Raw genomic sequence first — 71,125 nt, forward strand, 5'->3', positions numbered from 1 at the left:
CGCGCCCTCGCGCTCCGCGGCTCGCCGCTCGCCGCCACGGGAGGGTCGCGGAACACGCGGTGCTGCGTGAACGCGGGAGCGGGAGCGGCAGCGGGAGCGGGACACACTCACCTGTGCCGTGTGCTGCTCTTGACTTGCGCAGGAACTCTCCGCGGTGCTGGAAGCGGCTCCTCCCTCGGCTCTTCTCCTCGAGTTGCAGTTATTACTATTTTTGCTCTAATTAATATATATATACTAGTTGTTCTAATAGTTCTGCGCTCGGGTTTATCCCTGGCTGGTGGATGACAGACAGAGCCCGTCCGCTGCGATCACTTTCACTGCGGACTCACTCAGCAGCCCGGTTCTCCTCGGTCCGGGCCGCGGTCGCTCCCTTTTATACCTGGGAAGCCTGGTCGCCTCCGCGCGAGGCGGCGGGATTCGGTGGTCGCGATGACGTCACAGCGGTCCCACCGGGAGGACTTGCCTTCGTCACGAGCCTGTTGGCGCGCGGCTTCTGGCCAGTCGAGGCAGAATTGAGTTCTGGTCCTGAGGAATGGGACGTTTTATGTCACGCATGATGCTGATTCATCCCACGGCAGCAGCCGCTGCCCCGAACAGGCCGAAGAAACTTCAAAAGGAAACTTTCGACAGCAACATCTGCGGAAAGGCGGAGCGAGTTGCGCACACAATTCTTTCCCCCGGAAAGAACGCGGTCCGGATGAGTCAGCGCGCGTGGACGCTCCTCGCCGTGGTGCTTTTCGAGATATTTACATAGGTGCTCAAGTGCACACGTACTGGAAAGCAGAGGTCGGGCCAGTACATGTTCTTGAGAACAGGCCAGAACTGTCACCATGGACAACGCATAGCAAAAATAACAATAAAAACGGTTAACGTTTCCTCCAGCTACGTTAAATTGGAGGTCACCCTATAGGAGGATCTCTGGGACGCCACTCTGATTCCGCCGCTGCCACCTGCATGCCAACACCGGGCCTCCACCCGTTCCATCGGGCACCACGACCATTCCGTCCGTCGTGATGGATGCAAGGAGAACCTGGAAAGATGCTGAGATGAAAGATTTACCTTTGCTCTCACGTTCAGTTGCAAAAGGAAGACGAGAGATGCGTAGATTTGTAGAAAGATCGGGAAAGTGTCTTTTCCAAGTACGGATAGTGGCTACGGAGTCCCCCCCCCATCGCTGACAGAGCTGGACATGACCTGCCTCCAAATGAATGCGACATTTGCACTACATACCCTACCAGAGTGTGACACGGTGATGGACTGGCGGGTTCCGGAAACTTCTGAAATATCCCATTGAAAAACCTCTAATGGAAGGTGCACGGGTGGCTTTTGTATCTCACGAGGGGATCATATGAGAATACTCCCAAAACGCAACTCTTTCCTTAGGCCACGACTTTTGAAAACCTTTACGGCAAAGTCCTAATTAAATGACATGTAACAGATCTAAACCGATGCCGGTCGACTCTCGTCATTTCCACACCTTTCCTTTTGACGTCTGCATGCATTTGTGCGCAGATGGACGTATGCAAAGCCAGCGCAAGAAAAACTTCCCGCATCATGCGTGGAACAATTTCGACTCTGGCCCGACGTCTCTCGGAGCTCCATCACAACGCTAATGCAATCGGGCCAAAAATTAAATGGATTACGCGCAAACCGCTGGGAAACATGCTTGTTTAATTGACAGCGATGATTTAAAACAGAGTCTGGCGAGGGACCCACGTGCAGGAAATGTTTGCGTTGTTTTGACAGGACGGGGGATTTTGTGTCCCCGTGGAGGGCCGCACCTTTGACCCAACTGCTGGCTTTCCAGAGATTGGTGCGAGCTCCACTCTAACAGCCAGGACCTGGGGTCATGGTGCCCTGGCTCGGCAGCGGCTCCTCAGTCAGCTCATCTCGCCTTCCTTTGGATTCCCCGCGTCGCTTCGCATCAAAACGACGGTTTGAATCCCTTGGCCGACATCGCTGGCAACCTCACGCTCTTTGCCACCGACTCTGAACCTTCTTGACACATGGTGGCTACAAGTGCGAGGAGAAGGGGGAAGGCACTGCCTGCTCTTCCGCTCCAGTTTGTCAACCTCAGAGTCCTCCGCCGATGAAACGCTGACGTGGTGTAATGTGGTCTGCTGAAGAGAAGAACGTCACAAGATCCAGTACTTGCTGAACTTATAAATAAAGGCCAGCGAGACCCCCGGCGTGCACTTTCATTGCCTCCTCCGCTGTGAGTCACACTCAGTCCCTGCCTTGACACCTTGCTATTAACAGGCTGACCTTAGCAACACCTCTTAGTGCTCTGATTAATGCGTTCTCATTAAAGGAGGGCATTTCTAATTAACGAAGGAAGGAGATCTGCGCTTAATAAATCAAAATGTATTCTTGAAACTGCGAGTGAAACCGAACCTCTGACTGATAAGAAGAGGGAATTTAACGCAGTAGGAGGAGGTTTGGTCTTCGGTCATTTAGTCTTACCATTACGGTGATGTTCACTTTGGTGTATATACGGGTGATGCTGCTGTCTCACAGTGCCTGGGTGGTGTGAGAGGACATGGGTTTGACCCCTACTTGGTCTGTGTAGCGTTCGCATGTTCTCCTCATGTCTGCATGGGTTTCCTCTGAGTGCTCTGGTTTCCTCTCACAGTACAAAGACATGCTGTTCAGATTCCCCATAGTGTGTGAGTGAGTGACAGAGAGAGAGAGAGAGTGTGTGTGTTTCACTGATGAATGGATGCGTGACCCAATGTAAGTAGTGTATCTAGCAGTGTAAGTCACCTTGGTGAATAAGGTGTGTGGGCTGGTAACACTACATAGAGTTCATTGGAAGTCGCTTTGGAAAAAAGCGTCTGCTAAATGAAAATATTTCTGCAGCACTAACTCATGTACTCAAGACAGTGAATTATGATTGACCGTGACTGCAAGATAAAAATATTTCACAGAATTAAATTTAATAGACAACTTTTAAACTGAAATGTACACTTCTTTGTGTCTTTAGTTTACGGCAAAGGTAAGACATCACACTGTGCATAAGATCCACTGAAATTTTTTTTAAAGAAACCCCATCCTGCCTTGCTTATGTATTCAAAAAAATATGTTCCTCACTGATGCATTTCTTCTTCCCTAAGGATTATTTGTGTTCTCACTGAACCAAATACTATATTTCATTAATAATCCAGCATCTTTTGGTATGATGAGTGCATTCCTGTGCATGAAAATTGTGTCCTGTCATGACACTGTCATCACTGACGTCCGCTGCAGATGTTACTCAGCTAAGTTCCGTGCTCGCCATCATCATCACCACCACCACCATCATCATCAACATTACCATCATCATCATCATCATCATCACTGATGCGACACGCTGCAGTGTATCTCTCCAGGGAGCACCCATCATGAGGACCAATCAGATTATGGCATTTTTTCTTTCTCCCTGGACTACTAATAAAATTTTACTTTGCGTTTCCTTCAATCCTAACAAGATAGCTTGTGCATTTAAGTCATATTATTTCTCCCCCAAAGGATCTGGTGATTTTCCAGGGCACTAGTTACATCTGCTCAAACATGTTAATATAAAAAACTGACTGGAAGGAGTGGAGTTCCGTTCTGGTAGAGGTCAAATTCCCTTATACTTTCCCCGTGATAAAACATTTACAGACATTTCCAAATTCACATTCTATTAATAAACCATACTGCGATATACAGGATATTAATTCACAGAAGTTTTGTTACGGTGTTTGCTTGGTATTATCAAACCAAGGTATGGTATGAACTTAAAATTCTGAAATAAGGCATTTAAAATGAAGGCAGTCATGAACTGGGAGACTTTTAACTTTATTCTGTGTGATATAATGTATTATGGACTCTACATTCCAAAAGGGTACACCCGGTTTTTGAAATACTATATATACACACACACACACACACACACACACACACACACACACACACAAATATTTATATAGCCTTTCTATATATATATACGTATAGCGTTTATACATACATAATGTGTATATGAATGCTATACATATATAAAAAAAAAATTAAATTATTTGCTCATAAAAACACATATAATTAGATATTAAAATGAGCTTTTTTAGAAGTAGTGAATTGGAATTTGTTGCTTTTGCTTGGTCTTGCAGCCTGTTAGTATTAAAGTGTTTCCTGAATACACAGAATATAGTGAAGATTGAGATGATTACATTTCTTCAGCACAAGAGACATATTGGACCTGCTTCAGTGTAGTGCTGACACACAAAAGCAATATTAGAAAGTACCTGAGAATACAGGAAAATCAGGAACACGGTCACGTATGTGCGAGCGGAGATTGCAGTTGGGAACCTTGATCAAATCAAGTGACAGCTGAAGATGAACAACTGCTTTGTCACAACTTTATTTACCGTCCACGTTGCTGGCGGATTGTCCTTTTCTCAGTGTCAATTTGATTCATGCTGATTTCACCCATCCATCCATTCTACAGTTTCTGGGAAAGGCCTACAGCCTCGCGGTGCTTCCTTTGCTCAAAATCCATATTCGCATGGAAAGGCGATGCATTCTGTTGCGGTTCTCTGAGCTAAATCCTGCATCTTAGATTTCTGCAGGTCGTACGAGGTCAGGTTTTAATCAGCTTTGATTGAAAAACATGTCGAACATGAGCAAAGAAATGTAGTCCAGGTCTTCTCACACCCACTGTTGAGGAATCCAAGGAATGGAAGAAAATGAGTTCATTAAAGCTCTTCCAGAAAACACGTAGAGCTGACGAATCACATGATCTGATTCCTCTTCTTCCGGACTCTTCATTTATAAGCAGCTGAAAAAGTGCTTGACATTCTCAGAGGATGGCAATTAACACGGTGAACGTTTCAGATAAGAATTTTTCTACCGTGAAATCGCGAATCTCAAATATTTCAACTTATTGTTTCCAAGGGCGTCACAGCACTCATCTCACCGGTCATTCTGGCCTTTGCTTCTCCAGCCTGTGAATTATCTCTGTGAATAAAGCACAAAAGAGCTTGTTGAGCTTTTGGTAAAGGGGTGTGGTGGCACAGTGGCACAGTGGTGCAGTGGGTTGGAACCCGCTCCTGCTTTTCAGTGGGTCTGGGGTTCAAGTCCTGCTTGGGGTGCCTTGCAACAGACTGGTGTCTTGTCCTGGGTGTGTCCCCTCCCCATCCAGTCTTATGTCCTATGTTGCTGGGTTAGGCTCTGGCTCCCTGTGACCCTGAACAGGACAAGTGGTTCAGAAAGTGTGTGTGTGTTTGTGGATCTGACCCTGGGAAAAAAAACACAAAGAATTCCTTACGGCTACAATAATTCAACATTGCAAAGTGCAAGACTCACGTTCATTTAATTCAAAACGCAATCAAAGACCATGCTCTATGCAAACAGGGACTGTGCCCTTTTCAAGATTTGCAGGCTATGAAAATAAAAAAAAAAAAAAAAATTGCATTTGCTTTTTTCTGTAAAATTATAGAATTTCAAATGTTAATTGGTAGCATTCATAATCCTGTTTGGGTTCCAAAGGAATGAAGGACCTTAGTTAACCGCATTGTAGAAGGTTACGGCTGAACTGGCGAATGTATAACAAACATCGTTTAGACGGTCGTATGGCTGGAATTAAGATCTCCCACCCTGTGTGATTCACGGGTCAGTGGGACCCAACGCTGAAGCTTGCAACTATATCCGAGTTACATTTCTATGGCATCTATGACTAAATGAAAAAAACAAAAGAAAATCTTTAGCTTTCAAAGTCTAATTTTTATTTCTATGGGTATCCTGTAACTTTTTAAACTCGGCTACTTCTGCACTTTGCCGCACGTCGGTCCGCTGTGAAGAGGAACACCGCGCACCTGAATGCCACCCTATTTGCCCTAATGAGGCAGCCGTGTCGGTGCGGGAAAATGTGCAGCGGCGCTGCGTAACCCGTCTCTCTCGACTTCCTCAGAAACTGGAACGCAGGCAAATGTCAAGGAGGGACAAATCAGCCTGTGATTCAATTACCGTCATCCTCTAAATGGATGGAGCGCAGGTCTGAAAGAGACTGTGGCTGGACTCAACATCAGCGAAAGGCCCCGGTAACAGAGCGACAACCTTTAAAGAGGAGCCCCTGAAGTCAGGAGCCTTTTGGGTGGGATGTATTCAATAGCTAAACAATGGCCACTTCATTACCGCACATGGAAGAGAGCTCTAAATACATAAAATCCCTCTCCAGCAAAGTGTTGTTCTCCTTTTAACGTGTTTATATAACATCTCTAGGCGAAATGTTCTCCACTTTATTGTTTGCAGTTTTTCACGTACTTGGCTCCTTGTTGGAGACCGTGTCTCAACACAAAACGCTTCATGACCGCAGATACGTCAGACCTGCAGAGAAATGCATCCACGGGAAAAACTGAAGTTACTAAAAGCAAAAAAGATTAAGAAAAAAATTATCGTGCTTTACGAATATATAGGGTGCTTTTCAAGAAAAAATGAGCGGATGTGATTCCCACCAGCAGAGGGGAATGGTTTGAGTCCTGCCTATCAGATAGATGTTACCAGATGTACTGTATATATGGGACAGCTCAGAGTATAGGGGTAGAGCTACTGTGTTTGGATCCAAAATTTGCAGGTTCAATCCCCACCTCTGGATGTAGTACCCTTGAGTGAGGTACTTCTCCTGAAATTGCTCTAGTAAAAATTACCCTGCTCTATAAATGAGTAATTGTAAGCTTGTAATAACTGTAACCTACACACACACTGTCTGAAACCACTTATCCCAAGTGGGGCTGTGGCAATCCAGAGCCTAACCTGGCAAGGCTGGAGGGGGAGGGGACACACCCAGGATGGGATGCCAGTCCATCACAAGGCACCCCAAGCAGGACTTGAACCCCAAACTGACTGGAGAGCAGGACCAGGTCAAACCTGCTGCACCACTGTGCCCCCATATAACTGTAACCTTAACACTGTAAATTGCTTTGGGGAAAAGTGTCAGCTAAATGAATAAATGTTAATGAAGAGCATCAGTCAAAAGTTTGAGCACACCCGGGCAATACTTAAATGGCATCAGCCAGACAGAAGATTGAACTCACAGGTTCCCCACAACTCCACAAAGAGCTGGGGGGACAAGTTGGATGGACACCCTGGATGGGAGGCCAGTCCATCGCAAACTGTGAGTCTCCCTTCTAATTAAATAACTGCACTACCCCAAGTGTACCTGTTTAACATAATGAAATAAGAGTAAAATTATAAGGACAGGGAGGGAAGTGTTAAACACACGAATGGTTACCAAAACATAATCTAAGATATCCGAGGAAGAAGAAGGTCTGAAAAGCTTTTCAGTTGTTTAATTATGAGACCACGGATTAGCGACGTTTTCTATATATTTATTCCGGGCAAAATTACCCGCTGTGTGCGTCGTTTCATTACACGTTATTTGTGTATTATAGACAGAGGAGATCTCTCCAATAAAACTCCCATGAATCATGTTTAAATTTCCAATCCTGGACGGCAGCAAAAAAGGGAGAATTTCACGAGAAATAAAAACTCTTTTACGATGATCGGAGGTTTCTCGCTTAATTCAAAAATTTTTTGAAAAATCCTCTTCAGTTCTGTTAAATACTTGAATCAGCAGCTTAAACTAGTCGAGACAGTAGTATATACTGGTCCATTAATTTTCGTGAATATATGCAAACCACGCTTGTAAAGGTGGCAATTCATAGTTGATTTTTACAAGTTAAGTCACTTTAAGCGCTAAAGCTGCGGAAATACAGACGCGAGACGAGCCTCGTCTCGGAGGCCACCGATTGGCTACCAGAATACCAAAGATATCGCTGATTGGCTCTCTAAGCCACGAAGAGGCTCACGGGATAGCAAGATGGCCGCGTCCGTTTGAAAAAGTGTATGCGCGTATTTTGGTTTCCAGTCCCTTTTCTTGCGTTTTTTTGTAATTAGCGTTAGGTTTAGGTCTTTTAAGCGTGCAACAACAAAAAGCAGCGAAATTTAAAGAAGATTAAAAATAACAGACAAGGACTCCCAGAGCCAGCCACTGACATTCATGAACAGGTAGGGTCTCTCTAGTCTCTCTCTCTGTCAGTGACAGTCAGCTCACTGAATTATGTGAATAATTCAGTCAGAAAAAAAACGAGTCTCTCAACTTAAGCTTTAAACAATTAAGCTTTATATCTGCACAGTGTTGTTCTAAAGGCCGGACCAGAACTAGTTTTTAGTTTCGGGTTACAAATTGATTCTCCTCCTGTTCTCTGCTGCTCGTCATCCTCATGTCAGCACGTCAGGTCAGGGTTCCTCCTCTGCGCCCTTCTCTTAGCTTTTATTCCAAATTCATTAGTCTTTAAACTTTTGTTGACATTTAGGGCATTCTGCGGTGGGTGAAAAATAGAATGTAGGAATGATGACTTTTATGTGAGTTTGTTTTGAATGCTGTGTGGTCTCGGACTAGTTTGGGGTCATGATGATGATGATGATGATGATGATAATATTAATGAATAATTATATAATGAATCACTCACTTTTGTTTGTAAAATCAACAGCTTTCTAAGGTTCAGAGACTGTTTCAGTGCTCCTGTGTGTGTCTGAGTGTCAGACGGTAAGGATATTACGGGTCTGTCACAGTTCCGATATCCCCAGAGATGGCATGAACTGAGTCTCCTGTTCTTCTTTTCTTCTCCTTCCTTCACAGAAATAATGCTGATATCTGAAACCCATGTCGAACGTCTATGAAGAGAGAGCCACAATGATAGCCGCAGGGGAATTGCAGTGGTTTGTTCCGTTTGGCCGTGAGCACTGCAAAAGCCACCCGAGCGCCGTGAACCTGCAGCTGCGGCAGCTACAACCCGCCTCGGAGCTGTGGTCTTCGGATGGGGCAGCCGGTCTTGTCGGCTCCCTCCAAGAGGTCACCTTGCAGGAGAGGGACAAGGTGCTCTTTTTTTCCCCCTGTGGGCCTTTTTCGGGTCCTTATATTGTCACGGTCAAAAAGGGCGATTCAGATGACTCACCCTCACTTACCAGGCCTCAATGGTTCTTTGGAATCATCTCATTAGATGGGAAACTGTTACATGGGGATCAAACTGTACAGGGTGGCACATAAAGTCACTGAAGTGTCAAAATAAAAACCTTGCAGAAAATTAAGTGATCACACAAGCTCATTTTATAAGCGTTGTAACAGTTTGACAAGCTTTTTGGGAGACCAAAAATATATCAGTACAGAGAACATAAGTTTTTGTGTTAGTGAAGAGAGAGGCAAAGCAGACCATGTGGGGTGTGTTTACAGGGGGGCATTCTGCAGTCTTCTTAAACACATACAGTTTATGTTATGGAGGGGGGGGTCCATGATGGTATGAACAGATCCTGTTTAGCTAAAAGAAAGATGTTTTTCTTACATTTGACTGTAAACATGTAAGATAGGAACATCTATTTATAACTAATGAAGTTTTCTATAAAATCCATTAAATGGAGACTTTTAGATTGAAAGCACTGGACGATTCACAGTGTGACAATTCACACTGTGAATTTGACTCTGGAGAATAGTGGTAAAATGGTCTCTGTAATGGCTTATACTGCTGTATAGAATTCTTGCACTGACATGTTTTGCAATGATGAATGTTGTTTATTAGATCAGGGTTTGAATGGATCACAATTGATTATTCATGGAGTGTTGATCCATGGACTCCTTGGGATTCTATGCTTGGGTTTTAGAGGGTTTTTGAAGTGCAGCCTTGGTTTGACAATAAATCTAACAAAAATAGTAATTTTTTTTACTTTTGACATTCATTTAGTGGCTAATCAAGTTTCTGTGTGGTACACTGAGTGCAGTTTTTTTCTCAATTTATTTATAAGCATTTTTTCTGGAGGGGTGCTCAGGTTTCACAAGAATCTTAAACACACATGTGGCCTAGAAAGAGTTCTTACCTCTGCTTAGACCAGCAGAGTCCTTTAAAATGCATATTATGAAAAATAGTATTTCTAACGCAAGGGGGTGCGGTGGCGCAGTGGGTTGGACCGCAGTCCTACTCTCCGGTGGGTCTGGGGTTCGAGTCCCGCTTGGGGTGCCTTGCGATGGATTGGCGTCCCGTCCTGGGTGTGTCCCCTCCCCCTCCAGCCTTGCGCCCTGTGTTGCCGGGTTAGGCTCCGGTTCCCCGTGACCCCGTATGGGACAAGCGGTTCTGAAAATGTGTGTGTGTGTGTATTTCTAACGCAACTCTTTCAGATCTTTATTGGAGATTAGTGTTTCTTCAGTTCCGTTTACAGGTGGTCCCTGATTTCCGATGGTTTGACTTCCAATTTTTTTCGACTTTACAATGGCGAGCTGGCAATAGACATTCAGTAGAAACTGTAGTTTAAATTTTGTATTGTAGATTTTTTTTTTTCCTGGGCAAACGATACGCAGAGCTATACTCTCTCACGATGCTGGGCAGCAGCAGCGATCCGCATCTCCCAGTCTGTCGCGCAGAGGTGTGTATTAAATGCATTTTTGACTTACGATATTTTCGACTTATGATGGGTTTTGAGGAACATAACCTCATCGTAAATTGGGGACCGCCTGTATATCACTTCCTCTGTCACGCTGCTGTTCAATTGCTTTGTTCCTGAACGCAATTAAAACCGCTCACTAGTGTTCTGCGATTATATATCGCATCAGTTTTTTTTTTTTTTATTATTATTTCCGGGTTACACCCAGTAGCTGTCAGAAGTGTAGTTGCTGTCTGTGTCCTTGATTGGTAGATAGGATGGTATTTTGGCAGTGGTGAAGCTGCAGTGTATCAGTTCGATTTTGTTGTGTCTCGTACAGGAATGCTGGCAGCTGAGGAAGGGGGTTGGTCCCGCCGATAATGAGGTGGAGTTTGAGGAGGAGCTCTACGCAGCGGGGAACATGGTGATCTGGAGCCGAGGAAGCAAGAATCAGGCCTCCTATGTCTACAAGGCCTTTACCGTGGATAGCCCAGTTCAGCAGGTACCAGGAGGCTGAAAATGCAGAAGCTTTCCTGTTAAACACTGTTGATTTACTATTGAAATTTATGAATTTAAATAGAACATCCATATCAGATGGGTTATGCTCATTCTTTCACTGCTGATGTAATTTGTGGCTCATCTTTTTTTCTAGGCTTTGTGGTGTAACTTCACTGTACCCCAGAACAAAAAGGATGGTGAGTGCAGGCTCAAATGGGATGACTATGAGTGACTCCCTCTATCCCTGAGAGCTGCTGAATATTGTCAAACATTCAAGAAAGGTCTCAAAATGCATCTCATTCTTACCTGCCTCTCTCCTGCTCTCCTCATAGCTACATAAATTTGCATCACATCACCTGTCACCACTCTCTTTGTATTTCCTGTAACTCTTAATTCTATATGCATATACTTAGAATTTGCACTACCAAAACGGTGGTATCAGACAAACTGCACTTCAGTAATCATGTCCATCTGAATCATTTCATCTGTTGAGAAATGCACTTTTGTTTATTCTGAGCTTTTCATTGCGTTGGCTCCTGCAAATGAGTGCATTCAGAATGTAAATGGTATGAATAAGATTTTTTGAATGCTGATATCTGAGCTGCTCACAGCTGTCAGTCTTCTGAAATTATACTCACAATGGTACTTTTTCTCCTCTGCAGGCACAGAGGTTGTGGAGCAGACTGTGTGTATTGTCCAGAACACCTGTGTCAATGTTCACAGTGTCAGTGGGAAAGACTTCATCTCCCCGCTGCCTTTTCAAGTCAGTATCACATCCCTTTGTTCCTCATTCTGGCTGCATCTGTGTTGAGCTGATCTTTAATTTTTAAATTAGTATCTCTCTATTAATGCTGTAATTTCTCTTTACCCGCTTCATGCGTCGAAGTGGAGGAATGCTTTCGATTTTAAATTATTTAAATTGAAATTAATATTGGAGAGAGTTTCCATTAGATGGATGTATTCTCCTGTGACCCTGCATGCATGATGTGATACAGGGCGTCCAATGTTGATTTAGTCATTCTGTTTTTTGTCCATATTTATATATAGTGAATTGTCCCTGTGTGTTTTTATTTCATGTTTGGGTCATTCTTCTGCACTTGCTTTGGTTTTATTTTATTTTGAAAGATGTTCTTTCAGGCATTTTTGGTTGCAGGTACTTAAGCGTGAAAAGGCTAGCGGTAAGTATGAAGGGGACGTATTGTTGAACGTACAAGGAAACGAGGGAGCGGCAGACCCATGGCGTCTGTTTGGCTCAATTACTGATCCTTTTTCCAAACCACATTCATTTCACTTCTGACTTGTAGTAATGGCAGATTTGGCTGGCAGTCAATGGGCAGGGGAGGGCTGCAGTATCAAACACAACAGTCACTGTGTTGTAATTAACTTGCTGGCAGAGTTGTGTCCTTTTTTTCCTCTGCTGCAAAGTGCAGCATACATGGATTGTTTAATATAACATATAGCATCCATCATCAATATCCACTTGTCCAGTGCAGGGTTGCAATGGTCTGGAAGCTACCCTGCAAGCATAAGGTGTAAGGCAGGGTACACCCTGGACAGGATGCCACTCTACCACAAGGCTATCATTCACACACCCACACACTATAAGTCAATCTGCAATATGAACATGGGGAGGATATAAACTCCACACATACTATTCTAGATTTGAATCCATATCTACACCCTCTGACCAGGAGCTTTGAGGCTTTGGTGCCACCCCCTGCACCACTGTGCAATCTTTCCGTTTAATATATTTTGTGGGGAAGAACTAAGCAGGTGCGTCTGTATGAATGTTTCGGTATGATCACTCATGCAGTGTTATGACTCTTACTGTGGTTATACAGCATGCAAAATTAAGTTGCACACTTAACCACAATGAAAAAAATATATTTTTTTTCCCCTTTCTCACTGTTTGACAATCACAATAAAGAAATAAATATGGAGATTTTGTCAATGTGGAAATATTTTATAGCTAATTCCAAGAAGTCATATGATAGGACACAAATGCACTGTAACCAAATCCTACACAATTTAATGTGGTATTTATAGCCTCATGCAAAAGGGCACGTCAGAATAATTTGATATAATTTTTGTGATGTCAAAAACTGGTGCTTTCAGTACTGTCGTATCTGGAATCTATCCCAGTAATTCTGGGCGGAAGCGAGGAGTTTAAATGTCCCTTGTCACCTGAAGGAAAGCTCTGTTTAACACTCCGTGTTGGGTGGGTAGGGCAGCGGGAGATGTTACACAAATGTCTGTAAAATGCTCTGGGTTTGCCACTCCATTTGGTTAAGGAGAGCAACTGATGTGGAATCAGTGCCTGTGTTGTTTGCCCCCGGGGGGGTATTCACTGGGGTTTTCCAGTGGAATGTCTCTGCTGTGACTTTTTGTTGGGTCGCAGTGACACAGCGTAGACGGAAAGAGTACTGGAAGCTGCTGAATGTATGGGCTGCCCACTAATTTCTGCCATCAGAAAGAAGCTGCATCGTTCATTGATAAAGTGGAATGTGATGAAGGATGTTCTGGTGACATTGATGAAACTTTTTTGGTGGTTTTATTGGATGTAACGTTTGTCCATTTCATGACCCATCGACTGTTTGTCCAGTTCAGGGTCGTGGTGTTCCACAGCTTTGCCTGGACGCTTGCAGTGCAGTGCTGGCTAGACCCTGGATGGGATGTCAGTCCATTAGAAGGCAAACACACACTCACACGCTAAGGGCAATTTAGAGTGCCTGATTTCACCTGACTGTAGGAGGAAACCCAACTGAACATATTGAGAACATCCAATCTCTATGCAGAGTGAGCTGGGTTGAAACCACTGTGCAATCCCACAGCTTAGGAGCTGTGAAACATCAGCTGCTACTTCATGCAGCGCTGTGCCACCCCTTATGCCGTTTGTGTTATGGATTATGCCGCCTGAAAGTCATGCTATGGCTTTTTTCCTTTTTCCAGGTTTCTACTCTTTGGCCCACCAAGTTTGGCCTCCTGTTTGAACGCAAGAACGTTGCGTCCGAAGATCCCGTGAGTCCTCCGAGGTATGGGTTCCAGCTGAATTGATTCAATTCCGCTGGATTTGCAACACCGACAATCACGTGAATTACGTCTGTGATAATACTCACTATACGAGTAGTTCGTGAATATGAAGGTGAACGCTATTCTAAGCACCTGAGCACAGTGTGAAGACCTGTGAATCTTCTAGCAACATTTACCCTCTCCCATGTGATAAACGGAACAGCAGTGCTCAGGTGTTTTCCCTAAACTGTACTGGACGACATGTGTCCCTTGTGTTCCCAGGGAGCCCCTGCCCACTGTCTTCAGCATGCTGCACCCTCTGGATGAGATCGCCCCTGTGGTCTGCAGGTCTGCAGGTGAGGAACAAAATCTTGCAGTGATGATGGATGGCCTACTCTGCTGTACGCCTGATGCCTGCTCTGTATAATGGCCTCCTCTTTGCCATTACTCTTCCCTCTCTCTGGCATTTTGCTTTTCATTGTGCTCCGCCCCTTGCCTACGCTACCTCTGCTCACATCACATTCCCCTGCCAGCTTTAACTCCTCTCTCCCTCGGCAGGTCCATTCGAAGCTTCCCGGGTGCACTATGTCTCCGACAGCACTCTCAGGATTGTGTTCAGCAGCTGCCAGCCCTCTGTCATCATGACGTATGACACAGTGCAGTGCACGCACACTGTCTGGGCCTTGCGCAAGGTCACTGCTGAGGTGTGTCCAGGGAGCGGGGAGGTCAGGAGGAGCTTGTTGATGTGGAGTTTTTTTCTTGAGGGCTGACCCCCCTCTTGGTTTCGTTGCAAGAGTTGGATTATCTTCAAGGTTTTTGTGTTTTAGAGGTTAATGAAGGTACTGTTTTCAAAATGACAAACTGCTACAGATATGGGACAGATTTTTACTCTTCTCCACGATGGCTGGTTTTTCAAGACTTGGTCTGTCTCAAGTTAAATGACTGGATGGACAAATGTGTCATCGTAGTGTTTTCAGTATAGAATGAAGTTTGTGTTTCATGCATTTCCTTCCACCGATCCCATCCCAATAGGAGCAGTCCATGGTGCTGAAATATGCACACCAGGTGACCACACCGCAGAACCTGATGGTGCCTGGGATCTTGAGCTTGCATCTGCGCGGCATATCCAAGATGGACTCGCCGGCCTCACCCTTCCACGGTTACTCCCTTCAAGGCCAGAGCCGCATGACCTCGTCTCCAGGACTGCACTCACGCACCCACTCCCCAAGCATCTCCAACATGGCGGTCCTAAGGTTTGTGGTGACGCTAACTAGCTGGCTAGAGCTCAAGGTTTCTACTTCTCAGTACAACTTTCAGTGGCTACCAGTATCGCAGGATTAAAAACCCGTTCCTAGTCATGTGTACTTTACGTATTTATGGATTACTGTATATTATGCAATATCTGCCAGAGAGCCATTCATTTTTATGTTCACTGTAGAGGACATGTTTTTGTCTCCCAAACAGTAAATGCTCCAATTTTGAGTCCTAATACATCTTACATAGGCCAGTCTATGCTTTCAAAGATGCCACAAATTTTGGGGAGAGGCTTGGAAATCTCTCTAAAAATGTCCAAAAAGCTTTTTTGCTCCATCTTAGGAGGAAATTCACTGGCTGACATCCCCAAACTTGATTTCCCTCGTTTTTATACAGTCCTCACACAGACCCAGCCTGAATAATTCAGTGTTTATGGTTTTACATCGGTGTTGTTTCTTTTAATATTTACATAGCTGATATTTTACAGGTGTTAATTAGGTTGTGTCTTACTCAGGGGTTATACAGAACTTCTCAAACCTGCAATCCTGAAGTCTCTCTGACCAGTGGAGAACAAACTGATAAAACACACCTGAAACTTCCAGCTGTTATTGAGCTAATTGAATTGCTGGTGCAGTGCACCACACACCCAAACACTTGGATCCCACCTTTTGGTCTTTTCTCCTGCGTTTGGTTCTGCAGTCGGGCCCACTCCCCCGGTATGGCAACACCCTACTTCTCCGGCTCTCAACGCTTCAATGCCACGTGCCACTCGCTGTTGGGACGGGCACAGAGCCTGCTGGCATCACCCAACAGTTCCTTCAGTGACTCAACCGCAGCCCCGGAGGCGGAGCCTATAGTCCCGGAACTCTGCATCGAGCAGCTGTGGACAGAGGCCTTGCCGAGCTACAGGCCTGACGTGTCTCCCAGGTGTGTATGAAGCCTCCCCTCATCACATATGGTATCAAAGCTTTGACCAAAGTGTGTCTGCGTGGAAGTGTGTCACGTTCCCAGTCTGCCCTCCAGGGAGAAGAGCTGCCAGGCTTCCAAGGTGTTCATCACAACTGACCTGTGCGAGAACAAGTTCCTGTGCTTCCTTGTAGAGTCGCACCAGCAGCTGCGGTGAGCAGAGGGAATGTGGGTTTCCTTCTTCCCTCCTGCTTTGTAATCCTTCCTCCTTGTGCTTCCCTGCTTCCTCCTTGTCTCTTGTCTTTCGGCTCTTCCCATCTTTTTCAGCTGCTTTTTGGTTCCTTCCAGCACAACACATGTTGTCATGGACACTGTCAGAAATACGGGCGCTCCAGTGATGCTTCACAACACACACCTTGTTAATTTTATTCTTATTTTTCCTTTCTCTGGTGCAAGGTGTGTGAAATTCTTTGAAAGCAACGACCCCTCTCAGCTAATATTTGTCGCTGCCACCACCCTCCCTGCCAAAGATGCTGCCCCTTTGGAGGTATGGGTACAGTATTGTTTCCAGTGCCGTTATAAAAATGTTGTGAAGGTGGTCTCTCTGAAACCTTTCTTTCCCTGCTACAGAACAATGATGCCATGCTGGTTTTGGAGGCCAATGGAAGCCTGGTGTTATACACTGGAGTATCTAGGGTATGGAGTCCAGATTGAACGCATTGCAGCATTTTGTTCCATCAGTTGCACATGTTGAGTTTTTTAATTTCCTAGTATCCAAACAAATCAGACCCTCACTGGAGGTACTAATACCTCTCCGATCGCCTGGTGTAGGTAAGCAAGGTGTTTGTGTCGGGCCTGTTGGCCCCTTCCCTGGGTCTGTCCTCCACCACGTCTCAGCCCTGCACCCCTGTGGAGACCATCAGCACCCCAGCCAAGGCTGTGGGGAGACACCTTAGCTGCTTGGAGGAGGTGAATATGCCCGGATCTGCTGTAACAATACAAACACGCAACCTGCCTGTCATCCACCATTGTAAATGGAGATGTCATTAGTGTGGCCATTTCTCAGGAGGTGATAAACTCTGTCCTCACCCCAGGTGGTGATGCCCTCTCCTGTATCAGAACTGAAGGGCTCCACAAAACACCATGAGTCCTCTTGGTCATGGCCAGAGGATTGTACCTTCCAGCAGGGGGCTCCACATGTGCTCGCACTCCGGGATCCAGTGCACAACAGGGTCACCTTGGTGAGTTGTTTGTTACTGGACCTTCCAACCCTTCCACAAGCAAACCTATCAGTTGTGTTGGTGCAGTCTGTGTACAGTTTCTTTCTGGGGTTAATAAAGTTTTCATTCAGTCATCCATTGTCAGTTTTTCGACCTCTGCGGAGTGCTCTGCAAAGGCATCTTGTATGTCTTGTCACATGTTAAATGCTCTTAAAATACTTGAGTGGTGCAGAGATTTTCAGCCATGAGATTTACCAGTGTGGAATTTTGTATTTTACGCATTCATTTATAGAGCTATGTTTATTATTCATGAGTAACAGCGAGTGAAACTAAACCTTGATTTGTTTCTCTTTTACGCACTTGTACTTTGTTCTGTCCAGGAGCTGAGTAACGGCGCTATGTTGAGGATCACCGTTCCTGGGATTGCCACGTCAGAGCTGGGTAAGTTTAGTGGACTCATGGTGATAGTCTGTGTTAATGCAAGTTGTTGTCATATTGTTAAGCACTTTTATTCACTAATAACTGAGCAGATACAGCAATTCCTGTTCCCAGCAGGCTCTCTGTTGGCCCCTTCGTCTGGGCATGGGAGACTTTGTGAGCTGGGTTGAGGGGCTTAAGGAGACTAGCAGCCAGCTCCCCCCCACCGTACCCAGTCGTTCCCTTCAGTAGCTCATTATCCCAGCTGTACCTGGGGGCTTGGACCTGGCCCACCTAGACTGGCGGTGAGAGAAGTCGTGCAGGACCATTTAATGGCAGTGCAGCCAGCTGTTCCTCTGCTCTCTACGGGATCGATAATGATAAAAGCTGCAGTCGCTGCCGGCCATGGTGTAATGGCTCTGCGGTGTGCTCCCTTAGCAGCGGCTCGCTGGCATTTGTTTAGGGTCTCCAGGGGACTGGTGCGAATCATGAGATCCCCGCTTTCAGACATTGTGTGGTTAAATAGATTATACCCAGCTCTGATTTTCTGACCGGACCACTACATCATTAGACGGATAATGGCTACATTTCTGTAATCTGCTTAATCTGCTCCTGTGAACAAAATACCATGATGTATTATTAGTTTGTGAGTCTTTAAATGCTCACCCGTTCCATTTTTTTTAATCAAAGGTAAACATTTACATTTAGCTGACTGTAAGTCGCTCTGGAGAAAACAATGTTAAGCTACTTAAAATTGTTTACCCATTTATACAGCTGGGTAATTTTCCTGGAGTAATTTTACGTAAGTACCTTGCTCAAGGGTAGTACAGACAGAGGTAGGATTCAAGCCTACAAACATGCAAGTATTTCTACCTAGTTATATTTGTCCTAAATTCATGCACTTGTGGGCAAAACAGTGTGCTGGATTAACAAAGTGAATAAACGTAATAAAACTACAGGGTAGAAAGTGTCTGTTTTGAACGTTTGTGTTTTATATACAGATTAACGTATAGAGGGGATTAAGCAAACCATTACACATCTTGATGAAGGAGCACTGATCCACCTGTATTAATATTAATTTATGAATGTATTTGGACAGACACTTTAGAGAGACTGAGATGCAGAAAATTTATAGAAATAAATGTGAATTATATGCTGTGTTAACATATAAATGTATGTAATTTTATAAAGGTAAATATTTTAGAATAAATAATAGGATTTATCAGTTGTTTCCTGATCAGCATTGATGCACCACAATGCATTCCACAGTTACAGTTTATCAGTGTAGTCGTCTGATTCCAACAGGAAATGTTTTCCGCTTCTCTGGCCCTCTCTCCAACAATCGGGGGTCTCGTCGTTTCCTGTCACCGGTGGCATTTGGGCAGCAGTGAAATTGGTGGGGCCGGAACAGTCAACCAGGGCGCAGAGGGTTTTCACTTTCTCTGCATGGTTGGTGTTTTTGGTAAAACTCTCCCAAGTTCTGCGACTCGGACCCTTTGCGGTGGGATAAATGAGACTACAGGGCTCCGCAGAACTTGGCGTGAGTGGGTGGGGATTCAGCTTATGATCTCCTTGAATGGGCAGTCTTGCAGCTCGACTCACACACGTAGGTACATACATATGTAGGGCTCATCTGTAAAGCTGCTCAAGCTGATGCATCTGATCCTCATGTTTGTGATAGATGGAGGACCATTTTACTGTGCTACTAGCATCTTGGTGTGCAGTAAGCTCTTCTTACGTGAGTCCTGGCCTCATGTAGTCAGAGATGTGCGCTTCTCTCTTATTACAGGTGAGGACAATACAGAGTCCCCACATATTAGCCTGTAATTGATATTGACTGCGGGAATTGCCTGTTTAATGAAATGGCATTTCTCAGACCCCAAGCTGACCTTTTGTAGTCGCTTCGCTCGTTGGTGTTCCGCCCACAGGTTCATGTGTCGACCGTCGGCACAAGAACGCTCCTGCCCACCGGTAATTGTCTGCATTGCTAATACCCATTTTCATCCCTGCTCCCCACCCCCGATGCAGTGAAGAAGTGCTTGCAGGCCATCAAGTTCATCCTGCCCAAGGAGACAGCGGTGAAGGTGCTGATCAAATGGTACAACATCTACAATGCGCCAGGAGGGCCCAGTTCCCACCTGGAGTGGAACCTATTCCTCACCTGCTTTATGACACTCATGGGCTACAACACGGACCGGCTGTCCTGGACACGCAACGTTAGTGACTCTCTAAAACCTCTAAACTGATGGAAAGCAACATCATTGCTTAGACACATGCCATGTAGTCTTGAGCACATTATTATGATTAATTATCTAATACTTTTCTCCCCCCTTAGCGTTAGGTTTGTGCACTAAGCGGCTTACAATGAATTTCCTTTTATAGAGCAGAGTAATTTCTATTGTATTAGCTGGGGATTAGTACTTTTCAAGGGCACTATACTAGGAGTAGGGATTTGAAGGAGGAAAAACTACTAGGAAAGTGTTTAGGAATCGGTGGTAATCTAGTAAATTTTATGCAACTGCTTGTGTGATGAACGTCGGTGCATGTGGTGAAGGAAACTATCTGTACTTAAGAGTATGTCTTTTTCTTCTAATGTAATGCACAAGTTGTATTTTCTATGAGACATATGTCACTTTGGAGAAAGTCATCTGCTAAATGACTAAATGTAAGTATAAATTGGCTCTTTTGATCGTTTCTCCTGGCCTCTCGTCTCCACAGCTTGACTTTGAAGTTCCCCTCTCACCCGTGATCGCACCCAAGAAGGCCAGACCCTCAGAGATGGGGTCAGATGATGTAAGAATCTCCGTCATTGGTATTTCTCCACCTTCTCTTTGCCTTATCATTCTTAAGTGGTGAATCTTGACCTGCATTGCACAGACGCCCTAGGAGTTTGTGGATGTGCTTCGGGGGGGGTCTGTGAACTGCTGACTTGCTTTTCACCTAAATAAAATTTGAAATAACATTGTGCTATTACTACGGATGACATATTTCTTTCTGTTTGTTATTGTGTTTCAGTGTAGTAACTTGTCATATTTTCTCTGAATTTATTTGTGGGCATTTTTATTAGGGGTCCTTGGCTTTTTTTTTTTTTTTTTAATTCTTAGTGATCCACAGCCTGGAAACAGTTAAGAACCTCTTAAGTAAAGTATAACACGACGCAGGGACTCTCCATCGCAGCAAGTGTGAAGGGCACAGTTGCTGTTTCAGTGCTGCTTCTGTGTAATTATTTTAAATGAGCACACCGTTTATGATTTCATTACCAAATGTAAGACTGAGTCATCTATGGCTCTATTGTTGGGGAAATTACCATTGTTGAAAGGCCTTTTGACTTGTTTGTTCTGTTTTTTTTTTTTTTTTTTTCTTTCCCCTTTCTTTCTTTAATAGCTCTAATTGTTTCTGGCATTATCTTTTCCTCTTAATCCTTGTTTTTCAACCTTCTGTCTGAATGAGTTCAGTCACATCTCGTGCATCATTGTTAGATGAACTTTATCCATGTTGGATGGGCTCAAACCAGGTGAACTGTTGTTGCTCCTGCTCTGCAGGACTGGGACTACCAGCTGGGCTCCGACTATCACAACCAGGTGGAGTCGCGGCGGCTGGCGAGCTCGCTCCATCTTGAGCCGCTGGCGGCGACGCCATGCATGGATGACCTCTCTGCCCCGCCGCAGCTGGACCCCTCGGCCCCGTTGTTCCCTCACCTGCCTGCTGTCTTCTTCGTGCTCCACCTGGTCTACGAGGAACTCAAGCTGGACGACCTGATGAGGAAGGGTGCACGCTCACTTGTCGTTATGCTGCAGCAGCTCGCCAGGTACGTGAGATGCGGGTAGGGGGTCGATTTCAGTCTAGTGTTGCGTGCTGGGAAATGTAGTTGGCAGCTATGTGGCGTGAAGTTAGGTTTAACGTGTGTTCCAGCCTTTGGTAAAACTCTACTTTTATGCCAGTTGTGCCAGATAAGTTTAAAAGTTGACAAGCAGCTCTTTCCAAAAGGAGCTGCTGTGACGGGGACGCTATAGGGAGTGTTGGGCAGTTAAATTCACGTGTGTGTTTTAGTAACCGATTGGTTTCAGTTGTAGACCCACGACTGCGGTTGCTGGGTGCCTCTAGTCATAGCGATAATGCAGAACATATTTGTGTTTCACGTCACAGACGACAGTTCTTTGTCACCAGTGGGCGCAGCACTCTCTCTCTTGTGAATGAGCATCAAGCAAAGCCTCTCTTTTTCTGGCTAACGGGTGACCTCTGACCCCGGCCCCCGCACGGGAAAGTGAAACCGGCCGAGGTGTGGAGCAAGAGGGTGCCTGAGATCCATTTGGGGAAGTGTCAGTTGCCAAACGTTAGCTGTTCAACAGGCACAACCGTTACAGCGGCATCTGTGTGCACGTTGCTGAAGGAAGGACAAGTAGCAGCCTCTGAGAGCCAGTGCTTTCTTAGAGAGGTCTGGTCTGTTCAGGGGATTAGCCTCACTCTTCTGAATGGTGCCTGAAAGTGGCAATTGAATCAGTGCCCCACTGCAAATAGTCAAAGACCACGATGAGTTTAAATGGTTAAATTGCTTCTACTTCACAGCTTTTAATTGCTGAGCCCAAGAGGGTACAAAGCCAAGCGGCATTTTATTAAAGCTGTAATTTTCACATTGGTCTGCCTGCACTGCTCTCACTTGCTCCCACTCAACGGTTATTAACCATGTTTTTGTAAATATGTGCATGAATAGCACCTGGTGATCTTGTTTTTTTCTTTTTTTCCCTCCAACCTGGGTGGGTTGCAGTAGGCAGAGCTCAAACAGGGGTATTAAAAAGTATTGACTTGACAATGTCGATGCGTGTTGCGTCACCCCAGCTTCCTCATTTCCGGGCTGCTAATTGTTTCTTCTTTTTTTTTTTTTTTTTAAAGGGATCTACAGCTAAAGGAATACATCGATATGTACTGGCGAGATTATCCCTCGTTCATCAAAGCGTTCAAGGAGTGCTGTGTGATCGATGCTGGTAAGTGCTTTGTCAATAGCGGGAGCTTCAGCGGGCTTCCCTAATAACATCATCGGGACTTCTGGACTTCGATCTCTGCCATTTACTGTTGTCACTCTCAGCTCCTGATAGAAGGGACATGGTGATCTGCTCAGGTTCCACAGGGCTGTGGGTCAGACTTTACATTGTTTTAATGATCCCGGTTTATGTTAGTCCAAAGTGTGTAAAATATAGCAGAAACTCGATAAAAATTCATCCCCCTATAAAAATGGCTGGCTGACTTATGAGGCTTTTGTTCAAGGTAACTTTCAGTCTCAGGTAGGTACATTTATTTATGTAGCCAGTGCTTTTGTCAAAGCAACTGGCAACATGAAACTGCTTACAATGATTGGCCCACTTATGCAGCAAGGTCATTTTTACTGGAGCAGTTTGTTGTAAGCTCTGTTCTCAATGGTGCAACTACGGTACCTTAAGTGCAACACCAAGAACCGGCAGATTGCAAAGTGGTGTCCTAATCATTGTGCCGTAGTGGTTAGAACTGTGAACTCCGAGGTCACAAGTCTGGAATTCCTGTGGTATCCTTGGTCAAGGTACTTACTCTGAATTGATACAGTAAAAATGACCTAGCTGTATAAATACCTATATCGTTGCAAGTAGCTTAACAGCTAAATCGATAAATAAAATGCAAATACTTGTCATTGTGTGCGTCCCTCCCCCTCACCCCCTGCAGCTCATACGGAGCAGATGATCCGGCCCTCCTTCTTCCAGACGGAGCCGCCCTGTGTCTTCAGGTGGCTCAGCAGCTGTCTTAGGGGTAATGCGGTGACGCCCTTTCCATACCTGCCGGGAATCTGTGAAAGGACTAAACTACTGGTGCTGGTGAGGGCCAGAAAAGTTTCTGTTCCTAGTGTCAGCTTCTTTCTAAGTCTGTGTTCTCCTGGCTTTGTCATCTCAGTGCAGTTCATGTACACGTCCCATTTGCCTCTAGCATTGGTTAATTGTAATTAAGTAATTTAACTGATGCTTTTCTCAATTCGGGGCAAGTACCTTGCTCAAGGGCACGACGGGAGGAGGTGGGCTTCGATTCAGCAGCTATAACCACCATGACACCTGCAATTTTAATTAATTCTGCTCGCTGGATTTTTAAAGAATCGGTTCTTATCTTATGCAGTCTTCACTTTGCTGGCATGGTTATTTATTTTTTTTAACATTTTAAAATTTAAATTGAGACCAAACCTCCTGTTTTAAACAGTTTAATACTCCAAGTAGTTTTGAAATATTGTGTCAAATTAGTCAAGTTTAAGAAGAGCCCTATTAAAGTGACCTGCGGAGGATGTCTTTGTCGTGCTGATGTTTGCTTGTGGCTCCCGACCGCGGCCGTGCCAGATTCCGTCGGGCTGTCAGGCTGGTGGATGCTGCGTTACAGATTGCCGTCTCGGCCAGAGGCTGAGTGCAGTAAGAGAAAGAGATGTTTTTGTGGCCTGCTGAGGTTCTCTAATTAAGTGGCGGGAAATGCCAGCAGTGAATGGGGATCCCAGCCTGTGACAGCACTCCACTACATCTCTTCCAATCAGACAAAAGAAGGTGATGTCTGCATACTCACCAACAGCCCAGCTCAGAATTACAGGCTGCAGGGCTGTACCCACAAGGCCCAGGTCTGATGGGCACCCCTGTAGCAGCCTGCTTTAATTCTTATACAAACTCAGTTTTTCTTTGCATGTTTGAATCTTCGTTATTTACTTTGCTGACACTTTTGTCCAAGGTTGCTTAAAATGTAAGATTTCTGGGGGGGTTTGAACCCAGGTTCTTTGAGCAGAAGGCAACAACTGTAGCCGTTACGTCACATGCTGCCCCTGCCACTGAGACGAAGCAGCTGGGTCCTACTGCCTGCGATGAGGATTCTGCAGTGGATGTGTTAGCTTTGAACCAGGCACACGTATATAAGAAGTGTCTGTATTTGTGTGTCATGACTTTTCTCTCCTTGACCACAGAGTTTCGCCCTGTACGTCATCGGTGACCACAGCGCCGTGACCAGCGACATGTCCAAGTACCTGGCGAAGGTCTCTGCAGGTATGAGGGGAGCTGTTACCATGGAGGTCTGTGGTGCCCATCACGGCAGGGTCCGCTCACATCGTGAGCAGCTGTGGCAACTTTAAATTAATTTTCTGTCACAGTGGCCACTAGGGGGCCTAAGCACATAGGAGGTGGTCGGCAGATGTCTCGTCCCCAACGTCTGGCGGAAGTGCAGTTGTCAAACAGCTGCTGTTTAATTGTTTGTACATATTTGAGAAGATGCTATTATTATGTCTTGGGGTGATGGGGAAAATAGGGATTGAACACACATTTTGTTCTGTTGCTCTTTGTTTTGTTTGCCATTCAATTATTTAGCTTTATTTTTGCACCACAGGGCAGAAGAAACACGCAGATGACCAGCTTCTGAGAAGGTAAGGTTGACAGAAGAACAACCTTGAAAGTTTATTGGTACGCAATGCCTTTTGAACATTTAAACAGCTAACTTATGTAAATTACGTCACTGTTTCCATTTCTGTGTTGAATTCAAAAGGTGTCCCCCATTATTTCTACATCACATTTTTGGTTGCTTCTGTAGCTTTGATGCTTTGATGGAATGTTCTCTATGAGATTAAGTTAACGTAACCTTCCTGCTAACTTCCCTTCCAGACAAAGTAGCATAAAACCCAATGTTCCGTGCTGCAGCCTGGCTGAGAAGCTTGTCACCTGGTTAACATCATCAGGTAAAACTCTGGTAAACCTAGTTGAGTTGAGTGTTGACATGGTGGCCCACATTACTCCCCACAAGCCAGGTAAGTCAACGGTCTCCGCAGTCCTCTGCCGTAAATCACTCCCTAATTAAAAGGCGGCTGTAGCGCTGTGAGGCCTGGACTTTCCAATCCCTGTATTCACATTCCCACTAAATCCTACTTGCTTCTACGGAAAACAACAGTGTGCTTCGTAACACAATGCAGCCCTTGTGTTCCGGCTCTTTAAACACGGCTGCTCGGCCTAAATAGCTCCCAAATTACTGTGTACCATGTAGCACTGTGTGTTTGTGATGATGTACTGTCTTGCCAATGGGCTGAAGTCAAGTTTAAGAGCATTCCTAGAGTAAATTTAGAACTTGGACATTTCGCTCAGTTCGGCGCTTCAACAAGATGTTATGGTATGTTATCATAATTCATTCATTCATTCGTTCTTTGATCTGACACTTTTTTCTCCAGAGCAACTTACAATGTGAGATTTGTATAAGCTATTGACAATGATATTTCCGCTTAGAGGAGCTTGGGAATTTTTACTGTGTCAGTTCAGACTAAGTGCCTTGATCAAGGGGAACAGGGTTTCAAAGCTGGTCCCTGGGTTGTAAGGTGACTGCTCTCGCTACTGTGCCACCTGCTGTTAATAAACATATACTTTACATGATGATGGTTACACAGTGAAAGGGAGCTCTGATTACGGTGTTCCTGTGCTCCATGTGTATTCAGGGTTCACGCTTAAAGACCTAGAATCCGTCCCTTTCGGCGTGGCTCTGCCGATACGTGACGCCATCTACCAGTGCCGCGAGCAGCCGTGCTCCGATTGGCCAGAGGATGTTTGCCTGCTGATTGGACGACAGGACCTCACCAAGCAAGCGCACAAAGCGACACTGTTGGCCCGAAACAAATCCGTGAGTCAGAGCAGGAAGTGCTTGCTCCATATTCTTTATTTATCAAACAGCTTCATTCAAAGCATCTTGCAGGGTGAATATGATGCAAAAAGTGCTTACAGGGGCGAGGGTGGGAGTCGGGATGGAGACATGTTCAGGCTGCATTTTATGGTACATCACACAGCTCAGCACAAGTCCTACATCACCGGGAAATAAACAGGGGTAGAATGACCTTTTGGCCATCAGTACTTCATGCTCCTGACATCAAGCAGACCATTGTGTAGGTTCTAAACATGTCACGAGACATCCTTCGACCCAAAATCTCAATCGCCCATAAACTGCAGTTGTGCACTCCTAGCATCAGACTGTAAGGGCAGCTGAGGAGTACTGCGAGATGTCGTTTTCATACTACCCTTCTCAACAAGATGACAACACATATTTAACACACAAAGTTGGGGGTGGGGGAGCAAAGACAAACTACACAATGAAGACAGTTGCTAATGTATTACAGGTGGTCCTTGACTTATGCCATATGTTACATATGATCACCAGTTACGACGGCCACCCCAGTACCCTTATTGTGTTATTTCCGAGTCCGGACATTCGGTCGTAACCTCTGACAACCACTTCATCTGCTGTAAGAAAACATCCATGATATATTCATATGTCTTATTGACATGGTCAGTGCGTCTGGTGGTGGTGGTGGTTTTGTTTACAGATAGTTTGCATTTACATTCAGGTGTAATTGTAAATGTAATTACACACTGGTGTTTTGGTGCTCAAAAGATAAAACCGAAGACAACAGGTTTAGAAATGAAAGTGAAATAATAGTGCCAAAAATACACTGTACTGCATTTTTATTATTCTTTCTTTATTAAAATAATACTATTAACGTGTCAAGTTGAAGAAAAATAAAGCCCTATTATATAACGTGGCATTTATGCATGTTACTTGTATATATCCTTATGGTTTATTCACTTTACTATAAGGTGGTTTACGACTTGCGACAAAGCAGACTTACAATGAGGTTGTAACGGAACGGAACCCTGTCATAAGTCCAAGACTCCTTGTACTCTGTAATAAGCCCTGTGATGACTGAGGAAAGGAAAACAATAACTAGCAGGACAAGGAACTGGACAAAAAATAAACCTCTGGAGGTTTCAATACCTGTGACTGCCCACCTGTATGCGGCATTCTAGTCGGGCACACCTCCCTTGGGTGCTTTTTGAGGTGCAGTAGTGGCCTCCAAAGACACAGGAAGGCCAGTTATGGAAGATGGCCAGAAGAGATTACTCCATTTTGACTCTAGTCTAAAGAAATATTTATTGCAAACACTGTTACCTTTGATTGGTCAGCCTGAAGGCATCCAAAGTGACTTAGTGTTAACCTAATTGAAACGTGCTCAGTCGGTAGGCACAGGGCTGACGCCAGAGGCCCCTGCGGCCAGCGAGGCGGACGATGAGGAGGACGGCATGGGTGACGTGGACCAGGAGGTGACACGCCTTATTTGGAGTCGTGACTTGCGAGTGCAGGAGGTCCGCCGGCTGCTGCAGAGCTCGCGACCCGTTCGCGTCAATGTGGTGCACCTTCCTGAGGTCAGCGACCACGAGTACATCGAGGAGAAGGAGAACAAGTGAGTGGCGGACTGAGGTCAAAGGGCATCTTGATAGCGGCCCTCTTTGGGTGGTGGGTGGTACCAGGACTCATCAGGTATGGATCCTGCTTGGGGGGTGGCTGACACTGTATGCCTTTGCTTAAGTGAAATATCGTAATACACTGGCTCCTCCATATGAAGCACCACATGGCCCAGAAGATAGTTCATACTTTGGTTTATTTGTTTCTCAAAAGTTGCTTTTACTGCACTTTTACCAAGTCACAATGTGTAAAAGCTTAATAATACAGATGTGCTTAGTTTTTTTTTTTGCATCCTAGACCCTTTAAAATTCTTAGATACTGTATACATCAAACAAATCATCAGCGTTTCTAACTTTGAGATGCACTAAAATGAAAACGAATTTAAAATGATAGAATGAGTAAATGTACGTCATCTCTAAAAATTCCTCTTCATACCCGATTATTGGCCAGTTCATTCCATAAACACAAAGTGTTCTTGTTATTGATCATCTCGTCGGGCGTTTGAGTGCTGATCTGTAAACACTGTGCAAGTGAGGTGGATTAAAGTACTTTACTGCCATCTGTTTCTTTAGTGAGTAATCACAGCTCACATTTGTTCTGTATAGTGCATATACAATTAAAAAATGGAGTAAGTATAGACCATGCAGTTGAAAAATAAAGTGGAAAGATGTATACCATCAAAAATTGGATGCAACTGTTGTTGCTAACATGAAGGGCCAGTGTACTTACATACAGAAACATTTCAAGGTCCAAAGAACAGCCTTATAATGTATATGAGTGGAGTATTAAAGGATTTGCAGTATTGTAACAAAAGTGCCAGTTTTAAGAGTTTCTTTATTGTAATTATAATTACGTTACTGGACCCAAGAACCTGCGTGATTCATACATGGAGAAGTAAAATTTGTGGTATCATAGCTTTATGACATGCAGGTAATGTTTTTCATTTTGTTTAGAGGCAGCAGGTGGTTTGTTTGATTGAATAAGCACAAGCCTTGATAGAATTGCACGTTGAGTGAGCTCCCAGCGAGTGGCGTTCTCTGCAGGTCTGTTCTGCCGAAAGCGCTTTTAAATGATCGCTCTCAACATCGCCTTCCAAGACGAATTGCCTTTCACCCTCGGACTCGGCTGCAAAGTGTCAGGAGCAGGGCTGAGCTCCGCTGAGGCTGAGTAGCACAAGAGGGAGGGCTGCACCACCAGTCTTCCATACAAAGAACTAGAAACATCTCTGCTCTCAGCTTTGGGGGGGCAGCGGGGCGCAGGCCGAACCCGGGCGCTCGCTCACCTTCCGAGGTTCGCTCTTTGTCTCCAACAGGCTGCTGCAGCTCTGCCAACGGACCATGGCTCTGCCAGTGGGTCGAGGGCTGTTCACACTCTTCTCCTACCACCCGGTGCCCACAGAGCCTCTGCCGGTGCCCAAGCTCAACCTGACGGGTACGTTACCCAGGCGTTCTTTCATGCTCCTCCACACCCTTGTTTTCGTCCGCATCTTTCGTGTGCAGCGGCTAATGGCGCCTAAAACGACGTGCTTAGCATCAGGGTGTTTACCCACATTCAACTTTGTCCCCCTTACAGTAAAATTGAAAATAAGGCGGTAGTTTAAAAAAAAAAAAAAAAAAAAAAAAAAAAAAAAAAAAGATATTCACAGCAGAGGCGAACAGGACTGCAGCAGCTGTCACACGCTGTGACATTTATCCCAGTGTTTTGAGTCATTTTTACCCGGTTCCAGTGCAGTGAAAGGCTGCCGTCCTGTTCAAAGAGTACCGCAAACTTTGGTTGCCTCTCTCTGGCTTCGTCTAAAAAAGGGAAACATCTGTTCTTTAGCTGGTCGTGCTGTTGGGTGGGTCTGTGTGTTTGTGTGTTCTGTGAGGCCCACAAGAAAGCGAGCATCTCCATGTGTAGAAATGTGTGGCTTTATCTAGCTGCTCTTATGCGTTAAAATTCTGGCAATTTAGGAACTTTTTTTTTTAATGACTTGTTTTCTGCTCTGTTTCTTTGAACAAATAAGAGTAAACGGGATGTATGATGCAGTCTGGAACTCGGCGATGGACAAAGCATAGAAATGCGGCACCTGTCCACATTACAGGTTTTCTTTTACTGTCTAAACAATTTCATTGGTTTCGACTGAGGAGAGCAGCTCGAAGGCAGATGGTCCATAGCACCGGCCGAGCTCAGGCTGCCCTATCTCCGCGCTCTCTGCGCTGGCACGCGGACGTCTGAGTGGTTAAATTTGATTTGTGTCTCATCCCTCCATACATCACATCTTCTGCCTGGCTGGCCTGAAGAGAGACCGCGCCGCATCCCGCACTAATCACCATCATTTGATTTAACGCCACGTGTGAAAGCTGCTCGGCGCATCTCGACCGCTTTGGAGCCAGCCGCATTTGTTACTCTCCGACACGAGCCTCGGGCCACCAGAATTGATGGGGGGGAAAACGGACCGTTTCCAGACAGGAAACCGAAGCAAAGGATCAAACGTGGAGAAACACTGCCGCTTGGTGTTACAGGTGGCAGCGGTTTGTGTTTAAGGGGGTGTTTCATTTTCGCATTTTTAATTTTGCCCGTGAAAGAAGCAGAATATTGTGGGGTTCAAAGGTAGAAGCCTGTTTTGAGTCATAGAAGTGTTTGTGCTTCTGGGGAGTGCAGTGAAATGGGACTGTACTTTCGGGGTGTAGCCTGCTTATCTGATTTCACTTCTTGCAATATTTGATGGAGTTCTTTTCACGTCAACCACATGGCGTTTTCAGACGGCGACACCCGTCCTTTAGCGTGCTGCTGATGCTCTCCCACCCACAGGCCGCGCCCCGCCCAGGAACACCACGGTGGACCTGAACAGCGGCAACATTGACGTGCCGCCGAACATGACCAGCTGGCCGAGTTTCCACAACGGCGTGGCGGCCGGCCTGAAGATAGCACCCGCCTCGCAGATCGACTCAGCCTGGATCGCCTACAACAAGCCCAAGAGCGCTGAGCTGGCCAATGAGTACGCCGGCTTCCTCATGGCACTGGGCCTCAACGGCCACCTCACGAAGCTGGCCACACTGAACATTCACGACAACCTCACCAAGGTGAGTGTCGTTCCCCCCCCCCCCCCCCCCCCCCCCCCACCTGATCAGGGCACAGACCCAACCACACCATGATATGTACAGATGTCTCTTTATCCAACAACCCCCTGTAATAATAATTTTTTTAAAAGATGGATTTGCATTTCAGTAGACATCTGTTAAAATCACAAGTGCAGTTTAGTAATTGTAGGAATATATATATTTTTTTTATTGAAGTTTTTACATGGCATAGGTAAAATTGAATTCAGCACTTTTTTTGGTGGAGCGATTGGCAGTGAGGTTATTTGTACTGTATTATTAATACAGGATGAGGTACAGTACATGATCTCTGAATATACCGGCACTATATGGTGCCAAGGGTACTCTGTAGGTAATCAGAATAAAATAATCCTTTAACTTAAAGGTCTGCAGTTTTTACCACACTCTGCACTTAGTGTTTAAAGTGAAGCCGGACACATTACTGTGTTTACTAAAGTGGAGCAACGGGTGGCACAGCAGTTAGAGCTGTGGCCTCAAACTTGAAATACCCAGGTTCGAATCCGTGCTCCTGCTATAGTACCTGTAATCAAAGTACTTACCCCGAATTGATACCAGCTGTATAACTGGGTATTGTATTTGTAAGTATTCAAAGCTCATATTGTAAGTCATGTTGATAAAGATAAATCTAAAAATAAATGAATTAAAGTGCTATTCCAGGTCACATTGTCTGTAATAATATAACAGTGTGGCGTGTTAAGCTATTTATATACTATAGTTAACTTTTCCCCCCTTCCTCTGTTTGTTTGGAGCCCACAGCAGCCTGAAGGTCATCAGAGTTATGTCGCATGTTAGCCAAACCCCATGTATATTTTTACCATGTGACACACTGCCAGACAAAAGGGCCATTCACAGAGAAGTGCTTTGTTATCAATGTAACGGCAGATTCTGGATGTGACCCTGCTCATTGAGTAAAAAAAAAAGAAAAAAAAAAAGAGGCACGGCTAAAACCACAGGCGTTTCTCTTTCGCCTTCGCACGCTGTTTTTGTGCCTTTTGGGTTTAGCAGAATATTATTCTCAGCGTTGCTGTCATCCTGTTATTTTTCTCACATGAAAGTAAAGGAGGAAACCCACACGCAAAGTGGAGTTTCATTTTGACATTTTCCATGATTGTGACGCATGCTTAACCCTTTCATTTCCAGTTAGCCTTGCATTTGACAGGCCGTGTGGTCACTGGCGATAACATCGCCTCAATTCAGCAATCGCAGCGGTCCCGTTGTACAATACGCTTTCTCCCTTCTGTCTCGTCCTCTTTCAAAGAGTTTCCTTTAAACACTTGGCCGCGTTTTCCACGTCTCCTTGAATACAGGAAAGAATTTTTCTGAGTAGGTTCAACACAAACTTTCTGTGCCCGTTCATAGTAGGGTAAAGATCTCACATCTGTTCATTTGTCCAAGTTGTCTTAGGTTCCTACACAAAGCTACTTAGTGATTTACCCATTTGTACACCTGGGTGATTTTACTGTATCAGTTCAGGTAAGTACCTTGATTATGGGTGCTACAGCCTGAGGTGGATGTGAACCTGAGTCTTTTGATGAACAGCCAGTGGCTCAGGTAGGTCTTATGCTACTTCATTTTGCAGACGCTTTTCTCCAAAGCGACTTCCAATGAACAGTGTGTAGTAGTATCAGCCCACACCTTACTCACCCAAGATGACTTACACTGCTAGATACACTACTTACAATGAGTTACTCATCCATACACCAGTGAAACACTTTGTCACTCACACATACTGTTGGCGGTTTTAGAGTAATGAATCCACCTGAACAGCATGTCTTTGAACTTTTATTTCTGTCTTCTAACAGTTACATAAATTTGCATCACATCAGTCATTATCATCCTTCTATTTTCAAATTAACTCTCAATTCTATGTGTGAATTAACAATGGTCGGCACCCCTCAGGGCCATGAGATGACGAGCATCGGGCTGCTTCTGGGCGTGTCGGCGGCCAAACTGGGCACCATGGACATGTCCATCACGCGACTGCTGAGCATCCACATCCCTGCCCTGCTGCCGCCCACCTCCACGGAGCTGGACGTGCCACACAACGTGCAGGTGGCTGCCGTCGTGGGCATCGGCCTGGTCTACCAGGGCACGGGCCACCGCCACAACGCCGAAGTCCTTCTCGCCGAAATCGGTGCGTCCTGTTAAACGTTCATTTTAAGAGTCTGCCTGAGGCATCCGGGCGGAATTGAGACATTCGGAATAGAATTATGTGAGATAATATAGCCTGTATTCTGCAACTCACGATTTTGCAGTTGGACATCTGTATGTGACAGTAGGTAAAAATCACTTTAGCTTTAGCTTACTGACAAAGACTGATGCACAGTGCTGCTTGATTCTAGCTTATTATGTGCAGGTTGAGACACTTTTTTAATCTGTGACCCTTCCTCAACTGCTCCAGGGCGTCCCCCTGGCCCTGAGATGGAGTACTGCACTGACAGGGAGTCCTACTCTCTTGCTGCTGGACTGGCGCTTGGTATGGTCTGCCTGGGGGTGAGTTAACTTTTTCTTACTCATTTTTACCCCTGTATCCTACTACACAGTGTGTTAATCAGGATGGACTCTAGTGCCACTAAAAGCCTGGAAGCAGTTTTGGTGAGGAATTGACATTTGGTGACAAAGCAGAATTTATTTGCATTTGTCATTTTGTCATCAAGATGCGCTAGAGTGGCTTCGCTCTCAGCGTCTGACCGACTTTTTATATCCCACAGCATGGCAGTAACCTGATAGGCATGAGTGACCTCAACGTGCCCGAGCAGCTGTACCAGTACATGGTGGGGGGGCACCGGCGCAGCCACGCCGGCGTCAACCGTGAGAAACACAAGTCGCCCAGCTACCAGATCAAGGTGCACCAGCGCCCCCGTTTGGCTTGCGAACCTCACTGTGTACTGCAATGCCATCCCAGCATTTCCCAGAGGGCCCATCTTTTGAGTTAGACTTTTTTCTTTATCCCCTCTCATTCACATAAGTGGGGTTGGATGCAGAAAAAAGTGAAATGCATGTTTTGCTTATGGTATTGCAACTTTGTAATGGGTACTCATTTAAAGTGATTTAACTACTTATGATATAATCATTTACACAGGTTAATATTTCAAGTATTTTTGCTCAAGCATATAGCAGGCTTTGAAATTGGGACTGAAATGGCACGTCTTTGCCTCTTGAAGCGGTAGATTATCCTCTTCCTTGTTTACCACATATTGGATGAAATCCTTTAATTTTTCTGCTGCTGAAGTGGTGTAATCCAGCTAGACTGAATATTGTTTCATTAAATCAAACTGTAGTCGTGGAAACCTTGACGTGTCTGTCATGAAAAAGATCTTCAACATTTGAGCAGTGCTTTGATTTCAGTTTGTATAGTATTTTTGTTTAATTTACGTTTGATGTAATGATTCCCCCCCCCCCCACCTCAATGAATCTTTTTTCAATAGGAAGGTGACACCATAAATGTGGACGTTACCTGTCCAGGAGCAACACTTGCCCTGGCCATGATCTACCTGAAAACCAACAACAGGTATGTGTTTAAGATGTTATGGTGCAGGCCGTTGTTCCCGTTTAGCTTTGGCTGTGGCCAGATGGGTGTCTGGGACATAGTCTCCCTGAGCTGCTACTCGTCCCCGTTGTGTGTGTAATGATTTTCCTTGACTCATCCTGGCAGTGCTATAGTGGTTTGGCTGCTCATTTCACTCATGTCAGTAGGTCTATAGTTGATTGGCTCCTCCTTTTTATATATACTGTTGTTCGGATCTGCTATACTCCTCGTTCTTTCAGCTCTGCTGCTCATTGGCTGTTCCTTTCCTGAACCTTTACAGGTCTATAGCTGATTGGTTGCGAGCTCCAGACACAATGTTCCTGCTAGACTTCATCAAGCCAGAGTTCCTGCTCCTGAGGGTGAGTGGCCTTCATCCGGTCTTTCAGTGATGTACCCCAAGCTGTTCTAGGATAGACAAAGCAACCGTGTCCTAACTGACTAACCCCCTGCCCCCCGCCATCCCCCCAATTGCCCCGGGCAGACCTTGGCACGATGCCTCATCATGTGGGAGGAGATTCTGCCCACTGAAGAGTGGATCAACAGCAACGTGCCGCAGGTGAGAACCCACAGTGCGGATGTGTGTCCTGACGAACCCCCAGCATCAGCTCAAGCCCGCTTGCCACATAACAGGGTCTGTCTGAAACAGTAATGGGGTCTCGCAGATCTCTGACCTTTGCAGTAATTAAAACTACTTTCATCTCTTCTTGGCCTGAGTCTCTGAGCTTTGAGCTTGGGGGCGGAGACTTTGGCACCTGCTTCATCCTCCCATTTCTGGCTCATTTGTCATGTGATGCGATTCAGCTGTTAACGAACAGAAGGGTTGTTAATGAGGAAATGCATGTTTAATTTAAGATTGATTCGCACTGTGAGGTCAGCATGAGTATAATACTATATGGCTGAACATGTTTCCTCCTAAATGGACTTACCATAGATTCTACCATGGTTATAATTATGCAGTGTGGCAATATGTACTATGTGTACAGTATAACTGTTTAATTTGTGAACTAATAATTTTAATTGATTTTGTCATTAATATTCCCCCCCAAGATTATCCAAGTCCCAGCCTCAGAGGATGTAAATGTGGAAACTCTTGCGTAAGTCCTAATAATTTTGTTTTAATTACATTTTTATCGTATTAAATCTTAACTGTTATATATTTAAGATTTAATACAAACAGTTGTATTGCATTTTGATACTTCTAAACTTATATTTTAGGGGGTGCTTCTACATATATTGTGTAAAATTAAAAGGTTTTGATACAGATTTTCAGAACAAATTTAGATTTAGTATCTGCTAAATGCTGGAGGATCACAACTCCTGGGCTGAGGGTTCGATCATGGATTTGAATCTGGCTAAATGTGTTCAGTTTGCATGTTTTTCCGGTGTTCGTGTGGGTTTTCCCTGAGTGCTTTGGCTTCCTTCCACAGTCCAAATACATGTTTCAGTTAAACTGCTGACTAAATTGGAGTGTGAGTGTGAGGAATTGCCTTGTGATGGAGTGGCATCCTCTCTAGGATGTACCCTGCCTCCCAATCCCTGTTTCCAAGAGAGGCTCTGGACCACTGTGACCCTGCATTGGACAAGCAGTTATTGATAATGGATGGATAGAATTTATGTTACATAATTCATTGGAGGGTTCGTTCAGTATTGTGCTACAAAAAATTTAGTGCTGTTTGTCATTTTATATCACGCTGAAACACTCTCCGGAGGAGGTCCTTACCATGGTGTCTCACGATCGCATGTCAATGTTTCTTTCCTGCAGCCAGGCCCATGACTACATCATAGCAGGAGCTTGTATGGCAGTGGGCTTCCGGTTTGCCGGCTCTGCCAATTCAGACGCATTTGAGTGTTTGGTGAGTACAGGCTGGTTTTCTGTATACCCTGCTGATCAAGCTGCTCTGTTCCTGGCTGCTATTTAACCTTTTTTTTAAACATTTCTTTTTACAACCAGTACAAGTTTGCAAGGAACTTCATGCAGTGTTTGACGTCCTCTACACCCACCGTAGTAAGTTGCAGTTCTCCTGCTTTCAGAATACACCTCTAGGCAGTCTCTAAGACTCCTAAAGAGGTCCCAGTTAGATCACATAAGTAGTAGGAGAAGGTCATGTGACTAGGGTCTCGATTAGGTCACGGGTCCTAATTCAAGCTGTTTCTCTCATAGATGGGCCACTACAACCTGCAAACATGTCTGAGTATGGTTCTACTGTCACTCTCCATGGTTATGGCTGGCTCAGGGAACCTCCGTGTGCTGCAACTCTGCCGCTTTTTGCACAAACGGACCAGCGGAGAGATGAACTACGGCTTCCACATGGCCCACCACATGGCGCTGGGCCTTCTCTTCTTGGGTGGTGGCAGGTGGGTGCCAGCTGGTGGAGAGGGACCACTTCCGAGTACTGTGCACTTCAGCCTCTGAAGGGGTGTTTTTGCTACTCTTCAACGCAAACTGTCATTTCATAAGTGTAAAAATCCAGACATTTTACTAAATTATTTTAAAATGAACAACAGAAAATAATTGGATGCGTAATTATCCCCCCTACACCCAAAAGTTAAAACTTCGTAGGACTACCATTGGCAGCAATGATTACTACGAGTCTCTGGATAAGTATTAGTGTTGCACATATTGACACTGGAATTTTTGTCCATTCTTTTGGCAAAATTGCTCAAGCTCCAATTCCACAGATAATTTAACAAATGGGTTGGAGTCTGGGTTTTGACTGGGCCATTCCAGGACATTAGCTTTTTTTAAAGACACTCCAGTGTGGTTTTTTGCCGTGTTTCAAGTCAGGTGTTGGAAGATGAATTATTTTCCTCCAGGATTTTTCTGTACTTCACTCTATCCACTTTTACTTACATCTTTTGAATTTTTCAGTCACTGCTGCAGAGAAACATTCCCCAAGCATGATGCTGCCACCACCATGCTTCACCACAAGGGTGGTGTTCACAGTGTGGTCTGTTAGATTTATACCCAGTCCAATACAGAACCTTGTTTTTTATCTGCTTGAAATGTTCCTTTGTCATGAGGGTGCAGTGTTTTCTTGGAAATGCACAAAATGGGAAAGCTTGCAGACACAGGAGTATTTATTCTGAAGTAATGGGAAACGCCTGAACTGCGTGCAGGCCAATTCTAGTCAGGTAATTATGTGACTTGGTGAAAAGCTGGTTGCTTCAGAGGTAATTCAGATGTGTCAAAGCAACAGAGGTGAATACTTATGTACTCAATTGTTTTCTTAAACGCATAAGTATTCAACAAAAGTTTTTTGAAAATTTAGTAAAATGCCCCCCCCCCCCCCCCCCCACACTTTTGACATTACACTAATTTGTGCTGCATGGCATAAGTACATCATAGTTCTGTGCTGTAACACTATGAAATTTTATAAAGTTGGGGGGGGGGTCACTGTACATGACCCCCCAAATAGACTTGTTTCCTTCTTGGTTGTATGTGAGTTTTTTTTCTCATTTGGAAAAATCACAAAATTTTTGTATATTTGCCAAGAGCCTCTCGGGTAAAAACACCAGTGGAATGTCTGTCGTTTTCAGAGCAGGAAGTTCTGGAGTTGCTGCGTTCCAAACATGCAGAACTGATTTTGAAGCTGATTGTGTTTTCGGAAGTGAGGGAATTTTTTGGCCTGTTGTGCATAGCGCCCCCTGTTTTGGCATCCGTGCCCCTCATCAACTGCAGGCCAGCTGCAAGCCCCCGCATCATCCCTGTCCCTTTGCAGCCAGACACAAGACCACCAAGGAGTCTCAGATGAAGGGCATGCAGATGCACCGTGGGCTTTGTTTCTTTATCTGTGGCCCAGAGGATGATGGGGGGAGGCAGGGTGGAGGTCCGGAAATAATTTTCACATGTTCCATCTGCTGACAGCCCCGTGGGAGAGAACAGCCGCAGGATGAGCAAAGCTGCGGTGCTCCTCACGGGGTCAGTCCTCCCAGACACACACCACCACCCCTCCCCCAAGGCACCTCACATCTGGTCCCGTTCACGAGGCGGAGGCCGCATCTGCCCTGAGCGAGCCTTCAAAGCCACGGTATTATTTGGCTATTTATGTATCTGAAAAGACTCCTGTACATTTTCCTCGTGGCCCGCATGAGCTGGAGCCAGAGCCCACCCCCCCAGCTTAGTGCATGCCTGTGAGGGGAGTCACCGGCCTCCTTGCACAGCGTCAACCCCTAGGAATGTCGGCGGAGCTGGCGTACTGACGCGACATGGGTTTTCCCATTGCTCTTTCCTTTCCTCTGCTGCCAAAAGTGGCGCTGAGTCTGACCCCAGTGGGTTCTCTCGGTGTCGCCGTGGGAAGCGGTGCAGTCGGGCAGCAGTGGACAGCCCCTCTCAAGCCTCATGCTGCAAACAGTGCATCTGTGCTCAGTTTTGGTTCGTGCTCAAATGCTGGAAGGCAACCTTATGAAGTCCTTGTGCATATTAGGAAGAAGGTTCTTGTCCTTGTTGCTATGGGGACTCTTTTTCTTTGTCTCTCTCTCTCTGTCACACACTATGCTGTCATTCTTTAACACCGCAACGTGCCCACTTGTGTCCCAGTGGTGGTTTTTTTTTAATGTAACTAATAGCCAGAAGGTTAACAGTCAACAGCACTTCACACACTTTGTGTTCAGAGCTGTCTCGGTCAGTGTGTGGTGTTGTGATAGCGTGCGCGACAGCGTGATGTGACTTCACCACACTTACACAACCAGTCAGGACCACATTACGCAGAGTGGTGCTCGGTAAACTGCAGACACTTTGGTACTGGATCTTATGAGCTTTGGGGTAATACTAGTCTCCCAGTAAATATGGAGTAAAAGTTTTCACTGCAGCACACTTTAAAAAAAAAAAAAAAAAAAAATAATAATAATAACGATATTCAGCCAGTTTTTATGCCTTGAGCCCTAAATCTTTGTGTGAGACCATGTTTGAGGACAGCTTTGTGTCAAGACAGAGCACTGATAGTTTGACCTTGTGGCGTCTCATGTCCACGTCACTTATGTGTCCTCAGGTACACGCTGAGCACTTCCAACTCGGCCATCGCCGCACTGCTCTGCGCTCTCTACCCCCATTTCCCAGCACACAGCACTGACAACAGGTAAGGCAGCCCCTCCCCGCTGGCACTGTGCGGTGCTTGCATATCAGTGCTGAGCCAATGAGTGCCATTCGGTGCTCTTTCCCACCAGGTATCACCTGCAGGCCTTGAGGCACCTGTGCGTACTGGCTGCAGAGCCCCGCCTCCTGGTACCTGTGGACGTGGACACATGCAAACCCTGCTACGCTTTGCTGGAGGTCACCTACAAGGTGTGCTGCCTGCTGGGTTGGTGGGGGTGCTTACCACATTCATCCAGTGATGTCAGGAGAGAAACGTCCCACCATCCATAATACTCTTTGTTAACCAGTTACAGTTTCTGGAAGCCACCAGGGAAATCACATGAGCTCCTGTTTGAAATACGGGTCACTGATCTCTCTTCTCTGCTTTTGTAATTGTGTTCGTAATTCATCATGCCAGCTTTTTGTTTGTGGTCACTTAAGGTATTTGAGAGGCACAAAACCATATGGCTTCTAGAAGTGGCTTAGTGGAGGAAGTTTTCATGCCACCCCCACGTACACCTATGTCAGTTTGTTAGTGGAGTGTTTGCAGGAAGCCCCACCCATTTGGATTGTAGTAAGCTCCACCCAGTAAGTAGAGTGTTAGTTGGAAGCTCCACCCACACAGTTTTGCTAGAAAGCCATGCCCACTCAAAATTGGTGAGAAACCACGCCCACTTTGTGATGCGTTTATAGGAAATTTGCTCTGTTTACACCCTGCCGCCCATCGCTTCTCTATGGTGACCCCCATCTTAAAGCGTGGCAGTACGCTGTCACTAGCCCGTCTTTGTTTTCCGCCCCCAAAACCCATGGCTGTGCCGACGGAGCAGAGCGTTCATCCCGCATCTGCGCAGACGCAGGCGTGACCCACCACAGCGCCTTGTTTATACAGAGCAATGGGACACAGATGTGAGCAGCGCCGACACTCGCTGATCTCTGCCCTGTGTGGATTTACACTGGATACAAACCATTTGTGTCGTCTGCGTGCTGTTATGTAAAATAATAAACAAGTCGAGTCATTAGACTTAAAGCACTGACCCCACGGGTTTCATGGGAAGCTAATCATGCAGACAGCAGTGCATTAGTCACAGTAATTTAGCGCTATAAATAAATGGTGTTTGTTGTTTTTGCCAGGCGACGCAGTGGTATGAGGAGACCACCGTGGAGCTGATGGCCCCCGCCTTGCTGCCAGAGCTGCACCTCCTTGAACAGGTGTGCCCCCCAAGCACGTAACTCCTGGTTTTAGCCCCCCGCCCACCATTCAGTGTCCAGTGTTGCAGTGCCCTGCCCACTTTGACATCCTGCCCTCACAATGAAGGATGAGCGTCTCACCTTCTGTAGCTGGACGGAGCGATATTATCGTTTTCTGTAGTTTACAGATGTATTCTTATGAATCGCGGTAAGGATAGGTTGCTCTCAAGATTGGTTAGCATCCTTGCCGGGTGTTGTCATGTGGGAGGTTTGGTCTCAGGCTCCTCCCACCAGTTAGAGTTCTGTGTGCTGACTGATTGCAGGTCAAGGTGAAAGGTCCCCGGTACTGGGAGCTGGCCATCGACATCAGCAGAGGAACACAGCATCTGCAGTGAGTATCCAGTGCTCTTTGGTCACAAGCTGCTGTATGAGAACAGTGAATGGTAATAAATCAATCAAATAATTTGAGGGTATTAATAGTGTAGTGATATTTACATCACGAATATTTAAATGTCTTAATTTTATTAATCCAAGGTGAAATACAATGATTATTAACTGGAATTCAGTCGGTACCTTTGTTCAAGGAGAGGGAATCAGTCTTTTTCAAGCAATTTGTGGTTCTCTGGAGGCTTGATGATGAGACACATCAGAGGCACGGTAAAGATAAAGACATTTAACTTTTTCAGCTTTAACCATGAGACAGCTGCCACACAGAGCATTTGTGGAACGTATTTGTGTGTCTGCTCATCTGTCTTGCTGTGCTTTGAGCAGAAGTTGCTAGAATTTGTACCGCAATGTGACAGAAATAAGTGCAGTCAAGTAAAACAAAGATGCATAAAGGAAAGCGATGTACATGGCATCCCATCAAGTGGTGAGGGTTAGTGATACATTCCGTTCTGTTTGTGTATAATAGGATGAAATAACAAGAAATTAGTTGGGTTAAAGTACATCACAACGTAAGCAAAATAACGAGAAAGTGAACATACTCCGTTAAAGGTGACTGTAAATGTTACATGGGGCAGCAGGTGGCGTAGTGGCTAGAGCTGATACTTTTGGACTCGAAGAACCCAGGCATGGATGTTACCTCCTGCTGTAGTGAACTAGATCAATGTATTTACCCTATGTTGGTGCTTTGGAGAAATGAATCGATGTAAAATGAAAGCGAAAACTGCGCAGTGCTTCATACAATCAGTCAGGAACCGTCCTTCCCAAAACCAGCGTCCGAAACGTTGATCTCAGGGGTGCAATGTGCCGAGCAGCAAGGAGCTCCGCTATAGGTGAACGCTGCTGAGCGCCACGTCTCCATCCCCGCAGGTCCATCCTGATTCGCGACGGTGTGCTCTACGTCAAGCTCCGCGCCGGCCAGCTGCCGTACAAAGATGACCCGCGGGGCTGGAAGAGTCTGTTGGCTCCCAGTGTCAACAACCGCAACCCAGAAGTGCGCACCTTCAAGGTACGCGACCTCCACTCGTCCTTCAGCTCATGACTGCATGCGGGACTGCTTCTGGGGAAAGGAGCGCTCCCCCGTGGGGCCAGAACCAAATCCTTTCTAATGTAGCTCCAGGAAGGGTGTGCGACATACCGATGTCTGTGCCAAATTTTTTCTGGTGCGTTACTGCAGAGTGGAGATTCTGCTAATAAGACTGAGCACCTGTACCACCCACCCTCCCTGTTGTGCTTCGCATTCTCCCTGAGTCAGTTGGCACAATTGTGTCCTCCTCTCTTTTCTCAGAAGACAGTGCAGGATGTGCGTGTATGCATGCATGCATGCGTCCGAAAGGGGCGTTTAATTGTTCTCTCTTGCAGCCCGAAGCCATCTCGACTTTCACCTCTGACGCAGCCCTGGTTTCGTTCGCAGAGTATTTCTGCAAACCTGCCGAGAACATGAAACACGTGAGCCTCTGCGGCGCCGCGCTCTGCATGTGAACCCTGTCACCGTGTCGTTTCGGAGCGAGTAGCGAAAGGCCGCTCGTACACTCATTTAAGAATTCCCATTTTACTTCAGAGCGGCTCGAGTTGCCCTCTTGGCTTTTCGCGTGTTGCCCTAGAATGGTCATATGTGTGACTCCGCTTCTGTCTCATGTAGAAACAGGACACGTTGGCCTTGTTCTCTGCAATTCTCTACGAGTGTGTGACGCAGGAGAACCCCGAGATGCTGCCAACATATATCGCGATAGATCAGGTAAGAGAGGGCTCCGTGCTGTATGTCGTGAACACCCAGCCAGTGCTCTACTGAAACCTCAACGCTCATTGTTTATAAATTGAGTCGATTCTTTCCTCCAAAGCAAGTTGACACCTGAATGAAGTGATTAAAACCTGGGATTCCTGCTTTGCAGCTTATTACTGTAGCAGCTTAATTCTAGATTCCCTTTGTCAAAGGCGACTTACAGTGCCAGATCATGAACTTTACAGTGCTTTACCCATTTATACAGCTGATATTTTTTACTGTTTCAATTCAGGTTAAATTCCTCTTTCAGGGGTACTCCAGCAGGAGCAGGGATTCAAACCCAGGGCCTTTGATTCCAAGGCAACAGTTCTAACTGCTGCGCCACCTGCTGCCTTCCGAGTTATCCTTCGGAAGTCTAAGGGTGGAGTTACAGCTCTTATAAGCTGTCCTGTCCTTCTCGAGGGATTTAGCCTTCATAAAGCAGCCCAGTGATGTGCATCAGCTCTGGATGCTCACTCAAGTAACATGTGAAGCCGTGCAAAAAGTCAGAGTGATGTCACCGTTGAGATGCTTCCGGAATGTGCAGAGAGTTGTATGACTAGTGCGAGTTGTGTAACTTCCCTCTTGGGCCTCTCCTAAGGCGGTGCAGAGCCTGCAGCGGGGCGAGATGTGCGAGACCTTCGCCCTGTGGCAGATCAAGCTGGTCCTGGAGCTGTGCGAATCGCGTGTGCTGCAGGAACGCCGGCGGGATCCCCGGGGGGCGCGGGGCCTGCTGCTCAGCTCAGAGTTCCTGCCTGTCATGAAGTGCTCTGCTGACCACGCCCTGGACCGCTGGCTCTATGGTAAGACTCCGCCCCCTACGCCCCAGCACCACCCCGCGGTCCAGTAACGGCTGCACGCAGACTCCAACGGCCTCGTGTCTGACTGGTGATGTGACCGGTGTCGTAGCCCTAATGCTGTAACCTGACCTCAGCTGCCACGATACCTGTCCCCTACCCTGACTGAGCCTTCCTTTGCCACAGATAACAGGCAGGCTTTGCGGTCCTACGTGAGCGGCCAGCCCTTCGCGGACGAGTGGGACACCAGCATGCTCGCCTGTTTCCTCGTCTACCACTCCATCCCTAGCGTGACCAAGATGGCGGCCACCGACCTGGAAGGTAAACCTCGCTTCCGTTCATTCAGCAGCATCCAGCTTTTGTCCCGTGTGTCTGTTGAGGCTTCGCTCCTCCCTTGTTCAACAAACTGACTCGATGGTTAAGGAACGTTCACGGGAAGTTTCCCTTGTTGGTGCGAAAGAGAAAACGTTACCTTTAGGGTGGTTGTGCATTTCTTGAAAACAGTGGTTCATCACGGGTGTAGAAAGAACCCCAGAGCAGAGTACAAATCCTGTGTGTGTGTGTGTGTGTGTGTGTGTGTGTGTGTGTGTGAGAGAGAGAGTGAATGGTGTATTACTGAGACAACGAGTCCCTTTGCCAGTCACACTGATTTCACTGTGTCCTCCTGTCTCAGAGAACTCCTCGTTCCCCGAGCTGCTGCTCAGGTTCACCCAGCTGGGGGTCCCGGTGCGGGCTTTGCTGCGAGTCGCCCCCCTGCTGCTGAAGAACGCCGACCCCTCCATGGGCAACGGCGTTGCCTGCGCGATTCCCATCTTCTGACGCAGCGCCTTGGCACCCTTCGTGCTGTTCCCCAACTGCCCAACAACACACATTTCTTAATATTATTATAATATTGTATATAAAATGTTTGTACGTATGATCAAACTTGAAAATGTAGAAATAAAAAGGTAAAAGAATATGTTGCCTGTCCTCTGTGTGGAAAGGGAGGTGTTGACATTTTATACGGGGAGGTTTAACTTAAAAAAAAAAAATTAAAAATTGAAGAGATGAGCAGCAGGTGGCATAGCGGTTAAGGGTGCTGCCTCGTACCCAAGTTTGACTCCCATCTTTTGCTTTTCAATGTCGTTAATTAAAAGTACTTAACTTGAATTGATAGTTAATCACTCCACCGTGTAAAAGGGTGAATTGGTGTAAGTTGCTTTGAAGAAAAGTGTCAGCTACTATAAATGAATGTGAATACAAAAACCAGAAATTTTGTGCAATTTCCTGTAAAGCTGGTTTCGTTGTGGCCACTCGAGATATGGTGGTGAATGGTTTTGAAAGCGCTAAAATTTGAAAGGCGCTAGAACGTTTCCAAACTGTTTAAAATGCGAGTACAACTTGGATCGGTGCGACGCTGGGCTATAAAAAGGGCGGCAGCACACGCACGCTTCCCCGTTTAGATCAAACCCTCGGCCGTTGCTGGCTTCGGGAAGACGGGCGGCTCCTCGCTTTCTGGTTCAAGAGTGAAGTCGTCCAGGAAAAAAGGTCTCCTTGTTAGCAGAACTTCTTAATTTGCAGCAGGAGGGTGTTTGTTCCAGGCTCTGAAGTTTCCATTTGTCCAACGAGCTGCTTGCTCACGTGAGATTAACTGCACCGAATTGGCACAGACAGGTCTTGGCTACACCAAGGAGCAGAAAATGGCATCAAGGCATTTGTGTTTATTAATTCTGAAATATTAATCTGCATAATTTATCAGATAATCACATCACTGAATGGCTAAATTGTCAACGATAGGAAAGGGATGAGCAGGTGGTGTAGTGGTTAGAGCTGCTGCCTTTGGAGATGAAAGGCTAAGGTTCAGACCTCACCTCCTGCTGTAGTATTGCTGATCATGATACTTACCCTGAAGCACTCTAGTAAAAATGATCCTGCTCTATGAATTCGTGAATGAGTATGGTGATGCTGCAGGTGACTCTGGAGAAAAGTGTACAAATGTAAATGAGGCCCTTTGTCCCTCAGGGCTCGAGGAGCTCGACGTGGACCTGAATGGTCAAATCTGGTCCGCGGTGCTCAGGTGGAGCCGAAGGGTTTCGTAGATGATTGCAGCAGGTGATGGAGCAGGTTCATGGCGCCGGCAAGGGAGCGGTGCCCTTTGTGTCGGCAAAGGGTTCAACTGCTGACTCCTGTGCCGTGGTTTTCTTCACACTGCTTCCACGGACGCTTGCGGACGGCTTTGTTGTGGAGTGCCGGTGCGTTCTCGCTGCTCGCTCGGGGTCCCACGCGTCCCAGGTCTCGCTTCGCACGCTTCGGTGATCCACAAGAAGCACCGTGACCTTTCTCTTGTTTCTGGTCGTTCTGGCCGCTTGGAGTCCGTGTTTGCTGTTACTGGGCAGGGTGGCAACCAGCGAATGCCACGGCAACGCCGTCCCAAAGACAAACGGGTCCGACCTGCATCGTAGTAATGGCTCCAACGGGAGACGCCGAGTTCTCCGGATGTTTCCTCTAATGGAGCACGGCGACACCGGACATGATGGCTGAAGGGCGCCTTTATTCCGGAAGATGGTCATCGGAAATGTGAAAACATGGTGCTTTACTTGTAGCTGTGGGTAGCACGGTGGCACAGCGCGTAGCGCTGCTGTCTCACGGTGTCCGGGAGGTGCGAAAGGATGCGAGTTCGATCCTCGCTCAGTCTGTGCGGAGTTTGTGTGTTCTCCGGGTGCTCTGGTTTCCTCCCACAGTTCAGGCGGCTTGATGAAAATAAAAATTTTGTAGAAGTGCCTGCCCTCTCATGTAGTGGCGTCCCGTCCAGGGTGTATCTCCCCTCAGCCTTGCGCCCGGTGCTTCCTTTGTAGGCTCTGGATTACTGTGACCCTGCTCAGGACGAGCGGTTATTGGAAATTGGATGTATGGGTGATTTTTTTTTTTTTTTTTTTTTTTTTTTTGGTGTTTCATAAATTGAAAATTCTGCTTCAGGAGTCGAGAGCCATCATACCAACATTTTGAATGAAGCGAGTTTACAGATTGAGGGATTCTTGTATACGGACACCCCTCACTTAACGACCGAGTTCCGTACCTACGACTAGGTCGTTAAGCGAATTGGTCGATAAGCGAGGAGCCGCCCCTTACCGATATTTCAAGCGTACTGTACAGGTGGTGGGTTTGTGTCAACCATCTTTAGATATTGTTCTGATGCCACCTTCGCACCGCTTATAACATTTCTAGTATATTTATATTTTCCATGGCTTGCCGTAAATGTTTCCGTCGATTCTTCGCCTTCAAATTTATAGACGAAATACGTAGTCCTGGAGATTGCGAACACTAGACTAGTGTAGCGAATGCTGACCGACTGTGGGCACGAGACCGAGACTGAGAAAGGGTGATGCGAGATGAGATGCTTGACGCTGAGACGCCGTGCTGCCATTTCCACGACCAAAGGTGGTGGTCTGGTCGGAGATCTGGTCGTAAGTCCGTGCGGTCGTTAAACAGGTAGGTCGTTAAGTGAGGAGTGTGTGTATACAGTCACGTAAAACACCTGTGTTTCGGTAGATACCGTGGTCGGTCGTGCAACCCTTTGCAAGAAGATCCACAAAACACGCAACGTGACCTAGTTTTCCAAAGCTCAGCAGGAATATCTTACTGATGTTTTACGGATTTTTCTTTCGGCCCTTGAACGAACCTCAGATTTATCAGAACGGCGTTTATAGCGCGGACTGAGCCGGACCAAAGGAAGTTTTGGGCTCGAGCTCTTCGGAGCGGTTGGAGGACGGTCACTCCAGCGATCTTGTATCCTCTCACGCTCTGACGCGCTTGTCACAGTGCCTGGAGATTTTGTTTTCCTCTCCACCGTTGCCAACTGGCTACTTCATCATCGCTGTATTGTCGTAAACGACACTGTTAATGAGCAGTACACCCGTTCACTGAGGTACGTTCGCTCATTTACGTTTGTACAGGCGGTCCCCGATTCACGATGCGGTTACGTTCCCCGAAACCCATCATAAGTCGAAAATATCGTAAGTCGAAAATGTATTTGATACACGCCTCTGCGTGACAGGCTGGGAGATGCGGATCGCTGTCACTGCCCAGCATCGCGAGAGAGTATCGCTCTGTGTATTGCTAGTTCGGGGAAAAAAAATCTAAATCCAAAATTGGAAGTACGGTGTCTACTCAATGTCTATTGCCAGCTCGCCATCGTAAAGTCGAAAAAATCGCAAGTCGAACCGTCGGAAATCGGGTACCTCCCATATACACATTTACATTTATTTATTTAGCAGATGCTTTTCTCCAAAGCGACTTCCAATGGACTCTATGTAGTGCTATGAGTCCACACACTTTATTCACCACGGTAACTTACACTGCTAGGTACACTACTTCCACTGGGTCACTCGTCCATACATCAGTGGAACACTCGCTTTCTCTCACACTCTGTTGGTGAACCTGAATAGTATGTCTTTGGAGTGTGGGAGGAAACCAGAGCACCCGGAGGAAACCCACGCAAAAACGGGCAGAACATGGCATGTTCACTCAATGAACTCGTTCCTTTAGTTCCTCTTTAAGTTATACTTGCAGATATGTGTCATATTTAATAGTTTCTCATTTATCTGTGACCCTGTGAACAACCTTTGAATTTCTTCAGGCATCAGCACTACAGGAGTAAATTACATGGTATTGCGTGTTGACCCTTTTTGCCTTGCTGGTAAAGTACTGACGAGAAGCTGCCACCTGACCACCCCAAAGTGGGGGTTGGGCTGTGGAAGGGGGGGCGGGGTCCTGCGTTGATCGAAATGGTGACATTTCCCAGGCACGCGTTGGGTGGGAGCACCGTTCGTCGCGGCACGCCGGTTCCCGGCGTCCCTCTCCAGGACTTCCTGCGCGGAAGGGAGTTAAGCGCGGCTGACCTGCTCCAGCAGAGCGAACGGGCGACCGGCTCCCAGGGCAGCGCCGGACAGAAATGTCACGAGTCAATTCAGGAAACCAGCATTGGCGCGCTGCTCCGCCTCTCCGGCGAGACCCCAGTGGCACAGGATGTGGCCAACGTTTTCTCAAGAGTCAATGAGACGTCACGGTGGCTGAGGTCTCCGAGCGGGTTGGGGGGCGGGGTGGGTCTACGAGAGAGGTGCACCCGGAACGTTTTGCCGCCGTGCACGTGGCAGGCGGCCGCCCGCCCGCCCCCGTCGAGAGCAGAATCCGAGGTCTTCTGCCTTCCCGGCAGCCCTCGGGCGCAGAAATGAAAGCTTCGATTGTGATGTCTGGGAGTCCAAGGTTGGCGGGTGGGTGTCGGATGGGTGTCGGGTTGAGACCGTGTTTACGGGGAAAACTTGCTGAGATGAGAAGAGGGAACACGATGTTCCTCTGCTATCTCCAGCTGCGCAAAGCGTGAGCGTGAACTGAGCGCTGCCGCCCCGTTCTCCGTCCGGGCGCGAGGGCGACGCTGGAAATCCGAAACAGAATCCCACGCTTCGCTAGGAAAGGCAAATAAAGAAAGCAGATAGGCGTCGGGGAAGTCCTTCCAAAGCCCGATGTCACAAAGGCGGGATGTTGAAGTGTAACCGTCGCACGCGGCGTCTCGAATTCCGACGGGCGGCAGATTCAACACCGTTGTCACTTGAGGCGAAAGGACCGCGGAGGAATGCGGGAGCTGGGGGATGTCAGCGACCCGGACTTTGAAAAATTCCAATCGGGAAGTTTCCGAAGCTCCACGGAGAGCGTGCGCTTCGGTGTTCGGGCCCTTCTGGTTTTGCAGGCGTCGAAGACCACGGCGCCGGTATTACAGAAGACCCACGATCCGCTCGGCCAAGCGTGGATCTGGCCTAAAGCGCGTTCCGTTCCACATCCAGCGTCATCCCTCGCCTCGTTTCTTTTTTAGCTCCCGATACATTTGTGCTCGAACCCACGTTGCGGCGTCTCGTTAGGAGAACCGAAACTCGGCATTTCTGAGTCTCCGAGAGACGGCTGGCTGCCTAACTTCACTCGGCCTGTAAAGCCACCGGAATGCGCGAGGCATTCTTCTCCCCGTGTAAACACATTCCGGGGTAATCGCTGCTCGCCGGATGGGTCGCGTTCGAGGGAGCGAGAGGGAAGAAATTATTTCATTTTCTCATCACGGGAGAGCGGCAAAGGATGCTGGTCGCGGCCCTGAGAACAGCATTGCTAGCGGACCGCGGTGGTCCTGGGAGGCTGCTGCTCCCTAAAGCAGGTCATATGTCGGCAGGAGGCGTCACGGTCGGAGCCGTCACCTTGCAAACGGAAGGTTCCTGATTCCATTCCCCTTCCCGGTGTAGAGCCCTTCATCAAGGTTCTTACCCACTTACACTGTACCGATTCAAGGTAAATCACTGTCAAGCTGCTTGTCTAATATTGTAAGTCATTTTGGACAGAGGTGCGAGGTGGATAAAGAATAATAATATATGAGCGGGGGAGGGAGGAGAACATCAGACTGGCCAGGTACACGACCCCACAGACAAGAGGGCGGTCGGGGGTTTGAAGATGGTGTCGGTCTTAGTGGCTCTCCGGGGCAGGAGGTAACGAGGTGGTTAAGGACCAGACCAGCAAACATTCCAGTGTCGAAATGCCTAAAATAACAAAAAGATCTAAGTGCTCACTCACTATCAATAAGTGCTTATCCTAAGGCAGGGTCACGGTGGTCTGGAGCCAATGCTGTAACTGTAGGGCGCGAGGGTGGGTGGGTTGGACACAGATCAGCTATGCAATAATAATAATAATAATAATAATAAAAAAATGAGCCCAAAACATGGATTTTAGTTAATTAAATGTGAACCGAAGTGGAGTTCAGTTCAGGATCCCACCCCCCCCAGGCAGCGTAAGTGACCGAGTCAGTGACGGCGCTGTGAAAGTGGACCTGACAGCAGGAACTGTAAATGGAGTGTGTGCGCGTGTGTGTGTGCGTGTGTGTGTGCGTGTGTGTGTGCGCGCGCTCCCTGTACTGTCACCTGTTAAAGAGGAAGTTCTCCTTGTATGGGTGTGTGAGGAGATTTCATTCTGAGAGTGCTCTGTTCTTCAAAAAAGAAAAAGAAAAAAAAAAAGTGTGTGCGATCCACACCCACCCAGGAACTCCAGCATGTTCTCGCAGTCCTACCACGCTCAACACGCCATGGCTTTACTGTTCTATGCGTCCGCGTGTGTGTGTGTGTGTGTGTGTGTCTGTGTGTTTTCCATGGTGCATAATGAAAGCTTGTTAGAGGAGGTTACATCAACGTGGCCTCAGAGTTTCCTGGCAGGGCTCAGGCAAGATCTAAAAAAGATCTCAGAAGTTGACTCTGCAAGAAGCTCCAGGTTCTCATGTTCAGCATGTGCTCAGCTCGTTTTTTTTTTTCTTTTTTCTTTTTCTCTTCTTTCTTTTTTTTGGAGAACCACATATTCAAAGTAAACCTTCTCTGCTGAAGGTCTCTTCATTTGCATGCCGATGATTTCTCTCTGCAGCCCTGGAGGGCCGGATGGGAGGCCGGCTGTGTGTGTGTGTGTGTGTGTGTGTGTGTGTGTGTGTGTGTGTGTGCGTGCGCGAGAGGGACGCTCTCAATGGCACGAGGAGGAGGAGGAAGAGGAGAACTGAACGAGGGCTGCTTGGAGGTCTCAGCCCACGCCACGCCACGGGCTCTGAGCTCGGGGTTCCAGGCTGGCGACAGCGGCAGGAGCCCTTCCTGGAGATGGGCGATGCCCTCCATGATCCAGACCCCCCATGAAGGGTCCAGCTCGGAGGAACCGGACGAGTCCAGTCGGTGAGTAGGAAGGACCTCCTGCGCGGAACCCGGGACCCCTCTGGAGCGCGAGCCGCGGTATTTTCAGAGTGAAGAAGAAGGAGGTGTCCGCGTGTCCGAGTGAAACTCGTGCTGTGGAAAGTGACACGCGCGGATTCATTGATCGTGTCAGAAATTGAAAACGCCATGATCATGATGATGATGATGATGATGATGAGAAGTGTGTGTGTGCGCGACCGCGCGCGCTTCCCACAACTGCGCTTGTCACTCTGTCTGTTCCGTCGGTGAAGCGCTTCGGTCGCACGCGCTCGATTATAAGGACTTTTTACATTCATACATAAACTGCATGCGCAGATAGCATATGCATTTTTATGTACGCATAAATAATTCTATATGATTTTCAGAAAGGAAGTGTTTCAGAGGACAGAAACGATGCGGTCCACTTCCTCTTCCTTTCTGCGTTTAAAACAGCACACACACACTCACAAACGCTCAACACACTCATCGCGCGCGCGCACACACACAGCGCACCTCACACACTCTGCGCAGTCGTGCGCTTTCACTTCGGACCGCTGGGCGCCAAGTGGGCGTGGCCCCGCCGTCACCTGTTGCGCCGTGTCCATGGAAACGTCGCACGCGTGGAGTGGACCCCCCGCGGCGCCGTGGGCGTGGCCTCGCTGTCACCTGCCACATGCGGGGCTCCTGGCTTTGATCTCCGCAGCTGGCACCGGCAACCCTTATCAGCCCGGGGCTGTCAGTCATTTTTAATAAAGCTGATGTGATCTTAAATGGGTGGCGCAATGGGTTGGACCGGGTCCTGCTTTCCGGTGGGTCTGGGGTTCGAGTCCCTCTTGGAGTGCCTTGCAGTGGACTGGCGTCCCATCCTGGCTGTTTCCCCTCCAGCCTTACGCCCTGTGTTGCCGGGTTAGGCTCCGGCTCCCCGTGACCCCGTCTGGGACAAGCGGTTTCAGATGTTGCGTGTGTGTGTGATCTTAAGTGTGTGAGAGGAAACCGGATCGGAGGGAATGTGTACCTGTCACAGTTCACTTGGGGCAGCAGGTGGCCTGGCAGTTCGGGTCATGGGTCTTGCGCTCGGAAGGTTGCTGGTTTGAATCCCCCAATCTCCGGGAGAGCTCTTGTTCCAGCTACTCAAAGTGATACGGTATAATTATGGCGAGCTGTGCACAAAGGTAAATCACTGTAAAGCTCCTCATGCAGCACTGCGAGTTACCTGAGAGAAGAGGAGTCTGAAATATAAGAGGTGCTGGCAACACTTTGCAGAGGAGGAATTAGCTTTGTTAATGGACTTTCCTCATTGATGAGCCTGGAACTCACTAGGCAGAAGTGCACACGGCACAGCGCGTTTGCCACGTAGTGCGAGAAGGTCAGCGAGGTGCGTAGAGGCGCAACAGCCGCTGTGGTACAGTGTAAAAATGGGGGGCCGCTCTTTTGTTACACGACCCGTTTTCTGTATTTCGATATTAGTCGCTCTGGGATTTCCCACCCCTGCGTTCATTCATGTGGTTTCTGTCAGACTGAAGGAGCAGGTTACATTCATGACTTATTCTGTGAATAAGAGGGTGTTTTCCGTCCGCGCCGCATGTAATTCAAACCTCGACACGCAGCTGATATGTGCAATATATGTCACATGTATGCAGGGGACGTGCGTGACGCTGTAGGACTAAGCACGTATGAGCAAACGGCACCCGGGCCGAACACGAAGAAAGCGTGTAGGAGAACGAGGGGGCTGTTGGGATGGAAGGAAGAGAAATAACCGTTTGTTTCACGTTTGAACAGAGGAAATAAGCCAATCGCTCTGCCTATAAATTTCAAAGGAAGTATAGAAATGAGTGAGATATGAAAATAAAGCGGCCACGTAGCGCGCTCTTTTATCTTTGCGGAGACGCGTTGCAATTTAAGTTCGGGCCACTTCAGGAGGGAATTTCAGCATGTAAGTGCTGTCTCAAACACATCTATCTTTCTATCTATCCATCCATCCATCCATCCATGTGCGTGTGTGTATGAGAGCGGCAGAGAGCGTGTGAACAATTCAGGAACCTAAACTGACTTTCTTAGAAGCTGTAGGATTTATTGCAGGTTTACACCTGCAACCATCACTTCATGAAATACATTCTTTAATATTGTGCTTCTTAGCAGATCATCGAATAGAGAATATTTCGCATGCTTTGTCACTGAGAGTTTAGAGTGTGACCAGTGTGTGTCGCACAGTGACAGCGGCCGGTGTTTTGCTCAGGCCATGGGGCCGGAGAGCGCAAAAACTGCCGATGCTGCACATGCTGTTTTTTGCTATAATAATCTATTTCTAGGGGGTTATTGGAGATTCTCGGAAGCCCTGTTTTATACACACGTTTCTTCATACATCAGATAATTCGGCAGAGCCACCGCCACCCCGCTCCCCAAATTTAGACGCACGATCACACGATGGCGTTTGCTGTCCGCTGCTGCAAAAGACCTTTCGAGAAAGAGGGTTTCCGCGAACGGGCCGCGCGGTGGGGCGCGTCGTCGTTCCAGGTTAACGCTCACCTTTCACAAGCGCCGAAACCTGACTGAATCCTGGATATCTGTGATAACAATCAAAGCAAGGGGGACCTCTTTTTTAAATATTAAAAAAAATTACTTCCGGTGGCGCAGCTTTTGTCAGGTAGCACTAAGACCGAAACGCCCGTGCAGCCGGCGCTCTCTAGACGCGCCGCTCTGCCGCAGCGTCAAATTGCCGCACAGCGCGCGCGTTTCGCCGTAGTGGCGCTTCCAGTAAATCCCGCGCTACAAGAGGAAGTGGCTGCCTTGACAACTGACAGAAAGGCAAAGAACAAAAAAAAAAAAAAAAAGTCGGTTTTAAGCAGCGAGTGAAGAGAGCAGTTAAGGCGCGTTGGGTATTTTCAAACTGGACACCGCAGCGATCCTTATTTTCGTTCGCTCTTCTGCGATTTTTCAACAAGGGTTTAGAGCTCATGCGCATGGGCCTCGTGCACACTGTCAGAGCCCTAACGGTGCTGTCGCTGAAGCGGGACGCATGATGCACGCACGCACTGCCTGTTTGGTTCCTGTCAAAAAAGATGCGAGCTTTTTTCCCACAGTAGCTATGAAGACACTTCAGCTTAAAATGACGTTTTTACCCGTGTAGCTGATACTTTTCTCCAAAGTGATTTACAATTAGTTGCTCATTTATTCAGCTTTGTAATTTTTACTGCAGCAATTTAGGGTAAGTACCTTGCTCAAGGGTACTATAGCTGGAGGTGGGAATCGAACCTGCAGCCTTTGGGTTCAAAAGCACTATCTCGACTACTACACTATCAGCTGTTATACGTTTTGAGAGTGAAATAGACAAAGTGAAAGGGCTCTTTTGATCTGTACAGTAAAAGATGTAGCTCCTTGCTCTTACAACGTCCCATGTCTCTGCTACACACGTGTTGTAGAAGCTCTTGGTGAAAGTGTGATGTGGAATATGAAAGAGAAGCTGTGCTCACTGTAAGCTGTGAATGAAAGTGTGCGTGAATGTGATGGTTCCCTTTTCAAAACGGAAGCATGGCCTCAGAAAAACGAGCTTCGAGCTCCAAAAGCAGTCATCGCGAGGAGAGCTTCGGCCCAGTTCCAGAAGAGCAGGGCAGGCCGGGTTGGGAGTCTGCCCTGTGCAGTTTTGCTCCATCTTTTTTCCCCCTGTGGTGCACCAGCCTGATGTGAGCCCGTTGCAATGCATTTATTTATTTATTTGGTTGCCGCCAATAACGTAATCGGAGAAGAATGGCTACCGCAAAGTCAAGACGCATTACTGGGGAGGACATATCCTCCCCAAGCGCTCAGAACGCTTTCGCAACGTTGCACCGTTGCCGACGTGTGACGGCAACGCTGTGAGAAAGCTGCGCGTCGACCATCGGGCGCCTGGACTTCGTGCCTCGGCCTCCTCTCACATTATACATACATGAGCAGCAGATCTGCAAACTCCAAGTACTAATTGCGTGTCTTTCAGTTGCTGCTCGTGACCTTTTCACTTCCCTCTGTAAAACGTGATTGCAGTGCCACCTGCAGGCGGAGGTAGGAATTGCACTCTGCCTTTTCGCCTGCTCGGTACGGCTCGCATCGGTAGACAATGTGAATCTCCATTCCATAAAAGTGGATCCCAAGGTATGACGTGATTTATTGACAGAATGCAATGTCTTAAATCAAATGTAGGTGGATGATCTGTCCCCATAAAAAGTCTTGGAAGCTGTGCATTTGAATCATGAGTGATTTTCCGCCATCTAGTGGCTCTAACTTGAAATGGCAGTATACGTTGTAATACTTATTTAAAAAATAGTAAGCAGTTTTTTTTTTTTTTTTTTTTTTTCAAACACACTAATCCCTTGCAGAAAGGAGTCTGGCATATCAGTAGTTCAATAACAGCAACCGAAAGTAGGTAGTTACACTTGTGTTCACATGCAGTTCTTCTGGTGTGATATAGTAGGGATTTTTTGCCAGTTATTTGGGCTATACAATGTCTAGTGACTATTTTTGTATATTGGGTACTTTATATTTTTATATATTTTTATCCTTCACATATTCTATCTTCTCATCTGTGTCTTGTCACTGTCATTCTGTCTGTGCTGTGGAAGTTTCTGTCACCAAGACAAATTCCTTATATGTGTGAACATACTTGGCAATAAAGCTCGTTCTGATTCTGATTCTGATTCTGATTCTATATGTGCTGATGTCCCGATTCGTCAACAATAGCACATTCAGGAACAGACAAAGAGCTTCAAACACAGACACGGGGCTATGGACACTGAAATAGCAAACACTTAGATAATCATAGCAGGTGGTGTTGGACTCGTTTACGCAGCTGTCGGGAGATCAGGAGGGAAGTGGCTCTGAAAGAGGTTGGTTTCATACTCTTCGTGAGTGCTGAGAGGGATTCAGCAGCTCTGAGGCACAGAGGAAGTTTATTCCAGGACAAGTAGGTACACCTAACACCTTTGATCAAGGTACTTGCTCTGAACTGATACAGTAAGAATATCTTGCAGTATAAGTGGCGTATCTACCACTGCGAGGCACCTTAGACAATGGTGTTGCTGAATAATACGAAAGTGGTTGAAAGTCTACAGCAAATTCACAAGAGCTCATTGATACCCGTGAGTTATTACCGTTTTTAGCCGTTCATACGATTTTGTTTGTTTCATTTGAATTTAGTTTGTCTGAGTTAGAGGTAGAGTTAGAGCTAGACTTAACGTTTCATCTCCAGAAAATGAATGTTGAAAGTGCCACTAGGGAACAGATGTTGCTGCAAGGGAGGAGAGAGGGGATCGTCCACAAACCAGCTTTACGTGATGGGATGTCCCCAGCAAAGATTATAAAACCAGACTTATCCTAAATGTTGTACTTTAACACACTCTCGGAATGGAGGCTCCGCATTTTTGGCCTGCGGTATTTATAAGCTCAAGAAACCAGTGCTACTTTGGTTGCTTAAATGATTAATCATTTTAGCACACGATCTTAAATGACTCTTTCTCAATCCTCTATTTTACCACTGTAGATTCTGAGACGTTGCTGAGAAGTTAAGGTACTTTGAAGTTTAATAAATAATCTTATGTAAGACTAATATCACACTATCATTGAAACCAGTGTGTTTCTGATAAATAATTTTGCCAGGAGATCAAACTTTAAATTACTCATCATTACGTCACGATATTTCAAACATTGAATTATAGGAGCAGCATTTCATTTCTGTAATGGAGTGAATCAGATGTGTTTACTCACTGAGTCGATAAGACAGCGGTAAAATACACCCACGCAGAACAGCAATGTGGGACCACTGTACTTCACCTCACTTCTCCAGTGTTTACTGCTTCTGTCAGTAGTCCACGAGTCCACAAGTCCACGAGTACTGGTGATTCCAATAGCTACGGCCACTGGAGGTACACTGTTACCATGGCAACGAAAGGAGACAGCAGGGTTCAAAGTGGGGAGAGTTGACTTACAATACTTATGGGTGGAACAGATCAACAGCGCATCCTGAATAGGAGTTTGTAGAGAGGATGTGTTTTTATTCTGATTTATTTAAAATTAATTTTAATTTTAATCTAGTTGGAAGTTTTAACTCCAGAGTCACTTTTACCCCTAATCCACCATCAGTAAAAGCTTTATTTTTATTACAAACATTATACAATATGTTGGTTTTATTATCAGGGAGTGCAGTGGCGCAGTGGGTTTGGCCGAGTCCTGCTCTCCGGTGGGTCTGGGGTTCGAGTCCTGCTTGGGGTGCCTTGCAATGGACTGGTGCCCTGTCTTGGCTGTGTCCCCTCCCCCTCATTTATTTTTCTTCTTTTGCTGAACTTTCGGTGACATATTTCTCCTCTGGGAACTCATTACTTACTTCAGAAGAAATAATGGATTAAAATAATGACCTCACAATGGTAATTTTCCTAACAGGATGACTTTATGGAATGAATTGACCCCATTATGTGAGGGACAGATATGTATAAACCTCTGGTTATAAACAGTCATGGGTGAATATGTATAATAGTAATAATAATAATAATAATAATAATAATAATAATAATAATAATAGTTAGGGGTTTGTACTGCCTGACAGTGTCAAAGTTTAAGGGTCAGAGCACATTTGGTCATGTTTGTTGCTATGCACTTGCACTTATCTTCCACTGGGTGGCAGTGTTTCCATTCTGGCTGTGCTGTTGATAGACAGTAACTTCTTAACACTCTTGAGTGTTTATTTCACTGTAACCACGACACCAGCTAGTGGCCATTAATGTGGCAGAGCTCCACAAAGTTAATTCTGAAATGTGATAATCTGCACATTTTGAAATTGCACAGTAATGAGATATTATTATATCAGTATTATTTTTTTGAAGGAGCGCGGTTTTGTGCGTACAGCTGGATTTTTTACTGGAGTTCCGTTCGCAGGTGTGTGTCCTGCAGCTTTTGTTCGCGCTTCCGCCTGTGAGAACCAGGCCTTCTCAGCTCAAGCGCTGGGAGACTTAAATTAACCGTCGGCCTTTTTTTGGCTGTAAGTCAAAGGACGTTCGGGCAAGTGTTTTGCAGGCCTCCTCCTTCAGCATCTCTTTTTGAGTTTTTCAGTTCTAACTCCATCTTCGCCACTGGTTGCTTCTTTCATCCAAAATGTGTATTAATTAGAAACAATATTAAGCTGTATCAGCAGTTAATGGCGTGGTTTGTCTAAGAAGAAATGATGAAGTATTGCGAGAAGATGTGTACGTGCGTGTGAGACATCTGTGTACGTCTGATCTGTGTATTTGTACGCATGTAGGAGTGTGTGTGTGTGTGTGTGTGTGTTTGTGTGTGTGTTTTCTCTGGCAGGTGGTTGGATTGGCTCTGTGCTTGGCTGCCACTCATTGCCACACAGTCCCCCTCATTTCCTCCCCAAACTTCCCCGCTGCCCCTCCACCCCCCCCAAGAGGATATGACTCCACAAACACCCCCCCCTCCTCCCCCCAGCAGGCCAGGTGCTCCACCCGGGTCTGGGAGGTCCTTACCGCGGTGCGCTCTTTCCCACACGGTGCTGCCTGGGTCTTTAAAGAGCAGCAGCTGCGACACGCGCGTGTCTGCGGACGCGTCTCGTCCTTCATCGCCGTGCGTCACGGCGCTGTTTCAGTGGCTCGTGTTCCTCCCCGGAGCGTTCCTGGCGTAACGCTGCCCTATTCGCCCGGCTCTTTGTTTTTTCAAAGTGAGCGTGTCTAACCGAGCTGGTAGTACCCGACAAACTGGACTTGCGACGTTAAGGCTGCAAAAGCCCCCAGCGGGTGGTGCGAGGACGTGAGGGAGGGGGCGGCTATTTGAGATGCTCCCGAGCCGTTCTCGTTCCGGTGCCTTCTGCGTGGAAGCGGTCCTCCTGACGTTGCTCGCTACGCCCTTAAAGTGTCCGCGCTCTTTGACGGATCACGAGGGCCGTGGCGGATCCCTGGGAAAATTGATTCTCTGACGGCGCGGAAAGTTTCCGCGGTTCCTTTGTTTCCTTCCCATGTCGGAGGCGACCCCCGGCGGGGGATGAAATCGCCAGGTATCGATCGGTTGCTTTGTGCTCGGACGGCGTGATTGACAGCGGGAAACGGCGGGAGGCCCGTTTCTCATGGGAGATTAGCGGTGTTGGAGATGGTATCCAGCTGGGTCCCTTCTGCGTCACACAGGTGCCTCCCACATGCATGAATAATGGAGGGGTTGCGTGAGGCCGGCCACGGAGTCCCCTCTCCCAGGGAGCGTGGGTGGGAGTGTGTGTCGCTGTGTGTCGCTGTGTGTCGCTGTGTGTCGCTGTGTGGCTCTTCGGAGGCGCGGTCCAGCGGCGCTCGGTCTCTTGGCTCAATGAGGTCAGGTCATTACTGGACACATGTTGACCACATTCCTCTACAGTAAAACCCAGTTCTCCTGTCACATGTTTCCAGAGCGGAGACAATGTACCATCCTACCGTGGGGGGGTCACTTCATCTGCTACATAGCGGTGTAGCCCCTCACGGTACGGTAAATACAACGTTTCCCTGGCAACAGACCGAGTGCCTTGAAGTCACCCCTCCCACGCTTTGAAAAGGGACAGAATAGACAACATAACAGATTATTATTGAAGTGACTGTTTATTTGTGAGATTTGAATGGACAATTATTTTTACATTCATACAGCTGGATAAAAAAACAATGTCGGTTTTGGCTAAGTAACCTTGAACAAGGAGCTGGGATTCGAACCAGGGTCTTGCAAATGGAAGGCGACGGCTTTAACCACCAGCCCGTGCGCTGATTCTTTCAATTAGTACATCATAACGTTACATTATTGAATGTAACTGTAACAGATCATCGAACATCTTTCCTCCGAAGCGCCTTACTCTGTTTTACCCATTTACACTGTTGAATTATTTTCATAAGAACAATTTACGGTAAATACTTTTGCCAAGGGTAGTATAGCAAAGGGGGCGAGAGAGAGATTTGAACCTACAACCCCTGAGACTAGAAGCAGCAGCTCAATTTACTGCACGGCCTACTGCTCTGGGGTCCTAGCTGTTGAAGTTCAGTTGGACTGTGGTTGTTGGTTCGAGTCCAATATAGCGACACCCAGTGACGTTGGACCAGGTTTCCTCAAAACAAGGCCTAACTCAGCTGTGTCTCTTCTCACGGGTGGAGGTAGATCAAAGCCCACCCTGGTCCTTTATCTCCTGTTTCTGGTTTGTGATGCGCCAAGGTCCTCCCCCCCCCCGCCCCCTCTCCCCGGCATGGCACACACCTGCAGGCCCGGTGCTGGTCCAAGTTGCGGTTTGTCACCTGCAGCTCATCGCGAGACAGCGAGGGCTCCAAACCCACAGACGTGAGAGTGACGTCTGGAGAATCGCTCAACATCTCATAACCTTGTGGGGTGGAAGAGAGCGCTGTGAGAATGGAGGTGTGCACATCAAGATCTGACCCCCCCCAGGGGCTCAACTTCCCGGGGCGAAGACAATCCCGCCCATGCGGGGCTCCGAGAGGCGTCTCGTCCCGTTTCGGCGCCGCGGAAATGCACGTCGAGTCGTTCGTGTGACGCTTTACTCCAAAGCGACTCACAGCGTTACCGTACCTACAATTATTATTTACCCAGTTATACCGAGGCCTCGCGGGGCATCTTTATCAGAAGCAGAGCGCCGGGTGCGATCTCGCAATGAGCAAGTGTGAAATGTGTGTTTGACACACACTCCGTGAGTCAACTGCTCTGACTTTCCTCCCAGTTAGGGTGATAGAAGAAGCCAGATTATCTTAACGTCAAAATGTACTGTGAGGAATTACTGTAAATGTTTGAGGGCCAAAGCAGAAATGTTTGCACAAGGAGCAAAATAACATATACTGTGTCATACGTATATGATGCCGACATATTTACATTTATCTGACACTTTTCTCCAAAGCAACTTACAATGTTAAAGCTCTCTGCAATTAATACAGGGGGTAACTAATTACTGTAGTAATTTTAGAGTAAGTACCTCGCTCAAGGCTACTACAGCCAGAGGCGAGATTCAAACCTGCAACCTTTGCATGTGAAGGTAGCAGCTCTAACCCCTGGCCTGATGGGAGAACCTGTATTATTGTATATTACATATAACATATAATATAATATATGTAGTTATACACGAATTAAGTGGATTGTGAAAAATGTTTTCCTTTTTCAATAAATGTATGATACACCCGGGTCACGTTATACTGCGCTCTATTTACATCCGTTTTACCGTGTTCCGTCCACGCACCACGTGCGCGCGCCACGGTGCCTTTTGCGCCCTATCGGCTGAGCTGGGGACGCAGATGTGAACATGCTGTGTTGACACACCGGGGCTTTTACCCCCCAGGATCAAAGTAACCAGAAGAGAAGAGGCTGCGGGAGATCTGAAAGCGCTTTCAAAGTGTGTTTACCGTCCGCCCACCCGCTCGGCTTACCCTCCGCGACAGGGTTCACCTTACACTGTCCCCGTGGTAATAAATCAGCGCTGCGCTACATGGGAAGGCCTCTTTGGCTCCAGGGTGCGGAGATGACACACCGAGCGCGTTTCGGGTCTCGGGCGCTCAGAGCTACAGCCGGACGGTGGCGGAAAGGCTGATTATTTCTTCCTTTCTTCTAGCCGACCGCTTTGGCCTGTCAACCTGAGGTTTGTACACCGAGCTGCTTAAAGACGTTCGCCCCTTTATACACCTCTGTTTTTACCGCATCGGTTCAGGGTAAGCACCTTGATCAAGGGTACCGCAGCGGGAGCGGGATTTGAACACGCGCTCAGTTTGCGCGGAAGGTGATCGCGCCAACCGCTACGCCACCTGCTGCCCACGCCTTCGAACAGCAGCAGGCCCGTCGCACCCTAATTGGATTGGGGTTCGGGCGTGACGTCGCAAGGGCGTTTTGTGCAAAGGCAGGAGGTGTGCCGGTGCGCGAAAGGTTTGTTTCATCAGGTAGTTCGCTCTCCCTCCCAACCAAAGGCTGCAGGTTCGAGTCTCGCACGGAGTCTTGCTTTTGTTCCTTATAGTGGTGGATTAGTCCGAAAGGGCACAAGTCAAACGTTCGGTGTTAAGTTGCCCTAATGAGTACGAGGAATGTGTAGAATTGCACGTTATTAGCGGCGCGGCGCGGCCCTTCCGCTCGGGTTCCACGCGGAGCCGCTCGACGAGCCCCAGCTTTCCGGTTACGAGGGGTCTCGCTGCGGCTGCGTTCTTCCAGATGTCCCGCTTTACATCCATAATCCCAATCAGTACACATCCGCCGCGGTCGGACGCCGTGCGCACTTCACCACTAAACAGCGGAAGAGGAAGAGGAGGGGGTGGGCGGCGGGGGGGCACCCGCTTGCGTAACTTCGCCCCCTTCTGTCAGACACGGGACAGTGATTAGGCTCACAATGCAGCCTCTGTTCATGTGTTCAGGCACCGGGCGGCTCCCTGTTTTGACTCGTGCACAAAGGACCGCGCCGGTCGGCTGTGAGTCAGCAGCCCCCCCTCCCCCCTTCCGACAAGGTGCGAAAGGGAATAACACAATGGGGGAATGACTGGCTGAGCTGCCCTAAGGGAGAGACGGAATGCCCCCGTGGGCCGAGCCACTCGCTACTCCCCCCCCCCGAACGACAGGAACGACAGTGACATGTGACCACCGACCGTCTGCGTGTGGCACCCTTGCAAATCCGACACGACCGGTTCGTCTCGTTCGGATCGCCGCCTAATCGAGATTTCGCACCGGGCGGCTGTGTAATTTATGCAGTTTCCTGCAGTTACCACTTTCCCACCCAGTTCGTTTTCCCCATCAGGGGTACCACACTATACTGTCTGAGTGAGGTAACAGCACAGCGGTGGCATATTGGCCAGAACCATTGCCTTGCTCCTGCTGTTATACCCTTTGATCGAGGATCATATCCTAAATTTACCCTGGTAAAGCACTGTAAGTACATTAGTACAAACCTAGCACTGTAACTCAGCTCAATGAATAAATAATAATAATAGTATGGAATGTAATATTTCATTTGTGATTTATATTCGCCTTAACTGAGGGATGCGATTGGTTGAAATTGTCAACGTGATAGACAGGAAGTAGCAAGGGTGTACTTGGCTTCCGTATGGGAGGAGTGTCATGTGGCTTACTATAGTATAGTACTATAGTAACGCTTTATGCTGCCTTTGATAAATAAATGAACGAACAGCTGAGCAGAACACAAGAAGTTCCTTTTCTCTTTTCGCTTTTCTGAAATTTCAGAAATGCTGCTCAGCTGTTTAATTTTCAATGGCGCCTTTAAATGTTAGGGGAAAAATGTTGCTGAAAAGAACCGAACTCTATTAAACGAGTGGCGTGGGATCCGCCCGGCTGTGGTGAATACTCAGTGTTTTTCTCCTGTCGCTGTGCCGTGGACTCAGGTGTCTCGTTGGCATTTGAGGAGCGGTTATAGCCCTGTGGTGTGTATGTGTGTGTGTCCTACTGTGTCCTCCCCTTCCTGTATGCCAGAAGGGATTCAGCAGCTCCGAGGGACCGAGGGAGCTGAGTCCACCACATTGGGTCTGAAATCCCGGTGTGTCGAAACTTCGGTCAGTCACTCTGATTCACTTCCCTGAGCTCCTCCGCCTCCTCCAGTGCCCGTTCCCATCACACAAACATAAACGCTGCCCGCCTCCCACGGAGCGCGGACGTTTTACTGCGACGATACCTTTTGCCTGGTCTTCCGAGAACATGATGTGTCTCCATTCCAATGGCCTGGCCTTGTGTAAGGCGTCATCCGTCTTTCCATAATTTATTTGCATGGGGCATATGTATGGGGCAGCAGGTGGCGCGGTGGTTGGAGCCCCTTCCTTGCGCTTGAAGGAGCCAGGTTCAAAACCTACCTCTTGCCCCAATACCCTCGGTGAAGGTACTTAACACTGAACCGATACGGTAAAAAGTACCCTGTTGTGTAAATAAATCACTGTAAAAAGCAGCTTGTCAGCTTGGACAGAGATGTGAGCTAAGAAATTACTTATAATAGTATTATTGTTAAAATACTGTGCTTTGTTTTAAAAAAGCAACAGAGGCTGGAGTGAAAATGGATTTAAAGATGTATATTTGGGTCAAAAAGAGAGTTTGGGTTTGTTTTGAAGAGTCCTGCGGAACGGCTCCGTCAACACCCTTTTGAGGTTTAAGATCGACCTCTGAGACGCGCTGTGTCGGCGCAGTCCTTCGGGGACCTCGGCGTTCATCCCGAGTGGGGCTCTCCGAAGCTCTCCTCTTGTTCAGGGCACCTATTGCCCTCGCAGGGGGGGTCCGCGTGACCCGCCCGGGATAAAAGGGTTCGCTGAATGTATTCATTGCTGCGATTCAGGTCCACAGCTGCGCCCCGTTCGGAGACCTCCCATCCCCCCACATGGGCTGTGGATGTGGGGGCGGCACTCACGCAGAGCTCCTCCTTCGCCTTCGTGGGAAAGTGTTTTCCAGCCGGACGACCTGATCTGAGATCAGTGGCGGATGTGCAGGCCTCCTCCTCCTCCTTCTGCGCCTGGGAAAGTCCAGCTTGGAAGCGTGGGAATGGAAGGGCGCAGCGGTGGTGCTCACGTGACCGGAATTGCCCCCCCCCCCCCCCCTTTCCCGCGTGACGGTGCTCGTGAACTGGATGGCGACCATATGTCCGTGACGTGCGGTGGGAGAGCTTCCAAGCCCACCAGGATGTGTTCGGCCCGCTGCCGCTCGGCCAGGTGCGAGTCCTTCACCGGAGCGTCGCCAGAGTCCTAGAACTCATTTGTGTGGATTTCATGGATACGTCAACCAACTAACCTCAGCAATTTCTCCGTAATAACAATGTCTGTAGATAATATACATTCCAGATCCTGCTGTCGTACCCCGATCGGGGTACTTACCATAAACTGATGTGTCAAGAATTATCCCAAATGTATAAATGGTTCAATATTTGCAACTTAGTGTACAAGCATAACATTGTCAAAGATGTAATAATAATAACAGATGTAAAACATCTGCTGGTAAAGTACCGACTGGTGCGACTTGCCAAGTTGTCATTTGAAAAAGTCACAACCTGTTTACCCTTTTATGTTTTTACAGGATTTTAGGCAAAAATAAAGGGTTACCTTAGCTGACCCCTTAAATGTCACAATCTCATTTCTGAACCCGAAAGGCAGAAGGAAGCGTTGTGCGTAAAAACTTTGGTCGGGTCTTCGGGCCGAAATTAGTCACCAGCTCGTCTTACTCATTGCGAATCGATACTCGCTCGCTCTCTCTCTCAGGTGTATATATAGAGTACGCGTACCGTAAGCGGCCCGTCGGAGGGGAGTCTTTCTGGGATCGTGTCGGTGACCTCAGCGCACCGCTCTTTCAGAGAAGGGAAAATGAAAGCACCCAGAACCAAAATTGCACATGTGTTTCAAAAATATGTTTTGTATGCCAGGAAAGGGCCACGAAAAAGGTGTAACCCAAGCCATGAGATGAATAAATGGCGCCCTTTGGAGAGGAATAAACATATAGCGTAACAGCCACACTCTAATCACATGATCTTCCACATAAGTCCTAAACACTCTTTAATAGACGGGTTCTTAACCTTGGGCTCGTGGACCCCCTGCGGGTCTGCGGATGGGCTTTGAAGGGTCCGTGAAGGACGGGTTTGGGCCGAAAACGACACCGTGTAACTAAGTAAAAGAAATATCGACACTGATTTAGTGTCCATGACAATCCTATGTCAAAGCGATCAATTTCTGCAGAAGAAACTGGGCAAAATATTTTCGATTTTTTTCTAGGACTTTTCAACTTTCTCCTGAGATCCTTGAAGGGTTTTGTGGCCTAATAAAAGGTTGCGATCATCCATCTTAACGGGTAATTTGTGTATCGTTGTAGACTTATATTGAGGACAGTGAAAGCTATATTTTAACCCTTTGTTGGCTGGCTTCCTTGCAACCTCATACAAGTGCGCCGATTCACGTCCTTCTCGTAGCTGTAAAATTAAAAACTCGGCATTGCGAGTACGAGTATCGATTTTGATTGTGATGTTTCGCAAAGCGCATCAGTGAAAATATGACTACTAATAACTCAATAAAAGGCGAAGAGGCCACCTACATAGAGCTCTTCAGATTACAAAACATGACATGGGAATTTTAAAGTGTCAAGGTGGGCGGGGGGTTGCGTCAGTCTACACACACCATCTCCGACATCAAAGATGCAGAGCAGCTGCTTCAGATTTCCATCATAATATGGCACTATAAGCCGGTGTTTCGTTGTCCGGGCATTTGTCTCAGAGTTTTGGAAAATAATCATTTTTATGCACGAGGCCGCAGGCGGAACGCATAATTCCGGGCAAACCACGCAAACGCTCTCCTAGATCCTACAGCGCCATGCAATGTTGCGCATTTATAACACACGCTTTTTACAGGACTGCCGCAGGGTCGATATGCAGGACGGTAGTTGATTATTAATAGTGTGACGCGACAGATGCGGTCACAGCGCTGGGATTTCTCGCCCTCGCCGTGGCGCGGGCACAAGTGTGGCGCTCGCGTCCATCGCTTCTATCGCTTCTTTGCACCACACGATATTAACATCCTTATTTGTTTTGCGGAAAGACGTGGCAGTCGAGGTAGCTGCCGGACACCACGGTAAAAGTCGTGTAAACCGCGCTCGGGTTTCACTTGTGTTCTCCTCCCTCACCTTTAGGCCTCACGTACACCCGAGTGGCACGAAAGAGCCCGAAATTCAGTGAAAAGCCTAAACGCAGGCGATAGCCAACATGTGCCACATAATTAACATATTATGTTTCTTTTCTTTTGTTTACAAAGTTCTTAACAACACAAAGGCCTGCTTGTAAGAAGTGCATGATGTTGAAAGTTAGCATCGCACTTAGCGTCCGGGCGGGATTCCGACACGGGCGCACGATGCCGTCACGTCCGAACACGGACGAGAAACAAAATGACCCCGCGTGCACAGTGTATTTATACGTGTAAAGTACCGGTTGGAGGTGAAACAATGAACGCGGGATAAGGTGGCACCGACAGCGTATTCGCACAAAGGTGAAAAGTGAAACGTGAACGTGTGAGTAGGACTTGAACACGGGGCCGTGATGAAATACCGGACTGGAACGCAGGATCGGGACTGGAGAACAAGAGGCCGGACCGAACGGGACGGGCACTCGGGACTGGAACATAAACACCTATGGAACAACTGAGGGACCGGGGACCTGATGATCGCTCAGAGAGCGCAACAGAGACACTGCTGAAGAATCTGCAATCTATCCTCTACCGCTTGCCCCTTTTATACCTCAGTAACTACCAGATTGTGAACAGGTGCATGGGTTTGGGCACTGAGTGGCACCTCCTCTGGCCCGCAAGGGTACTGCACCTGTGGGTGGTGACAACACTCTACTCACATGTAATACACATACATAAGTACATTTACATCTATTTAGCGGACGCTTTTGTCCAAAGCGACTTCCAATGAACTCTATGTAGTGTTACCAGCCAACACACCTTATTCACCACGGTGACTTACACTGCTAGATACACTACTTACACTGGGTCACTCATCCATACATCAGTGGAACACACTCTCTCTTTCACTCACACACTATGGGTGAACCTCAACAGAGTGTCTTTGGAGTGTGGGAGGAAACCAGAGCACCCGGAGGAAACCCACGCAGACACGGGCAGAACATGCAAACTCCACACAGACTAAGCGGGGATCGAACCCATGTCCTCTCACACCACCCACATGCTGAGACACCGTGCCGCCTGTTACAGAGGACACATATAGAAGTGTAATTTCGTAGTACATAATAATATTATTTAGATACTTCTTGTTTGCTGCAGATATAAACTGTGAAATTTCTTTTCCTGTGAAGTTAGGCAGGCAATTTACTGACATCCTTACTCATTTTTCACACTGCGATTCCCTCTTTGCAGTCAGTGAGTTAGATATTTTTAAAACACCACCGGACCGTGTGTTTACGTGTATGACATGCGCGCATGGTTTACAAGAAACAGATCGAGGCTCTGGCACTTTACCACACATCGGGATCCTCAAACTGCCTTCTTCAAAGTCACATGTTTGATTCATTTTGTTGTTATAATGTATCGGAGCTCTTTTCGGTGAGTGGGTGATCTGGTGAACGTGATACAAGTATTGATTACTCATATGAAGAGGAGATATTTTTGACAAAAGACGGAAACATCCGTAATCGAAAAAAAAGGGCACCGAAAAACAGCTTAGTTTTGTTTTGGTTTTTCTTTTACAAAAAGCGTGTGTTCGTGTTTAGTACAAATTTATCACGATATAATACATCTGCATTTGAATGTAATCGTTTAGCTGACGCTTTTCTCGGAAACAAAGTACAACTCTGGGAATGCAGGGGCAATCGAAGAGCTTTAGATACAGACACATGATTATCATGATGATTATCGAGAGTTTTCTTTTTTTTTTGTCTGATTTCCACCATTTTTCCGGCACCAGGCTTTTGCTAAAATAACTGGACTGAGTCACACGTGTAATTAAGAAAAGAGCATTACAGATGTAGTTAAAATTTATTTAGCTGTAAGGAGATCAAAGAGAAATAGGTCTCTGAACAAGATTGGAGGGAGGGATTCAGCAGCTCTGAGAGGCTGAGGGAGCTCAAGCCACCACATTGCGTCCGAAACTGCGAACCGGTGTGCTTTTCGCCGCAGGCCCCTTGTGAATGGAGCCAGCCAGAGGTGGGTTGTAGGAAATAAATGAATACAGTAAGAACATTGTGCTATATAAATGAGTGAATCAGTGTAAAGCTGATTATCTGACACTGTCAGTTGCCTTGGCAACGACCTCAGGTTATTAATACCTTATTGTCAATTCTTTTTCATTTATCGGTCTCCAAAAGTGGTTCCTCACGTTAACTTCTGGTTCACACAGCTCTTGCAGTGAAGTCAGGCTCTTATTTTCACACAGTAGAGCAGTATTAAGAATATATTGATTAAATCTCCTCTCTGACAACTGATTTACTGCAGGTCATTTATCATTTGCATCGGTTGCATCACTGTCTCTGGTACGTTTTCTCAATGCGGACGTTGGCCGGCATACTGATTTCTTTGTTTCCTTGCACTCCAAGGCGCTGGGTTCAAGTCCCCACTCCCGCTGCAGTACCCTTGAACAAGGTAGTGAGCCTGAACTGATGTGGTAAAAATACCCAGACTAGTGTAGTATATCTAACCATGTCAGTTGCCTTGGACACTGATGGAGGATTTGGGGACTGTATTAAGAGTAACTCTGAATCGCTCCACTAAGATCCAGCTGTACACACAGGCTGTGTTATGTGGTGCACAAGTGTGTGAGATGCACTGGATGGACGGATGGGTAACTAATAACTAATAATAATATTGTGGGAGATGTAGAAGTGAACCTGGCTTTGGGGTGGGGTGGGGTGGGGGGGTCATTGCATCTCTCTGGTTGTGTGGGATGTGCGCACACTTTCCTCCCTGCTCCCCGATCACATCGCCTGGGTCTCCAGCACAGGAAGTGTCTGTTTTGGAGTTATGCAAGTTTCCCACAGAATCCTCCTCGCTCGCTTTCGCTGACCGGAACATTCTGGTTCCCGCTGGTGGTCTGCTGGGTTGGAAATTGGACTGGTCAGTTATTATTCAGTGGTGGTGGGGTGGGGGTGGAGGAGCTGTGGAATGCATTTCAACATTTTGTGATTATCATCAGCAGAAAGTTCACTTGCATGTCTTATCATGGTGCCACTTGGTCTGTGACTTCCTTTGCAGAACTGATGGTTGGTTCACAGAAACTAATAGCCGCGCTCAACGGTTTCCTCTTCTGTCCACCGAGAAAGCTTCCCATGGCCTTCGATGAAGTAACGTTCTCTGGATGTTCCTGGTAGGTGTGGAGCGAACAGCGGACTCCGGCTTCGTTCGCGAAACCCCGCTGGAATCCGGGAGATGAAGCCGAAGCGGAACGTCAAGCATCTCGAGGAGGTTCTGGTTAGCAGATGTGAGAGCGACACGGGGGAGGGGTCTCGGGTCAGCGTCCCGCTCAGAGATGGCCTCCTCTCGGGCCCCCCCAGCTGCAGGCAGGAATCCTGAGAACTTGACCAGTCATCGGTGGAGCTACGCGAAGCTCAGAGTGACAGGAAGCGGTGGTTTGGTGAGTCAGCACAGCATGAGCAATTTTCCATTCCTTAGCTGCTCTCGGTTGCTGTCGCGCGCGCGCCCGCCCTCTCTCTCTCTCTGACTCATTTGGATATTTGTAGTCCTTGGAGGGGAAGATGGTGTGGGACTTGAATCAAGGTGTGTGGGAGGTGGCTGGATTTCCGTCGCAGAGCCCCGAAGCACGTCAGCTCGCAGTGGCAGCTCCTCTAGAGTGTCTTGCTCTTGTGCTTCAGGGGTAGACAGAGCGCCATGGAGCTGGTGAGTTCACTTTGGGTCTCTGCTCCATCTGAGTTCTTGCTCTCGTGTGTGTGTGTGTGTGTGCGTGTGTGTGTGGGGCGGCCTTGGGAATTGTCAGCGGTAGAGAAGCTCCTTCTGCGTGATGGTCTGATAGACTTTGGCAGATGCAGGAGTACGAGGTTTTTGGGCTACTGCAGCCGTGTTGGGCATCGCGTTAGCGGAACTGTGTGTTCAGCAGTACCGCGCTCC

At 47.1% G+C, this 71,125-nt stretch overlaps 2 protein-coding genes across 4 annotated transcripts in view; one reads left to right on the plus strand and one right to left on the minus strand.

Annotated features, from left to right (window-relative positions):
• The window catches only part of vip (vasoactive intestinal peptide), a 4,590-nt gene extending 4,255 nt beyond the window's left edge, over window positions 1-335 (minus strand). Inside the window, exon 1 of the mRNA XM_018740082.2 lies at window positions 112-335. The gene's annotated coding sequence lies outside the window, so the exon portion shown is untranslated. The remainder of the gene's footprint in view (window positions 1-111) is intronic.
• Window positions 336-7,828: 7,493 nt separating this feature from the next.
• Window positions 7,829-44,824, plus strand: anapc1 (anaphase promoting complex subunit 1). Of its 3 annotated transcripts, none has more exons than XM_029251211.1 (48): window positions 7,829-8,022; window positions 8,657-8,893; window positions 10,766-10,927; window positions 11,078-11,120; window positions 11,586-11,686; window positions 13,873-13,955; window positions 14,215-14,288; window positions 14,491-14,636; window positions 14,965-15,185; window positions 15,886-16,113; window positions 16,210-16,305; window positions 16,549-16,639; window positions 16,723-16,788; window positions 16,924-17,061; window positions 17,187-17,333; window positions 17,693-17,753; window positions 19,758-19,945; window positions 20,448-20,522; window positions 21,272-21,537; window positions 22,620-22,711; window positions 23,412-23,569; window positions 24,682-24,760; window positions 25,098-25,134; window positions 25,370-25,443; window positions 26,188-26,369; window positions 27,755-27,981; window positions 29,296-29,414; window positions 30,777-31,048; window positions 32,984-33,218; window positions 33,486-33,577; window positions 33,796-33,930; window positions 34,513-34,595; window positions 34,894-34,972; window positions 35,095-35,169; window positions 35,661-35,707; window positions 36,376-36,466; window positions 36,565-36,618; window positions 36,775-36,968; window positions 39,602-39,688; window positions 39,777-39,894; window positions 40,816-40,893; window positions 41,196-41,263; window positions 42,187-42,325; window positions 42,679-42,765; window positions 42,959-43,054; window positions 43,680-43,881; window positions 44,062-44,196; window positions 44,549-44,824. In XM_029251211.1, the coding sequence occupies exons 2-48, from the start codon at window positions 8,681-8,683 to the stop codon at window positions 44,692-44,694; spliced, it is 5,880 nt and encodes a 1,959-aa protein (XP_029107044.1). In that variant the 5' UTR covers window positions 7,829-8,022; window positions 8,657-8,680; the 3' UTR covers window positions 44,695-44,824. The 3 variants fall into 3 exon arrangements, with proteins under 3 accessions (XP_029107044.1, XP_029107045.1, XP_018595771.2); XM_029251212.1 differs by having other exon boundaries at window positions 42,965-43,054; XM_018740255.2 differs by having other exon boundaries at window positions 23,421-23,569.
• The last annotated feature ends 26,301 nt before the right edge of the window (window positions 44,825-71,125 follow it).

The sequence above is a fragment of the Scleropages formosus genome, chromosome 4 (genome assembly GCF_900964775.1).
Source record: "Scleropages formosus chromosome 4, fSclFor1.1, whole genome shotgun sequence".
NCBI lineage: Eukaryota > Metazoa > Chordata > Actinopteri > Osteoglossiformes > Osteoglossidae > Scleropages > Scleropages formosus.

Coding starts and splice junctions, on each gene's coding strand:
- anapc1 (XM_029251211.1), top strand. CDS start 8,681: ATGTCGAACGTCTATGAAGAGAGAGCCACAATGATAGCCGCAGGGGAA. Junction 39,895..40,815: donor TGCTGGAGGTCACCTACAAG/GTGTGCTGCCTG, acceptor TGTTTTTGCCAG/GCGACGCAGTGGTATGAGGA. Junction 42,326..42,678: donor CAGAAGTGCGCACCTTCAAG/GTACGCGACCTC, acceptor TCTCTCTTGCAG/CCCGAAGCCATCTCGACTTT.